Raw genomic sequence first — 72089 nt, 5'->3', positions numbered from 1 at the left:
CAGCAGGGACTGGGGGACTGGTCAGGGATGTAGGAAAGCTGAATGCCACAAAATACACTGTGTGTCCAATTATTAGGCAAATTGTATTCCTCAGGATTAATTTTATTGTTGAACAAACATAATGCTCTCAGTCAATCCAAAATGTAATTGAACCTCATACCTGAAAGTTTAACAAAGAAAAAGTGAGTTTTGTCTTTCTCAGGGTATAAGTGTGCACAATTATTACGCAACTAAATTACAAAAATAATTTCTCCCAAATGGATTGTTTATTGTCAATTTTTAGAGTAGGTGCAACAAATAAGTAACACAAAATGACAATTAAATTACATTTTTGGCCTTTCAAAAATATTCAGTGGCCAATATAGCCACCCTTCTTTTCAATAACTGTCATGAGCCTTCCATCCATGGAGTCTGTCAGTTTCTTGATCTGTTCACAATCAACATAAGCAGCAACCACAGCCTCCCAAATGCTGTTCAAGGAGGTGTATTTTCATCCCTCACTGTAAATCTCACATTTGAGAAGGGCCCACAAGTTCTCAGTAGGATTTAAGTCAGGTGAGGAAGGGGGCTAAGTCATTATTTGAGCATCTTTGAGGCCCTTGCTGGCTAGCCAAGCAGTGGAGTACTTGGATGCATGTGATGGAGCATTGTCCTGCATAAAGATCATAGCCTTCTTGAATGCTTGAAAGTACTTTCCAGAAACTGGCAATAGGTTTGAGAGTTGAGTTTCAGTCCATCTTCATCTCGAAAAGGTCCAACTACCTCATCCTTAATGATAGCTCCCATACCAGTACCCCTCCTCCACCTTGCTGGCACCTGACTCGAAGTGGTGGCCTGTGTCCATTAGTGATCCAGCCACATGCCCATCCATCTGGTCCATCAAGAGTCACTCTCATTTCATCTGTCCACACACAGACACACACCTTCATACATACACACACATACGTAGTGCAAATCTAAAACAAATCCATTATATAAAGTACAAAAATACAGTATGTTATGTACAGTGCAAAAAGTTTTTTTTTCTTTGTATGTAATGGCAGAAGAGGATATGTTAGATAATATAAATAGACTTAAACTGTGTATTGCACATAATTATTGCTCAATGGGGTGGCTTTATCTGTTTATGAGATGGATAGCCTGAGGGAAAAAACTGTTCCTGTGCCTGACGGTTCTGGTGCTCAGAGCTCTGAAGCGTCGGCCAGAAGGCAACAGTTCAAAAAGGTAGTGGGCAGGGTGAGTGGAATCCAAAGAGATTTTTACAGCCTTTTTCCTCACTCTGGAAGTGTATAGTTCTTGGAGGATGGGCAGGGGGCAACCAATAATCCGCTCAGCAGTCCGAACTGTCCTTTGTAGTCTTCTGATGTGTGATTTCATAGCTGCACCAAACCAGACAGTTATTGAAGTGCAGAGGACAGACTAAATGTCTGTCGAGCAGAACTGCATCAGCAGTGCCTGTGGCAGGTTGAACTTCCTCAGCTAGCTAAGGAAGTACAACCTCTGATGGGCCTTTTTCACAATGTAGGTCACAAGAAAATTACCCCAAGCACACAGCCAATACAACTCAAGAGTGGCTTAGGGACAACTCTGTTGATGTCCTTGAGTGGCCCAGCCACAGCCTGGACTTGAACCCAATTGAACATCTCTGGAGAGACCTGAAAATGTCTGTCCACCAATGGTCCCCATCCAACCTGACAGAGCTTGAGAGGATTAGCAGAGAAGAATGGCAGAAAATCCCCAAAACCAGGTGTGTAAAACATCATACCCAAAAAGGCTGTAATCGCTGCCAAAGGTGCTTCATCTAAGGATAGTGCTTCAGTTAAGGGTCTGAAGACTTATGTCAATATGACATTTCCGTTTTTTTCATATTAATACATTTGCAAAGTTATCAAAAATATGTTTTTTGCTTTGTCATTATGGGGTATGGAGTGTAGAATTGTTATTTTTTATTTAAAGCATTTTATCATAAGGCTTCAACATAACAAAATGTGTAAAAACTGAAGGGGTCTGAATATTCTTCAATATTTCTGACAGCACTGTATTTTATGTTGCTCTGAAAATAATTTAATTAAATTGTAACATTAGAAACATATATAATTCTGACCAGTGTTGGGTGTAATCCAATTAAAAAGTAATTATTTCATGTAATCTAATTACTTTTAGTCAAAAAAGTAGTGTAATGCATTACATTTTATATTCTTGTAATCAGATTACACACTTTTATAGACAATTAATTTAATTACTTTTAAGTACATTATAGGGTTATGCTTATTTCCAATATAATATTTATGTGAATACATGAATTATGGCTTCGTAATGAGTCATTCTGTAGGAGAAAAGTGAGGTGCTGAGTGTTTGACTTGTGTGTAACAATGAACAAGAAAGAAATATAGACATTATTTTGAATTTGTTTAAAGTGTTTTAAAGTGTTTAAAGTGTTTTTTATTTAAATCAGAAATAGGCAAATTGTGAGTGAAACACACAGACACAAAATATATTAATTCTCATATTTTGATCCATTATATAAGCTTTCTTTACATTTACATTTAATAATTTAGCAGATGCTTTTTATTCACAGTGACTAACAAAATAAGCAACAAGCAATTTGACATAAACAAACCAACAATATATGCAGTATCACACTGCTAAGTGCAAATCATAAGTAGAGTAGTATTAAGTTAGAGCAGAGAAAGACACAAAAGAAAAAAAACTTTGATTTGCATTCTTGCATTCTATTATGCATTTAAGAAACATGATGTTAAAATGGTACCAGCTTATCCTACACAAATGCATGTGACATAAACAAGAATTAGTTCAGAAGTAACCACAATTTTAGTCATGTAATTTGTTATCAGTACCAAATTACAATTCAGAGGTCAAATATTTTTTTGGCCTATTACTCACACACTGCTATGTAATATTGAAACAGCTTTACTATAACGCATAGTTTGAAAAACAATCCATTTTAACGCTTGTATTACAGACCCACCTGCATTTACAGATTATTCGGGTATGATTAACTTCTGCAGTAGCTCAATTGATAGGATGTTGGACTTTGAACTTGGAAGACCATGGCTCAAGACCAGTCAAGCATGCAAGCTGACATGTGAGACTAAAGTGTCATAGAAGTGACAAGAGATGGTGTGGTTGCTATTTTAGTTTGCAACACTATTGGTTAGGTTTAGGGTAAGGATGTCTGTTTTGTTCACCTCTCTTTTGCTTTTTAAAAACACTGTTGGTTAGGTTTAGGTTAAAGTTTTAGGTTAGGGAGATAAGTAACTCATTAAAACCCAGACTATTGTTCACCTGAAAAACCTTGTCTGATTATGACAACATTTCACTTGCTTTTGGCTCCTCCTGCTGGACATTTCACTAATAAACTGCAGATATACATTTAATGAGTGGATTTTAAATGTAACTTCCAAAAAACAATTTTTATCAGTTTGATGAATCACACTGATCTCGCTGTAAATTTGGCAACAGGAGGTCAAAAATTCTGCTGCTGAAATCATTCTGTGCTTACCAAAATTCAAGCCACTGCCCCCATTGTCTGAAGCTGGAGGTGATGACATTTTTCATCACCATTCAGGCTCAATGTTGTTTTTATGGTTCCTTTTGGTTTACCACCATGGGCCCCCTCTCACCCCAGTCCCTAGGGTGGATGCCCACCCTGCCCACCCTGTAGTTATGCCCCTGCCCAAACCATAAACCTAACTGTCAGTGGAGTATACATTTTATTTTCGAGGGAAAGCACAAGCTCATTATTGTTTAGGTAAAAAATGTTTACTTTTTGTGGTTTTCATAGTGTCTCGAAGGCACTGTTCAATTGCGCCACAGAAAAAGTAATAATTTGTATTGATGCAAAAATGTCTGATGGGAGACGACGCTTGTCAGCAATTTAGTGAATGGGGTCAATTTCATTGTACAGGAACATTTCGTAACAACATGTAGATTTTCTGTGTGATCTCAATGGATAAATCCAGGGATGTCGGAATGAACGTAAACTACATGAAAAAAAATCTGAAAAGACATTGCTATATTTGGTCAGTCCAATCGAGTCACATCTTCATCAGATAATTTGCTTTAAAATACAAGTTCTGCTATCAAGTGAACCAGGCCACTGGTGCCCCTTAAAAAATAAATAAATAGTTACATGATGCCCATGGACATGATGTTCAGGCTTTAAAAGAGATGTTTTCAGTTTCAACCCTCACCAAGGACTCACCAGTATTTTGTAAAAGAAATGAATGCTGAAATCATTTTGGGTTATTAATTGCATTAACAACTCTATAAGGAGTTTGTGTGGATTAGTCAGAGGCCCAGTCTTATGTTTAATCTCAACGGTGACTCAAAAGCCTTGACAGTGAACGGGTATGTTTACAAAGTTTTACTGACTTCTCCCCAGACTAATCTAGAAGTGAGTCATCTGTAATATTCAATATCTGAGAAATCAAGCCAACATTACATATGTATTGTGTGGCTACCTTACAGCAGGGGTTTGTGTGAACCATATAATAACCATGTATTTGTTGGGTGGCTGTTCAGCATTGGTTACATAACAAACTAAATATTGCCATTAGATTGTGATTACAGGAAATCAACGAATGTGTCATACACCTAATTTATTATAGAAATGTATGTCAATTAATTCGTCCAATCTAAAAATAAGATTCTATTGTGCCCTAGTAGAAATAATTGCATTTTTACAGCAGTGAATTCCAGGCTGAATTCTTAAAAGAAATGTTCCAGGTTCAGTTCAAGTTAAAGGAATATTCTGGATTCAATACAAGTTAAGCTCCATCGACAGCAGTTGTGGCATAATTGTTATGATCCCCTGTTGTCTGCCCTGTGTTCTCTGTCTCACTAATGACGTTCCATGTCACGCTCTTGTCGGGTTTCACTCTCGCTGCTCGTGTTCCCTGTCAGTCTGTCCGCTCACTCGTGGTTACCCTGTTCCCTGTCTGTTCCGTCCAAGGTTACCCTGTTGTTCTCCGCCCTCTGTATCCTCCAGCATTTGGTTTGCCTTTTCCCATCGTGGATTTTTGATTTGTTCCCGTGTTTGGTTTCTTTTGTTTTGTGTCAATAAAAGCTGCACTTGGATCCACACCCCGTCTGCCTTCTCCTGTTTACACACATCATAACAATAATATTGATTATATCAAAACATAATTTTGACTTACCCTTAAAAAAGCAAAAACCTGGGTGGCACAGTGAGGCACTGCCATCGTGTACGTTGTGTCACGAGGGAGACCCACTGTCTTTCACTTTGAAAACACCTATGTTAGAAGAATATTTTTTAGAAGAATATCTCAGCTCCACTGAGGAAACAGATCAATATTTAAGTCCTTTTTTACCATAAATTTCCACTTTCACAGTCAATTCAAAATGTGAAAGTATATGAAATGGAAAGTGGAGATTTACAGTAAACATATTGACAGTTTCTCAACCACAGTTATCATATTCTTCTGTAGATATGGATTAAAACACTGGATTCTTATGGATTTATTTTATGTGGCCTTTTTTAAAGCTCCAAAGGTCTGATCACCATTTATTTGCACTATATACCTACAGAGATGAGATGTTCTTCTACAAATCTTAATTTGTGTTCAGTAGAAGAAAGAAAGTCATACACATCTGGGATGGCATGAGGGTGAGTAAATTATGACAGAATTTTCCTTTTTGGATGAACTATCCCTTTAAGATTCAGGGCTTTGACAAAGCTTAACAATTAAATCAAATACTCTCTATTTAATTCCATCATAAGCATGGATCCATGGGCAATGACTAGAATCAGTAAGTTCCAGTCATACACATTTTACTTTAAAAAAGGCTCAATATGAAACTTCATGAATTGATCTTAGAACTGAGAACTTAGAGAGTTTAAACATGGCTTTGCTACCCACCAGCTATTTTCCAGGATATTACTGTATATACAGCCATTAGGTAAGTGTGGACAAACAAATAACATGGATGACATGACATTTTATAGAGAAGAGGTCACTAAGAATAAAACATAATTAAACAGATCTCGCTAACTCTAATTCTCTCCCAGACTCAAAGTACTATTGTTCCTGTCCATATCCATGTAAGCAAACATTATTTAGTGCACATCAAGAAAGACTTGACTGAATGTAATTTTTTTTAAATGAAAGAACTAATATTTAGGTTAAGCATTTCATTTTTCGGCTTAGATGGTGTTTAATTAAAAGGCTCCGGCAAGCTATTAGCTGTACCAACAATTAGCTCTGTGGATTATACTTGTATAGAACTATGTACCTATTAGCATGGTCATTATGGTTGTTCAAAGACCTTTTATTTTACATGATATGTTATTAGCCAACTAAACCTCAAAAGAGTGGAGATGAGGAAATGATTATGATAGTACACTGTAAAATTAATTAATAAAACAACAGCATCCTATGTTTGCCTCTTCTCATGATGAAGCTATTATGAAATGTGAAAATTGATTAATTAAAAGATTTTTGATCAAAGTTTACTTTCCATGGGGATGAACCTCTTTCAGCAAGATAATTCATGGCCGTGCCCTAATATGAGAGGGTTGTGCGGGTTTGTGCAACACTAACAACACATCACATATATTGGGGTCTAATGAGAACAGTGAAGAGAACCGAAAAATTAGATGATGATACAACTACAATTTTGGTGCAATCTCATTCTCTTCACAGGGGTGTCCTTCAGTAGTACAGGGCACAAGTCCCCTATCAAGTAAAAATGTGTTGTGTAGGGGGACCAGGAAATGTTCAACCACAAGATTAGTTTTTTCTCTCAAATACAGCACTAAAGCGTTCGGTTCTGGTGAATTTGGGAGAAGCATTACTCCATTATTGTATAGCATTAATGTAACTAAGGGCTTCAAATAATTTATTTAAGACTCATTCACATATTTCTGCACTAGTTTCAAAATGTTAGCCTTTAAAAAGTGATGGTATCAGATGGTAATACTTTGATGTATCCTCCTGAGACCAGAGCATGACTGCTGTGTGCATTTTCCATTTCCCTTTTTTTATTTTTAACCAGTAGCACCTAATAAGGCAAAAAAATGTTTATATATATATATATATATATATATATATATATATATATATGAGATAATGAAATGCTACGTTATGTGCTTTCATGTACTGTTGGTGTTTAGTTGGAAAATGTTTAAACCTGCAGTAGCATGGGGCGGTCTGGCCATCGGGAGAACTGGAACTTTTCCTGGTGGGCCAGCCACGAAACGGGGCCGAGTGGGCCGCGATAAGCTGAAATGGGCTGCTGCGTTATGCAGATTGGGCCACAAATAGGTGCTGTGATATGCCGAAGGGGGCAGCGATATGCAGAAAATGACAGTATACTTGAAGTTTTTCCACTTTAGCACACAAAAGTACACTAAATACACTTTAAGTTGTGCTTTACTACAATTAAATTACTAGTTTAGTTATATTAACTAAAATATACTTAACAAATAACAAAATAGCAAACTTCAAGTTAACTAATCATTTACACGCTTGAAGTTTACTGATCATTTGTCTTGCTGCAAGTACACTGAAGTATGCCAACATTTAATATACTTAGTATATTTATTTTTCACCAGGGTACAGAGCTTAACAGCTGCACATGCAAGTGTTGAACTTAAGGAAGTTTTCATCACTGCAAACGACAGGTTGCATTTGAAACTTTTGTTTCATTTCATGATTGTAAGTAAATATCTACTTCATCTGGCACTCTTTTTGTTCACCATGTTCTAAAGTATCCCGTTGTTTTACTAATCCTTAACCAATTAATGGAAATGATCCAACTCAAAATAGTGATTCGTTCATGAATCAGGCATCGTTCTAATTCTATTGTTGAAAATATTTCTCAAGTCTGTACGTATATGGCAATAACATTATTATTAATAATAACATTTTCTTAATTAAAAATTAATTATGTAATTGTAGCGTGCATCGACTTAATTTAGTTCTTTAATTTTGTAGTTGATCATTTATTTTATTCTGTTTATATACAATAGATGTATACAGTATAAAGAGATAATTATTTCTTATACTCATAGGCCTAAATGTTCATAACATATATTTTTTTTTATTTGTCCTGATTTTTTTGTCATTGTCATTTGGTCACCCAAATGTCAGATACAAAAACAATGTGTACTGTTGTGTCAAATATTTATCAAATATAGTTAAAAATCTATTCACTTCCATTAATAGATGATTTTAGAAAACTGGATGGTTTCAAACTCATTTTCAGCTCCATCTATTGCATTGTCACCATCAGACAGAAATTCAGACTGGACTGGAGAGTGAATGAAAATTACATTATTTTGAGTAAATAAAGATCAAATCAAACGAAATTGCACTTTCGGCAACTGATGGCAGGTAAAGTTGTGGGACACGTTTTGTCCCATGTCTCAAGAATCAGTGACATAATAGTAAATATTGTATCCAATGCTAAAAATGTAGATATAAATACTATAGTGGATATAAATAGCATAGATAAATTAAGATAAATAAGGGTTATACAATAAAAAAAACTCAATATACAGCAACTTTTGTGGGTAGAAAAAAAATACTCTCCATTGTGGACATGAGTCTGTTTCATTGTTCTATTTAAGTAAACCATAGTTGTAAAAGAAGAAAAAGTACAGTACACAATTTGTGCTGAATTGTTATTTTCAGAATGTTTTTGCTGGTGTCCAGTTCACCACCAGAGGCCATAAAACACCTAAAAGAGCAATAAATCTATCTGGGTGACATGCAGAGACAAATCATGGGAGCTTGCATAAGCTCTTTGTCATACATAAAAATGGAAACCTTTAATATTTACAGGCCTCTTTTTTAATCCAATTATAAGACACATTTTCACACTAATATCTGTAGCTCTCAAAATGATTCTCTACAGACAAATGGCTTCCAGTAACCAAAACTGCCCTTATCAGCATTTTTCAGTCTGATCAAAACCATTAATGTAAGTGTTTTGCATGCTATTGACTTCACCAGTCGGACTGTCACTTTATTAGGTTACAGTAGGTGAAATATAAAATGCTGAGCAGCTGTTTTTCTTCTTTCAAGAGAGGCATTAAATAGATTATCAATATATACTGAATCGTCATGACATCAATTTGTGGCCATTTATGTGAGGAGATGTTCATGGAAGATGGTAGCTGTTGAGATATGCGTCAGTATCCAAAGTGGATGCTCTTTTAAACAATGATGAAATAAAGATATGATAATAATGCTTTTAAAAAATATAATTCCTGATGCATCAGATATGTTTGTGTCATACACACCTCCCACATCTTACTTTAGTGGATCATTTGCATTTGAGAGTTAGACAATTGAACAAGCAAGCAAGCTTAACAATTCACTAGTTTATTGACAAAGCCAGTGATTGACAAATGAACAGTGCAAGTTTCCTTAAATAAATGTAGCACAATCCGACTCAGAATGATTGCCGGTAGATCGTTGAGCAACCTTTAACTTTACAATATGAGACATCTTGTCAGGCAGAAAATAGCTTTCAGGATGTGCTTTCTCACTAAATGAGGTAATAACATAGGTAGCACATCTTGACAGCAGGAAATACCCATAACCCATCTCTAAAATGACATGCTTGTGGTATTGACATTGTAAAAAATGTAATACCAGCAGTGAGAACCAAATTTTAGTCCAATAACCATGCAACCAATAATCATATTTTATTTTCAGCAAAATTGTTGTACAAACGTTAACTTAACAAGGTGGTTCAACTTTATGTCTTCAGAGATATTGTTCAAGGTAGATGAAAACAGGTCATTATCAAAATATGGTGACACAAATGCAGGGGCGCCGCTGGCCAAATTGATACCCTATGTAGAGTTTGCGTGATATGAGCATGAAGCGATCATCTGTGTTCCGCAACTGCTTTCGGGTCCTTGAATAACGTATAACGTGTGAGTAAGGGCAGCCAATGGACATTCTGGTGCCCTCCTAGGGTAAGATGGTGCACCCCTAGGGAGTTAGTGCCCTACGCAGACTGCGTAGTCTGATTATAGGGAGTGGCGGTACTGCAGACATGTCCCTTTACTTTTCAGTAATGAAAAATAGTCAAATAGTCAAGAAACACCATTTGAAAGGCATCATACTATAACCTAAGCTTTCTTTGAATAATTTGTAATTGTTTGACTCTATCTTGTTTTTGTCACGGATGCACTAGGCTCTTCCTCTCCCTCACTGCCAGCACTGCACTCACTCTTCCCTGAGTTTTAATTACCCGCACCTGCACGTCATCAGAACGCCAACCATGGACTGCATTTAAACCCTGCTCACACTCTCATTCACTGTCTGTTCTCGTCAATGTTCCCACAAAGACAGCGGACTACCCCACCTTTTGGTACCTGTTGATATACTTACATTGTCATATGTGTTCCTGTTCCCGTGATTGATGTTTCATCCTCTGTTTAGTCCTCCAGCAACGTCTTCTGTTCCTCTTTGTTGCAACTTATCCTACAAAGACCAAAAGACTGTTGTGAGTGTTCTTATCATCATTGTCACTATAACCTGTTTGAATTTTACTCACATGCTGTTCATGCCATACCAGGGTTTGGGTAACCTCACCTGCTTGTTTCATCTCACACCCATTCCTGTCATCAATAAAACCCACGATTGAGTCCAACCCACTGCCTCTGAGTTTTCTCACTGTGACAGTTTTACACAATTTTAAGAAAATATATTTGAATTTGTCAACTGCCTGAAAAACCCTTCTCCCATTCATCTGGTACACAACTTCTATAACATTCCCATTTATCTGTTTATTCTTTTATTCATTTTGTTTTCTCAGGTCAAGCATTAGTGCAAGGCCTAACAACTGTGCAAAAAGCAAAACAACATAAGTAATTAATCATTTAAATAATAAAAAATTATGTTTTTACCTTGATTTCATTTCATTGGTGTTATCAATTTTCAAAAGTTGTATTAAATAATAAAAAATAATGTTTTTCCCTTGATTTCATTTCATTGGTGTTATACATTTTCAAAAATTGCATTTAAAAAAAAAAAAAAGAAAAAAATAAGTTGTGGTAAATACCTTTCAAGGTCAAAGTTCAGAATAAGAAGTAGCAGCTCAAATGTGCATATAGGGATTTTCCACAAAATGTTGAAAAAGTTGTTTACATTTTAAGCTGTCAATCGATTACAAATTTTAATCAAATGAATTACACAGTGTGCCAATCAATTCATCTCATATATACATTTTTGCTGAGCAAGCTGCTCAAATAACAATAATTTAATATATAATGATTAAATTATTATAAATAGCTATATTTAAATAATAACAAATAATATATGCTGTACAGTATATATATATATATATATATATATATATATATATATATATATATATATATATATGTGTGTGTGTGTGTGTGTGTGTGTGTGTGTGTGTGTGTGTGTGGCAGAGGAGTTAATCATTGATAAGACAATACAAAAAGTGGCTTTAGAATCCAATATATTGTTTATTTGCAGATTACTGAACATAAGACGGATGCTTTTGGAGAATCTCACTATAGTTGTGTCTCATCAAAAACATTTTTAAGTCACTGTGTCAAGTTAAATGTAGTTTAATACTAAAAAACATGTCTGAATTTCTGATTTGCATTCCATCAAGCTGTGTTTTGAATGCAAGAATGCGTCCTTATGGATCTTCCTTATTATGTTCCGAGGACGTGATTAATTGCATTATTTTTAACTCTCTAAATTAGTTAAATTGACAGCCCTACTTTTAACTTTTTTTTTCACATGGTTCATTTAAATATAATTTGTGTTACACTGTTTAATGTTCATGTGAAAGATTTTTATGGAAAAAAGTTGATGGAATGGTATGATTTATTGATTTTAGTCTGATCAGTAGAATGGGGCACAAACTAACATGGCTAGTTGTAACACACATGGTTTCACACACATTGAAAAGTTGAAACTAAATTTGTTGATGTGTTGCCATGTCAACACCATGTAGAGAAAATATTACAGCAAAATTAAAAAAAACTTGGAATATATCACCAAACGTTAAAGGAATAGTTCACCCCAAAATTTAAATTCTCTCATTATTTAATTATGCTGATGCCATCCCAGATGTGTATGGCTGTCTTTCTTCAGCAGAAGACAAATTAAGATTTTTAGAAGAAGATAAAGCTCTGTCAGGTCTTTATAATGGAAATACACTGGTGCTAGCACTTTCACGGTCCAAAAGTCACATTTAGACAGCATAAAAGTAATCCATGCGACTCCAATCGATCAATGAATGTCTTCTGAAGCAAATCGATAGGTTTATGTAAGAAACAAGTCGATAATTAATTTTTTTTTAATAGTGCAGTCGGAAAACATTAATTGCATGCGATTAATGAAACAAGTTTAACGCGTTATTTTGTATTACTCCTGTTAACGCGTTTACCGTTAATACAGCATAAACCAGGATAAACACTTGTTGGGGGGGAAGAACCTATGTAATGTGTCCACCCAGAGTCATTGCACTGATGGACGCACCACAACAGCGCTTCCCTGTCAGTAGCCTAGTTTCCATCCACTTTTCGCACTATTCATGGCTGCCATATCACCCTGCAGCTATTGCCTGGTTGCCCACTATAGCTAAGCAGGGTTGAGCCTGGCCAGTACCTGGATGGGAGACCCCCTGGGGAAAACCAAGGTTGCTCCTGGAAGTGGTATTAGGGAGGCCAGCAGGGGGTGCTCACCCTATAGTCTGTGTGGGTCCTAATGCCCCAGTATAGAGATGGGGACACTATACTGTAAAAAAAAAAAAAAAGCACTGTCTTTTGGATGGGATGTTAAACTGAGGTCTTGACTCTCTGTGGTCATTAAAAATCCCTAGGGCACTTTCTCGTAAAGAGTAGGGGTTTAACCAGAGGCGGTGGCAGCTGATTTTGCCGGGGCTTCAGCCCCGAATGTTTTGAGTGTAGCCCCGAATGAATTTTGAAAAGTTGACTGACAAATATGAAACTGGACAATAGCCTATGTAAACCCCCGAAATCACAAGTTGCCTTATTTCATTGTGCTTTGGCTTTGAACATACTGCATACAGCCTGTAAAAATAGACATAGGCATAATCTAGCCTATAGAATAAGTTGCTTTGCTGTCGGTAGCCTATGGGCGACTCCGTTTCTTCCTCCCTGTTGAATATGCAGCAGGTAGGGGAGGAGCTGACATCAACTTACGTTACTTAGTGGCGAGTTAACAGCAGTTAGCAGGAAAGACAGCAAAAATGAAGCAAATGAGGCTTCTAAAATTTCCGAAAGAAGTCAGTGGGTAAGAATTCACATTTGTTTTTGTGGTTAACGCATCCGTCTCTCACGCTGGAGACCGCGGTTCGAGTCCCGTTCGGAGCATAATTTTCTTGTTTATCAGGTGTTGTTTTCTCTAAGGATAACCAATAAGCATTAGCATAAAATGTATGTGTGACTTGTTTTGTGATATTACTTTGTAGTAAATATACACTTTGAGGGTAGCAAAGATGTGCCAGAATCAGGCATGGAAACAATTAATCAGTCACTTTACTTTAGAGAAAGTTAAAAGTGAAACATTGTTTATCCCAATGATCCTAATGAAAGGATTTTGACAGATGAACATGGAGAATTATATACAGTTCGATGCCATGGTGTGTCAATGAACTTAGACTAAAGTCATTCATGTATTGCTTTAACTTAGGATCTTATACATCATTTTGACTATTTATGTCAAAAAATATAAATTATTTATATAAAAAAAATTTTTTTACTTCACTTTACTCACTATAATATAACTCTTTTGTGATGACTTTATGTTAATGTACATGACAATTCAAGAATCATGATAGATCTAAGGGCAATCCCACTGATGCTCTTCCCAATACATTTTCTTCAATGGTATTGGTCTACAATTTGACATATGTAGCACTTGATGAATTAGTTGTTTGAAGCTGATTTGCAATAAGTTATGTGCTGTATCTGTTCTTTTGCATCACAGATGATTCAGGGAGGAGAGAGGATGTTGAGGATAGTACTAGAGTGGAAGATTTAGGAACTGTAGAAACAGGCCCAGCAAGAGCAAAACTCAAAGAATACCCTCTCACCAGCTTTGGACTACAGAGAAGTGGTTGCTAGTGTGAAAATAAAATGGTCTGGGCTAAGCCCCGGATGTCCTTCAATGCTGGAAACACCTCTGGGTTTAACCCCGGTGTCCTAGCCAAATTCCCCCATTGGCCCCTATCTATCATGGCCTCCTAATAATCTCCATCCCTGAATTGGCTACATCACTCTACCATCTCCTCTCCACCAATAGCTGGTGTGTGTGTGTGTGTGTGTGGTGTGTGTGTGTGTGGTGTGTGTGGTGTGTGTGTGTGGTGTGTGTGTGTGTGTGTGTGTGTGGTGTGTATGTGTGGTGTGTGTGTGTGTGTGTGGTGTGTGTGTGTGTGGTGTGTGGGTGTTCTGGCGCACTATGGCTGCTGTCACATCATTCAGGTGGATGCTGCACACTGGTGGTGGTTGAGGAGATTCCCCCTATACTATGTAAAGTGCTTTGAGTTTGAGAAAAGCGCTATATAAATGTAAGTTGTTGTTGTTGTTGTTGTTATTTTATAGACAAAGTGATAATGCGTAAAAAATAAGTTTGTCAAGTTTGCCATCTTCTGCCTGTTTCCATTCAAATGGCCTTTTATCAATAAAAATAGTGTGCATGATGACGCCATGCCTAAGAAAAAACACTTTGTCGCATAAGTTTTGGTTTATCACAAAAGAACTCTGCCCTTAAGCCATTTCCATATAGAAATGTGCTTTTATCGCTAATTGAGCACCTTTCGCCTCCCAAATGTCCCTATATTTTTGTCCTCCAACGTTTTGGTAAAATGGGGAGAGTATTGAGACATTTCATTGAAATTAGACAGCTTACTGTCATTTTAATTTCACAAATAAAAGCAATCAGAAGACGGAATTGCAATCAAAAGAGAACTGATACCCTTCTGATAGGACTGTAACGTTGGTCCTGATGTTGCACCTATCGTATGTTGCCCCCGGTTCCAATCCAAAAGCGAATTGTCATGGCATGTTCAAGCTGGCAACCTGCACCAAGTAGTGGGGGATCTTTCGGTCTTAGTATAAGGACCATCCATCAATGTGTATATGCTGTGTTTATTGGACTATACTTTAGTGTTCCAAAAAAAAGCACACTGATACTTTTCTCCTAGTATTGCGTATTTCTTTTGATCTTAAAACATCTTTGTGCACAGAAATGATGTGTTTTTTTTTTTTGTAGTTTGGGCTAATTCCATGACTGCCATGTGCCATTTATGAGAGACATTAATTTATTCTCCATGTACTTGTTGATGTGCATGGTATGAGATATTTGTGTTGGCACTCTTGGAAGAGTCTTGTTTGCAGCATCGTATCTGTGCTATGCCGTTAAGGTCAATCCATAATCACTACAATAAATTAGCTTTTAAGGATGTTTACCTTGTCATCATGATTAATACAGGCATTATGTCATGTGACACAAAATTTTTGCATTAATGCCAATTTTCTTGATAAAAGGTGTTTCCAAACCAGTTTTTCACAACATTTGAAGTATCGGCATAGAGTTTATGCTCTAGAGTTAAACTGAAAAATATTATGCCGACACAGCGAAAATGTTTGCTTCCATCAGCTTTATTTTGATGCGCTAAAACTTTTTTCACAAAAAATCCTCAGATGGAAATGTAGTTAGTGATATAATGATGGAGGAAGGACCTCTTATTACTTTTTTGAAGCCTACAAAATTAGCCCAGATGGAACTTGTGATAAAAATCAAGTATTTTCAGCTTGTGTAAGGCGCATTTGAATTACCACAGAAGCATGTCTTAACTATCAATCTGTTTTTCCCATGGAGTTCAAAGCGGCACTTGGCGCTCTAACGTGAATGATGAACGCAGCTTCACGATTACTGTAACAGTGGATAGCCCTAGTATACTGGAACATTAATATTGTCGAGGATGTGAGAAGAGATTTAATGCCCATTGCAATTAATTCTAAACCAATGGGGACTAAAGCCATCTCAGGTGGCAATTTGATGTATTTCCATTGAGCAGGAATAAATGCATTTACACAGCAGTTGCAAATACATAAATAATGTTATGAGATTAATATTTTAAATATAAAATTATGAGATAAATAGAGGATATAGAAATATGAAATAAATGAAAATCTGTATAAATTCTCAACCTATGGGGGAAATATCTTTCAGTAATTCAACCTCCCAATTAGACTTTGGGAAAATTTAATTTAGATGAATTGGTGCTATTTTAGTGCATTCCTGTCTTTATACTCTGGAAGGCTTTGTTTGGAAAATATGAATAAAGCATTATATTGTTACATATTGTGGGGGCAGCTGTGGCTCGGCTGTGGCTCAGGCCCAATGGTGTGGCAGCAGTGCAATGCATAAAATCATGCATATACGGGTTAGGAGCTTCAGTTAATGAACAAATCAACCATCAGAACAGGGAAAAGATGTGATCTCTGTGATTTTGACTGTGTCATGATTGTTGGTGCCAGACGGGCTGGTTTGAGTATTTCTGTAACTGCTGATCTCCTGGGATTTTCATGCACAACAGTCTCTAGATTACTCAGAATGGTGCCAAACACAAAAAATATTCAGTGAGCGGCAGTTCTGCGGACAGAAACACCTTGTTGATGAGAGGTCAACAGAGAATGACCTGGTTCAAGATGACAGAAAGGCTAAAGTAGCTCAGATAACCACCATTGTAGGTAACAGAATAGCATCTCAGAATGTACATGTCAGCAAGGATGAGACAAAAGAGCCAAGTGCGGAGAACTAGCCAGTGTGGGTTTGCCCACAGAAAGCCCACATAGGGCCCCCAGAGGGCAAAACTGCTGATCGGTTAACTAGCTGATTGAACTTTGTTATGCACTAGTATTAAACATACACTATGATTGAGTGCTTTCACTCAAAAGTATGCCAACATCTGTAGTTAAATGAGTTAGAATGGCTGAAAACGAGATTTAAGTCATTTGTAATCAAAATATGGACACTGATCCCCACTTCGTTACTTTAGCTTGCAATACCATTCATAAAATGTTTCATTCATCTGGATTCATAGCAATACAATACTTTCTTTTATAACAAAAACATTTTCAGCAGAGTATAAATCAACAATGTCACTCACTGTAAAGTTATCTTGATAATCTCAAATGAAGTCCCAAAATGTATGATAATCAGAAAAATATTTATCTTTTTATTTACTATAGATGAGGAAATAAATGTATACGGTGGCAATGTGATATAATGTGGGGGGCCTATAGTCACCCTTTGCAAATACTTTGATATACTATTCCAATATAGTAGTATTTAAGTACATATTTATTCAAATTAACCACTTCAGCAAATTGTGTAACATTTTCTATTTATTTCAATTGCAAATTAATTTCCATTATGATTTTTTCACACTCAAATTTTAAAGCTCACCATTCACACATACTGTGGCCTAATTGCAAAAAATAGGTCTAATTTTTCAGAGAACCACCTAAATATTAAAAATAATAAAATTATTCATAAATAATTTTGGATATGTTTATATTCTTATGATAAACAGCTCTTTTTTGTTGTTGTTGTTGTTGTTGTCCTAACTATGTAAACATGTAATTCTGGTTATAAAAGTCAGTACAGTAAGTCCAGAAGCTAAAACATTTTTTTTTCTCTGTCACATTCCATCACAATATACAGGTCTGAAACGCATTTTGGCCCTCACAGATGTGCTCGTCCATAGACATTCAGTAAACATTTTCAGTTCAAGCACCACCCTTGTTGTTTCATTGAATATCTTAGCCTATGAGTGGACTAGATTTGATTTACAACATTCGATCAAATTGTTGAAAACATATTTTCTGATGATTTGTTTTCATGCTTGTCCTTCTGGATGGCATATTTTGTTCTGAACATCTAAGATATAATATTGGATTATTCAACCAAGCAAAGTAAAGCAAGTAAAAAAATTTAAATGTCTTAGAAAACTCCCTAAGGTAAAAGCAGATATAATATTTTTGGTTACTTGGGGCTTACAGCAGCAGTTATCGGAGCACAAAATATATTAGAACAACACAATTGTAGAATCCCATTCCTGAGAGTGAGAGCTTTCATGTGATATACGGACTTGTCTATTTAGGTGCTATGTGAAGGTCTTTTATTTTCATATAAATATTTCTAACCCATTTCCTCTAGAGGGCACTCATTTTCAATGTGAATGATTTGAGGCCTTATTTTGTTATTTTATGTAACATAAATGCAGTAGTGATGGTTATCTCTGAAATGTTGAGATTCTAAGCTTTCAAATGATACCTCATATGCCTGACTTATGTATACGGAGACTTTAGAAATGTAAACTTTTCTAACGATATAGTGAACCTCCTGGTCAAGAACTGGAGATGTTTCTTCTGCATTAGACACTTGAATGACAAATGCTATTTCAAAAAGTGGTGGGTAAAAAATTGGTAAAGGCAAAAAGTGGTAAAGACATGTCCCTCCCCTGTTTTTGGAGAACATAAAATCAAAAGAGAGGCCCGGGGGGACCTTTAGCCTGGTTGCACCAATTTATAACCAATTAAAGGTGTTTAGTATATAAAAGCCATGAAACAAAATAATCCTTTGATTGACGGAATCTGAGAAATTTAATAATGCAGAATTTGATCTGACACATAGCCTACTGGATAATTGGCAAAATGTGAGGAATGCCAGTCTAGTGATCCCAAAAGACAATCTGCCTGCAAGAGGATATAACTATATTATGCATCTGTCTGCAGTATTCTGATCTAGTGAATACAATTAAAGCACTTGACCCCAGGATATTTTATAATATCTATTATGCTTTCAGACATGAATGTGCTTGTTATGGGTTGTTTCTCCCTTTAATTATTTAACATGCTACCCATTTACAATGCAAAAGTAGATTTACAATCACAGTGCTTGACAGAGAGCTTCATCAAGGACTGTTAACATAATTATCAATAATGAGCAAGACACTTTAAGTAGTGCTTAAATGTAGCTCTCTGGAAAGCTTCATCGAATTTTTCAACTTCAGAACCTGACATTCAACATCTGAATATGGGCTTTTTTTAGTAATAAATAAATATTTTTTATTTTATTATAATATGTTATTATGTTTATATTTGTTAATAAATATAAAACAATATCAGGCCTTTTCTTATTTGGATGAGCCATGTACAAAAAGTCAGGAACTAAAATTAACCAAAATGTGTATATTTACATTTCTGTTCAAATGCTCTGTAAAACAGAGCACCTACTTTAATAATTTTTTGTCATGCATACTAATTCCCTTCAACCTACAAGACCAAGTGTTTCCAGGCAGTTTGATTGTGCAGCAGCTAAGAGAGCAACACAGTAATAATTCAAATCTACAGCAATCTATTGATCTGCAAATGCCACTTAATCGATACAACCATTCAGAAAAGGCACACAAAATTAGACCACAAAAGAAAATGGACAGTTTAAAAGGCAGCAAGAAGTGCAATCAGTGATTATGTGCACATGGTTTTAACACCTTGTGTCACCCATATCATAGGACAGATCCAATTTTGTGATCTCTTTCATGTGAGAGTAGATTTCTCGAGGACTTGGACAATGCTTAGGTAGAAGATAATATTGGTGAGTGAACACTCAAGCATCTGGGCAGATATTGGTACCATAGCAGATTTTTAAGATTAAACATTAGAAATGAGAATAAAAGTATAAAAAGGGCAATCTTTGTAAACTTTAAATTAACCTGTGAATTTGCTTTGCCTCTGACCCTATGACTAAAGAGTAAGGTCAACAGTGGCATGTTATAGTTTTTGGTAATCACACCTTCGAATAGGCTGCACACTGTTCAATTTAGTTGTCAGGTATTGCTGTTACACCATTACAACAAATATTTTCCCACAACTGCAAATGTTAGAAACCTTGTGTGCTTTGATGTCTAATGGTCCATACAAAGTAATATCATCCTGTCCAGCTAAATACATTAACATTTGAAAAAGCATATAGGGGTTTAAACAGAAAGGCCAATTGCTTTTATTAATCTGCATGGACTGCCAAATTATGGATTGTATTATACCTTTGTTAATGGCACAGTCATTTGAGGTAATGTAATTTTTTTCGAAACTGTCTGAGGCGAGAAGATCTGCTGTTTTGTGAAGAATCTCTCTCTCTCTCTCTCTCTCTCTCTCTCTCTCTCTCTCTCTCTCTCTCTGTTATTTAGCCTAATTTCTAATGGGAATGGGTGTACATCTTTACAAGGCTACTTATTTGCAATGTCTGTGGGTGTGATGGGAGCTCAGAAAGTCAGTTTAAAGATACTGAAAACTTAACTTAAAACAAATGAGGAGTCAGTGTGTATATATTTGCATTTTCAGGAAATGTTGGCTTGGTATTAATCGAAGGATTTACTCTGAGCATGAGCAAGAGATAGTACATTTCAAATTGTATGTGAGAATTAGTGCCAATGAAAGTCCTAAATACTGGTCCTTATTAACAATTATTAATTATTCACACTGCTTAAAAAATAAATAACTAAAATAAAATAAAATGGTTCATCATGTTAAATGTAAAGATTAAAATACGGTAGCATTTTTAGTTAAGAATTTGTTTGAACTAAACCTTAAAAATTAGTTTTGTTGGTGTAACCTAATGTAGTCAAGTTGATTCAGTCATGATAAATTATATTTTTTGCTTGAATCAAACCAGTTAAATTAGAAGTTACGACATAAAGCACATTTTTTTAGGTTAATATTTTTAAGAATTGTGTATACATTTGATGTAGGGTACAACAGGGCTAATGGCACACCTTAAGGAAAATTTCTGTGACAAATTCTGGTCAAATCTGTGTATCAGAATCTTTAGAAATACATTTCTTTATTGATAGAGCAACATAATTTGTGTGAAAATGCATAATAACGGATGGTTGTTTATATTAAAATCCTTTAAAAAAAAAAAAAAGAAGAAGAAGATTGTTAGGGAGCCTTTTACACCACACTTGAGGTATTGTCACGATTCCCTGGTTGTCTGCCCCGTGTTTTCCATGTCACCGTCACCATGGTTCCCGGTCCTCAACACTATGTCATTGTTCGCACCTGTTTGTTATTTGTGATCATCCTGTGTGTGTATTTAAACCCTGTTTGTTTTCCATTCCCTTGTCGATCGTTGAATGTTGATGAAGGCTTATGTTTCTACTGTTTCGATGTGTCTGGATGTTGTTGTTTTGCCTACCAGCCGTGTGTTCCCAGTTCCGTGTTCCTCCAGTGTTTTTGTGTTCTAGTTTCGTTTTACCCATCGTGGTTATTTCCTTTGCTCCTGTCTGTTTATTTTCACTTTTGTTCAATAAAACCGCACGTAGATCCCACCCCCTCGTCTGCCTCTGTCTTCGTCCACACTCATAACAGGTATAAGGCCCCCAGGGGGTTTATATTGATATCATGTAAATATAGGGACAATAGTTGTAGGGGAACATTTATAAACTTATGCAAATACTTTTGAGACAGCAAGATGACTTTTTTGAGGTACAAATGAAGATAGCTACTTCAGAAAAGTGTGCATACCTGTAGGTCCATACAACGCAATTGAATGGTGGAGAGAGCTGTGAAGGATCAAAATGCATATAAAGGCAGAATAAAAGTAATCCATACAACTCCGGTGGTTAAATCCATATCTTCAGAAATTATATAATAGGTGTGGGTGAGAAACATATCAATATCTTACTATAAACAGAGATCTTCTATCTACTAGTGTCTACTATCAAGAGTGCCTTTTACCCCAGGGGGCTTTAGTCCCGTTGTACCCTACAGTCTTTTTCTGTGGAAGGATGGAACCTTTGAATAATGTATTTTGTGTTGCACTACATTGTTTTTGGATGTTATGTTAAAGCTGAAGTATGTATTTTTTTTCTGTATTAAAATACTTTATGCTATCCCAGTGACTGAGTAGATTTTAAATTTGACAACACTTTCTCAAAATAGCTTTAACCATTAGCACATTACCCTGGGTTGTCTTGTAAGAAACTTGAGAGGAAGGGCATAAAGTCTTATGTGGTTGGCAGGATGGCAAATCTGGAATACTTAATGGGTCCAAATAAACAGGATGGATGCTAAGGAGACAGCTTGTAAATATACAGACAAAAAAAAAATATCTCAAAAGCTATTGTAAAATATTTAAAAGTTCTCAGCTCGCCTTATCAGGGACTTCTTCAAACATTCCTAATCCTTCCATTTCCCCATAGGGATTTCAGTTCAATTTCAGTCTTCCCATTCTTCGGATCTGTACCAGGTCAGGGAAGGGCTCACTCCCTCGGTCTCCCATAGCTCTGTCCAATAGGTGTAATTATGATAGATGGGACAATTTGTAGAAGCTCCTTTTTTTGCCAAGGGGGTCATACCCATCTTGCTTTCTCACAAATGTAATGACTTTTCGAAAGAGCGCACTCACAAAAGTGCATCAACAGCACGGTGTTTGAGAGATGACCTCAGGCCAGGGATGGAAAAGTGACAAATCAAAGGCTATAACTGGTAATAGCACCTAATGACACCTTTTTCCCTTGCACTCAAGGAAGCAATATTCAAAGACACATTTATGTTTTGTTTTTCAATAAAATATTTTTCTTGTAAAATTTTCCTTGAAGGTGCTATGACTCAGATCTTACATCACAGAAATGTCAAGCCATCCTCTTATTAGATTATTTTAATTTGATGACTTCTTTACGAGATATGTCAAAGTTGTGCCAAGTAAATCACACCATCCATCAAAGTGCAAATTTGTTCTAGACTTTAGTTCTAAACATTAAAGTAATAAATAAATGACTTGCAATATACTTACTAGACCCAAAATTTGAGCTGGGATGGAAAGAACCCTTACTTAATAATGTAATTTATTTATTAGATCAATAAAGAAAACACAATTGATTCAATATTAATATTCTTGAGATGTCTGGAAATGTGATAAAGAATATTGAGATGTATTCTTTTTTGTGCCATACTCCTTCATGTAAGAAATAATATCACAACAAGGTTCAAAGGCCACAAAGCAGATTGTAAAACAGAAAGTCATGTGAGCCTGTTGTAGACAGTATTGAACCAGAGTAAACAAGGTTGGTCATTACTAGGTGATATTAGTACATGTGTGATTTGTCCTTCAAGGTGTAGGTGGGTTAATCTAACTAAAGTCACAGGTCCAAAAAATATTCTTTGTGTTTAGATTTAAAGGGGTCATGTCATGAGGATAACATTTTCCTTGATATTTTGGATTATAAGAGGTCATTCTATTATAAAACCATACTGTACATTTCAGAACTCAAAACTTAATCCCCAATGCAATAAAAGCATTTATTGAAACCAAGCTGCAAAAACGCCTCGTTCTCTACTTCCGGAACTTCCCTATGTGACTAGGGGGCCAATGAATTCATGACCACCTCTACAGCGAAAAAACATCACTGCCTACTTTACATCATTGCACACTTGGCCCCACCCACTGGTGCTTAATTTAAACTCATAAATGAGAGGAGGACAGACAGGCCTGGTGTAGCCTACTAACTACTCCTGAACACCAAAGGGAACCCATCTGAACTATACTTAATTATTTTTGTATATAAACATGCACTGCACAGACACATTTGACCATTGTCATGTATCTTGTGCCACTTTAAAAAGACATAATATTACATTACAAATCTGAATAGGAGAAGGCATCCTTGACGTGTTCTCACATCCATCTGTGTTATTTTTAAGCGTTGGTGTATGTAAGCATGCACTAGATGAAAGTCTTTGACTTTGTTTTGATGTGTTTCTGGCAATGTGCATTTCTGTGCAGGATGATACTGAAACTGGATGTGTGTGCATCTAGTTCACAGTGCTTTGGACTATGTATGCTTCGTGGATATGTCTTCATCGTATTTCAGTGTGGATTTAAATGTTTTTTTGTTTGTTTTGGCTCATATCAGCATGAATTGCTTGTGAACCTGTCATAAAATGATTCAAGCTTTGCAAAGGAACTGTTATTGAAGAATGGGGCAGTTCAAAACACTATTGGACCTGATTGCAAAACTCTTAAGTAAACAGTTTCATTCAAGAATATTTCAAATGTCATGACTCTTTGATAGTTTATGTTGTTGTTGTGCTTACAGTAGGTGAACAGTTGAATATATCAACTGTTGATACAGTGTTGTACAGTATGTTGGATGTGTGTTATGTGTAAACCCTGAAATTTTGATTTATAATGTTGTGGAGCTTGTTCATTCACTTCCGACTGAGTTTCAAATATGGCTGTATTTGAGGGGCTGCATGATCCCCAATGGTTAGCCAATCATAACTGTTGGTATTTACTTTGAAGTATGCTGAGGCCAGAACCGAGCGTTTTGACAGAGGGCCAGAGACGGAGTGGAAAATTATCATATATTACTAAATTATAACTGATACTAACATTATCAGTGTACCTCAGGGAAGGTAATAAAATTATAAAAAGTGTATTTCATGACCCTTAAGGACTACAATATTCAAATATATTCTAAAATACTAACAAATACTACCATTATGTATACAGTACATACTTTGCAGTATTATACTTTTAGTTTTGCATTATGTAATGAGAATCTGGGGGACAATCCTAATCCTGTCCTAAAACAAAGGCTTTATTTTCTAGTAGTGGTTATGTTGCACAAAATTAACTGAGCATGTCAGTATAACAAAACTAAAATCTAATTCAGATACACCCCAAGTTGGATAAAATGCATCTTACAAGTACTACATGCAATGTTTTGTTTGTTTTAGATCAATAAACCATGTACAGCATATCAGATTTTCACTCCACCATGCAGTATAACAAAAAGAAAGTTTCATTTGAACTGAGGAAACATATACAGGCAGGTTTGTGGATCTAAGCAGCTGTTGAATGAGACCACTGCGGCCTTTAAATAAACATAATAAAAGGCTATTTGCTGAATACCAACAGACTCCAAAAGACTTTGCATCTTAAATTCCACATTAGAAATGGTAGATTGATTATTATTTTAAGGGTGGTTATTTAATTTAATTTGAAATGGGACTTGGGTCTGATCTGCAAACAGAGAGGAGGAAAGGTGCTTTCAGAAGCTCTGTGGAAATATCAATTCTAACATTGTCAAGGAGTGTTTAATCCTCTCAGACATTACAAAACAGAGTGCTGGAGATCTGATAGAAGAGAGTGGACAAAAGATGCTGATTAGCTAATTGTAGTACAGCCCTTCAATAACCTCATCTAATCTCATAGAGCTGAGCTCAGCACTTGTGGTCTTTAAAGGGAGGAAAGGTTCATACTTACACTTACACTCGAATGCTTTTTGGGCTCCATTTAGATGTCTCTAAAGACCTCTAAGACCCTGTTTTAACCTGCAATTATGTATTAAGCTGTTGAGGTATAGTGTGTTTATGAGCTAATTGTGGCCGATTTAATTTGAAATGGGATTTGAGTCTAAATGTCTCTACAGCAAACATGCATAATGTTTTCTTTTTTTTTTTTTTGTCACTGTTATTAGCTTTAGCAGTAGTGTCTTGTGTATACTTAAAGGGATAGTTCACCCAGAAATTAAACATACTGCATCATTTACTCATGCCATCCCAGATGTGCAAAATGTTCTTTATACTGCAGAACACAAATGAAGAGTTCTACAAGAATATTTCAGATATGTAGGTCCATACAATGCGAATGCAAAGTGAATGGTGACTTTTGAAGCTCCAAAACTCCCATAAAGTAATCCATATTACTTCAGTGGTTAAATCAAAGTATTCAGTAGTGATTTGATTGGTGTGGGTGAGAAACAGATACATTAAGTCCTTCTTTATTAAAAATCACCACTTTCACATCCTAAAAGTGAAGGTTTAACCACCTTTATCCTGACTTCTCCATGGGTGGTGCCATTATGGCGAGAAACTTCCTCTGGGATGCTCCACACTTCGGCTTAGTTGTTTTTATCAGCTAGCGTTACTGGTGATTGTGAGCAGCTAAGGCTCTGAATGAATATGTGGTTTTATAGGGAGTTATAACAGCTACAGGTGGCTTAAAAACTACTGTAAAATAAATGTTACAACAATAAGCCCATACAAAAGCTGCCAATGCTGAAACATTCTGAGTCAAACCAGATGTAATACGCAGTAGTTGCATTAAACTAATTCTCTGTCACTTAATTCCAAATGATGCATTTTAGATGGTAACAAAGATGAAAAACATTTAAACCAAGCTCCATGTTTTTTTTTATTATTATTAATCATCTTTATGAGGTTCATATCTCATGTCACGCTGTGAGTGTATGTGAATGAGGGAGAGACAGAGTTGTTGTTGGCAGAGTGCGTGAGAAGGCAGCACTTGTTCAAGCAGAAATAATGCCATAAATCTGAAGATTTTAAAATGAAACCTATGATGACCATACACCCTCTTTTCAGACTTGTCCTCTTTTTTTGAACCTTAATAAAGCATTCGGTCAGATTTCTAGATTCCCTAAATGTCCAGGATTTGGCTGTTTTCATATTGAAATGCACAACAAGAAATGCAATGAAATCTAGTGCATCATATTCATGGATTTTCTTTTTCTCTCTCTCTGCGTGCCATATGTATGTGACTCTCTCTCTCTTTCACACACACACACACACACATACAGGGTGAGTGCTATAGAGGCCAGTAACTTTACCATGCAAATGTGTGATTGTGTTCTCATCTATGGATTGCCATCGAAACCTGATGTCCATACGCAAACATTAGTGAAAAAGTGATTTATGTTAAATAAACAAAGACCGTTCTTTCATTTTGTACTACTGTTAGTGATATTATAGTGCTTGGTAATGGGAATAAGCAGTGAAGTGGAAGTCTGTTGCATCCGCATTGGAAGCATAATGGATAATTTCGTTGCCTGTGGAAAAAGATGGATGGTAAAAATGGATTGAAATATTGATCGGTTTCTCACCCAAAGGGACTACTTTGCTTCAGAAGACGTATATTACACCTCTGGAGTTGTATGGATTACTTTTATGCTGGTCTGGTCACCATTCACTTGCATTATATGGACCTACATATCTGAAATATTCTTCTAAAAATCATTGTGTTCTGCAGAGGAAAGTAAATCACACACATCTGGGATGGCATGAGGGTGATTAAATTATGAGAGAATTTTCATTTTTAGGTGAACTATCCCTTTAAGTGCAGAGATCACTACATGTATACATGAAGAAATAAGAATGGTATGCCACTATCTGATATGAATTAAAAGTGGACTTTAGATATGGCTGATGTGTACAAAGAAAAACTGTTGTTTCAAAAATTGTAGAAGTGGGAAAATCTCATAGTCTTAATTCATCCCTATATATTGTATATTACTGTAAATTGTCATTAACAAAATAATGAAAACCATCCTGTTTGGAGACCATTCGTTTTTTATTATTATTTTTAATCAGCATAAATAAAATGTAGTGTTTCCAGTACCATTATTTATACTTACACTTGTACTTTTTTGCTTAAGACTTAACGGTCCTAACAATTTCTTTTTTTTTTTTGAGTCACATATCACTCATAAAAATAATTAGTTTTTTCACTCACTGTTTCATAACTTTACAAAAAACTGGCCTGTTCCCTTCTCAAGAACACACATTTGCACAAAACAAGTCATCAGTTTTATAACTGTAGAGCCCACAGCTGCACAATTTATGAGGACTTTTAAGTTTTACCAGTTAAGTAATTTCTCCACCAAATCCCAAAACACTGACTGAAATGACTGTCTACAGCCAAATTTTCAAGACCTACATAATCAAGAGCCCTAAATAATTCATAGTATTACTAATCCCCATTTCCACAAGCACAGCATAAAAGTCAATGACCTGAGAAAGACATAAAAGGCAAGAGAACCCTAAGTAAAAAGCATTTAAATAGGAAAAGACAGAAATATGCTGTCCAAAAGCATCAGGATAGTTTTGTGTTTTTCTTCTAAAAGGTGGGGAGGGGAATCCCCACTGGATGATCTATCCTCCATTCTTTGTCTAACTACTGCCCTCAAGTGGAAATATTTTAAAAAGGTTGTTGGCTAGAAATTTTTTAAGTGCTTCGTTGGCCTGTTGGCTGTGGCTCAGATGGTAGAGCGGGTCGGCAACCAATCGCAGGGTTGGTGGTTCACACTGCTCCTCCACGGCTCCGTGTGGGACGGCTCCTCATGCCAAAGTGTCCTTACGGCAAGACACTGAACCCCAAGTTGCTCCCAATGGCAGGCTAGCGCCTTGGTGTGTGAATGTGAGTGTGGATGGGTGATTGGGACACAGTGTAAAGCGCTTTGGTAAACTCTAAGGTTAATAAAAAAGCGCTATATAAGTGCAGACCATTTACCATGTTTTAATGTTAGGACAGTGGAGATAAAAAATAAAGAGGAAAATAGAAAAAAATATGCAGGGTAAAACAAATAATATAATTTTCATCCTGCCCAAAATATTTCATCCTAACCAATACATGAAAAGATGAGATCACTCAAAGTGAACAACTGGACCCTTTTTAATTTTGCACACACTTGCTGAGAAAGCAGTTTCTATTCATAGTGATGGCAAGATCAATAAACTCAAATCATACCATCCACAGACATAAATACACAAAGACAGTGACTGACAACAAATTGTCTGGGCTAAAAATTATCAAATCAGTATTGATACTGTATAATGTGGGTGACAATTGGAGCAACACAAATTTTGTTTGTTGTAATTCTCTGATAAGTTCTAGTGTCCAACATCTTGGAATCCATGTCCTAAATAACATACACTCACAGACCATTCCCATCATATTTTCCATCATGTCCATTTCTTCAAATATTACAGACCCATTATGAAGCGGTTGACTTGTTTCAGGTACTCTGGCTTCAGGAAGTCCTGGAGTTCATCTTTTTTCACCCAGGCAAATGAATTTTTCTCAAGGGGTAAGTGCTTATGGCTGGACAGCACAGCTTTGAAGAAAAACACTTTGGCTCCAACATTGCCCTTCTTCTGAATGTCTTTCGGGTATTTGTATTTGTAAAATCCACAGGGTGCATTGCCAAGGACAGTAGCCTTCAGATCTGCACCTACAGTCAGGGGACAAAGAAAGGTCAAAATAAACATGAAGTTAAAGGGATAGTTCACACAAAAATTTAAATTCTCATAATTCCTTTCTTATGCCGAATACAAATTAAGATTTTTAAAAGAATATCTCAGCTCTACGTCAGTATACAAGTGAATGGTGAGCAAAGCACCAAAAAAGACAAAGGTAAAACGTAAGACTATAAATCTATATCTTCTGAAGCTATCCAGAGACCAATATTTTTCACTATAAATCTTGACAGTTGTCTCCTTGGTGATCATGATTTCAAGCTTGATTACACTTCCTAGCGCCATCTAGCACTCCACACATACGTCAAGCTCTAGGAAGTGTAATTGAGCTTGAATCCCGTGCCTAGACACTGGCAAGTTGTACATTATGTCTGTTCTCACCCAAAAATTTTTGGATCACTTCAGAGGATATAGTTAACAACTGGAGAGTTATAGATTACTTTATTGCTGCCTTTATATGCTTTGAGCTTAAAAATTTGTCACCATTCACTTGCATTGTATGGACATACAGAGCTCAGATATTCTTCTAAAACATCTTTGTTTGGGTTCTGCAGAAGTCATTCACATCTGGGATAAGGGGGAAATGATGAGAGAATGTTTCTTTTTGGTTGAACTAATCCTTGAAATAATAGCACCTTCCATTTGTTCTTGTGGTCAACGGTAACATAATGATGGAAGATTTAGGTGGCCAAAACAACAATTTTGCCTGTAAACAAGACACAAGAATGAATTTCCATAATAACTTATACTGAGTATTTGGGAACACGCAAAAATGTACTTTCATATGTAAAAGTACATTAAGAGTTGTTTTTGGGGGGTTTCTTGATCCATTTTTCTTTTTATATAATTTGTAAGGGAGAGTGGGGTAATATGTGACAGTGGGTTGCCGCAGACCCCTTAATCTAACAAATGGTGTCCATTTATATAGAACAGGTTTAATGAAAATGCAGTTGTGTGAGTCCTAAAAATGAACAGGAGTCAGTTTGGTTACAGAATGCAGTCTCGTTCAGCGTTTCCCCTATATGCATTTTACAGTGGCGCTGCATCACTGCTGAATATACCTTTTTCACAGATTGCGATGACGAGTTTCTGCGTATAATAAAAAATTTTTAGATTACATTTTTTTAAATATTGAGTGTAAATTTATACCATTATGCTTTGTGTTATATTACCCTGGAATTGGTTTTAAAAAGTTAATTACCACAGCTGCGAGTGGGTTTCTATTACAGCTGCTGAGAGAGTGAGTACATTTGGCATCTTCTCCCATTTTACTCTCTTAATTCACCACTCTCTATTTTTTTCCCTCTTCTGGAAAGTCCTGCAAACGTAATAGTGGATTTTTTATTTTGGTCTTAGAGCAAATGGGTAAGAGAAAATAATATTTGCTGTGATCTCCCTTTCAATGCTGTCAAAGTTTGCCCAGCAAATATCAAGGTAAATCGGTAGCAAAACTCGTGAGCTTGCATATTTGTATTTGAGAACTTGTAAAATAAATAACTGTTTTTGTAAGTTGAAGTTTACACACAGTGTGAAAATTAAAAATAAAGAAATAAATATATATTGAAGCGAAATGTTGCAATCTGCACTCACAGGCAATAACTCAAAGCTTGTGTTTTCAATTCACAACTGCAGATTAGTCACATATGTGTTAAATAAAATTCACTTAAATACAACTACAGACACAAACATTAACTTTCCGTACTTTAATTCATTTTCGAAGTACAACCACAAATCGGTACTTACAAACTCTCTTGCAACTTTAAATCTTCACACCTTGACTTGTGCAAATAAATACCTGTAGCAAAACTCATGTTCACTTGTGCACTTGTAAAATCCTGATGAGAGAGAGCGAGACCAGTGTTTGGCGGTGAAGGGGGCAATGAAGTTGTTTTATTGGATGATCCCTAACCAATGAATGCCACTGATATGGATCGTGTTAACTGGGAATGTGCACGTGCATGAGAATAATTTTATATGCCTTTTCAGCAGATTTCTTCAATGTGAATGGCCAAGGAGTAAAGAAAAGACATTTTAGCACAATATAAAAAAGAAATGTGGTAACATTATAAAAACTCTTTGTTTCATTGATGTCCTCCTAAGCAAAGGAATCTGTAAAGAAGACCCAACTTAGTCACACAGTCAGAATATTTCAATTTAGCCATTTAAAAATTAGGTGTTTATTTTTTCCACAGATGTTACTGATGTTAATATCATCATTTTTATCTGCATCCCAACCTCAAAATCAATGCTGTACTGTCAAATGTGCTTCGAACATGTAATATTATTTGCATTGGTGCTACCAAAGCAGCATTTTCAACCGGTCCTTTGAGGGCACAAATATGTGGCCCAGGCTGAAATTGTGTTTGACACCCCGTTTGAATCTATTCTTCGACCAACACACGTTAATGCGGGTATGGCGTGGCAGGCTTGTGGACGCACACACAACAGCACCGCTGTTGAAACAAATCCTATGGGAAACACTGTTGTTAATAACCAAATGATTGGTGAACTGTATTTAGCACCTTTAATCAGGACGGACAACTGCACCCTGCTACTGTGTTAAGCCTAAATGGAAAGTGCATTTATAATGTATTACCTGGTAGACTTGCAAGGGCACGATCGGCTGTCTGTCGAAGCGTCTCACCAGTCTGCCACTGTATCTGAGGCAAGAGCCAGAGCTTTTGACTGCCAATATCCTTTTTCACCAGCAAGATCAGGCTGTCTGCTAAACAACGCTCTGAAGAACTCACATCTGTCTTGTCAACAACTGTAGAGTGATTTATGGAGAGATGGGTTGTCAATTGAGCAGGTTTCTCAAAAACAGATAAAGAATTAAACTAAACTACTCCTCTTAAAAAATGTATTATTTCAAACCAATTATTTAACCTGATTATGTGAAATAGCTTCTACGGGGTGAAGTGATTTTTAAAGACTGCTCACCATTGGACCTCAGAGCAGGTTGAAACTGCTTCAGTTGCTGTTCCCATGTATCCTCCAGATCTTGTGCTGTAACAATTTCTTTGCCTCCATAATCCTCCTCCTCATCTGAATCATAGTCATCTTCCTGTTTCCGACTCATACGTGCTGCATCCTCCATGAGTCTCAACTCATGGTCTGAAAGCAGACTTCTCTCTAACTCCATCTGTATAACAATAACCACTCCTATGAGATGTACTTGACAGGTGGCTTGTGTGAAGCAGTTTAAAGAATAGGCAGTATTGTAAAGGCATGCTTTCAAGGCAGAGTCAAATGCACAACCTCAAGAATAATGCTAGACATAATATTCCAATTATATATGTGTATCAATTATTTACATTTATTTTCTAAAATGAGAATGAAGGGTGTTAGTAGCGATGCCAACAAATTATGAAACAAGATTTTCTCCAAGGTGGTGGATAGTAATGATGTGGCTCATAAATTAAGGAATAAAGTTATTATATCTAAATAAATTATTTATTGATTACTTGATTGTTTGGTGATGTCTGCCTACTTTCTGTTTGTATACAGTTAACACTTAAATGCATGGGAACTTCACCAAACTTCTCTTAAATATTTAGGTCTTTAAAGACCCAGCAGGTATATCTATAACAAATGGATCTACAGGGGGCCTGGGTAGCTCAGCGAGTATTGACACTGACTACCACCCCTGCAGTTGTGAGTTTGAATCCAGGGCATGCTGAGTGAATCCAGCTAGGTCTCTTAAGCAACCAAATGGGCCCGGTTGTTAGGGAAGGTAGAGTTACATGGGGTAACCTCCTTGTGGCCTCAATTAGGGGTTCTCGCTCTCAATAGGGCACTTGGTAAATTGTGCGTGGATCGCGGAGTATAGCATGAGCCTCCCGTGCTGCGAGCCTCTACGATGTCATGCACAATGAGCCACGTGATAAGATGCATGGATTGACTGTCTCAGAAGTGGCGGCAACTGAGACTTGTCCTCTGCCACCTGGATTGAAGTGAGTAACTGCGCCACCACGAGGACTTACTAAGTAGTGCGAATTTGGCATTCTAAATCGGGAGAAACATTTTTATAAAATAAATAAATAAATGGATCTACACAATGCACAGGTAGAGTAAAATTTTCTAAATATTTTCAAGCAAATTTACAAATATAAAATCAAATAGATTTTTCATATATTAATGACATAATGCAACAAATCAGAACAGAATTCATTACTTATACACTGAAATTTCACAAGACGCAACTGGCTGTCAAACACATTTTGAGCTACGCATAACACATAAGATTCACTTAAGTATTTTCTCAGGCATTATTGAGTTTAAATAGATGCAGAACTTACATAATTTCAGTGGTACATTCAAATGACAAAAGTCATACTGTTTCATACTGTTCGTGTGTTGTACTTGCTATGGTTTACTTCCATCTTGTTTCTTCATAAAATAGCAATGTCAAATGTAAATCAAGTCAATCACTAAAACAACAACAGCACCACATTAACAAATTGCATGTATAATATGTATGTGTACATACATATGGGATACTGATAATTCACCATTGTTTACCATTTAATGTTGCATAGAAAATCAATGTAATATAGCCAAATGTGTATTTGTATGAATATAGTACTCATTTAACTTGTAATAAACAAATAAATAGATATCCTGTGATAGTAAACTAATATAGATATAAAATAATCATACAAATATAATTTTTGGAAGTACAATAAAAAAATAAAAACACTATTACATACCAGGGGTTTCTAATGACCCTATATACTTTTGCTACTTTAGACATTATAAAACTTGTATTTATTTATTTTTGCAATTTTGCAAAAGAATGTGTGTTGCAGTATATGCCATTTTTTTGTGTTGCACTAGTAAATAAATTTAAATAATTAAGGTGGAAGTAATAAAAAAATTGGTCAAAAAATAATAATCATCTGAGAAACATGGTACTTCTACAGGCTAAGAATTTTTACATGTTTAACATTTGCCTTCGATGTCCTATTAAAATCTTCTGTAATTTATTATATGAATACGTGAATTACTGGTAGGACACTCTTTACAATATATGAAAATATCAATTAAGTATATTAAGAAATGATATCTTCATTTATATTATCATATAAATCATCTATGTTTATATTTAAAATATAACAAATCATACTATATCATATAAATTATTTCATATGAATTGATTACATAAGACTGGGTCACTCTTACCTGATGCATTAATTCCATGAACTTCTCCTCTAGTGGGTTCCTGTCTTGAGAGATCACTGGCAGCCTCTGCAGACATACAGCTCCATGCAGTTCCCAGGGAGATGCAGTTCTGAGACTTTGCGCACAACATTGATTCTTAGAAGAAGACAAATGTCGTACCCCTAAGTTTAATGTCCCTGATCCATTTATTATTCTCAATAATGGCCGACAGACTCTCCATAAGGGCGCCGCCATGTTCACCACACGTGTTCCCACAGTGCAGCGCAGTGCAGAATATGCGATTTGGACGCAACTATTTTGAAGACGGGGGGTTTGGAAAGCAAATGTTTGGCTATATATTAAGAGAACATTCATCAAATGATATAGATAAGGCCATTTTAAAAGCAAAATGCACAATATGTTACTCGCCGTGAAATCACACATGATTTGTTGACGTCTAAAAATGTCGTATACATATAATTCACCCCTCTAAAAAAACATGTTTATTAAACATTCCCAATACATATGACCCTCAATGTCCGCAAAGCAACCTTAATAAAGTAATGTGTGTTTTTACGCGGATAAACTGTATGGAATAAACAAACACCTCACTATGTATCGAAGGTTTTACAGCCTTTTAAGAGGTTCGTGTCAGCAGCTTTTGGAGCCCTTGAATTCATCGGAAAGATTGATGTAAGTGACAGATATCGTTGAAAGAGAAGCTATAGTGAGCACATGGACTGATAAAAACTTACATTTGTGTAATAGTCACTACTATAGTGCAGTATTGGTGTCTTCCCATACTCAAGGATTTGAGTTTGGTGTTAACGCTATATTTAAGTACCATAAAATGCCCAATATAACTACTAGGCTTTTTGTTCCATGGTAGTACCATGGTATATTCTTTGAAGTACATTGGAGTACTGTGTAAATACTATCGATGATATTTTAATATGCTAATCATTCAGCATCATGTTACAAAGCATCATGGATCAAAGTGCCATGGCATCACCATCTGACAACATCACTGTACCATGGAAGCGCATTGTATTTTTTATAAGGGGTGTAATTTGTTGTTGTCTCCTGCAGTGGAGGAAATGTAGGGTTTCAGCGTCCACTGTCATGCAGTGTCATCCGATTACAAGAGGCTGATGCCAAGCCAGTGGAAACCAAGAGTCCATCTGCCCCCATCAAAAGATTGAAAGAGTATGGCTTAGACATAAACATTAAACACTGACTGTGATGTCAGCACATATACTTACTTTCTTACACAAAGTTAACATAGCTTCATAAGCTTTCTTTTAGCAAAACACATGATCAAAATTATTTACTTGAAATACCAAACTTTTCAAGTAGTGTTCTTCTAACTAGTAGTTGGCCGATATGTGTTTTTCAATGCCAAAGCCAATATTGATGATATCTAGAGAGCAGAGTGGTTAAGGTGCAAATTATATGTATTTTTAAAGTGTTTATCACAAATTTTCAGTTGTTTGTTTTCTCTTCCACATTTAGTCACTTCCCTCCATTTCCTGGTCTGGAGAGCTCCTTGACGTGGGACAGCAAAAAGTTTGAAGAGTTGCCGATTGCACACATAAAAGCCACATACAACAAGTAAGCAGCTTGACAGAAATTAAATAGTTGAGATCGATTTTGGAATTGGTCCAGATATTTGGTCACTCTAGGATGTTACAGGACATATTCACTAATCTGAATATATCATTTCAGAATAAACAGATTTATCATCTGTTGTGGTACCTTGACAATCTTACAGTTCAAACACAATCGATGTTTAATCACTGACCCTTAACACTTACTTAGTTTAATAATTTTAAACCATGATTTTAACTAAACATAAGTAATATTTACATTATATTCATGATGTTAGCCAGAGCGGAACTGGCCCCCACAGTGAGTCTGGTTTCTCCCAAGGTTATTTTTCTCCATTAATCTACATCTTATGGTGTTTTGTGTTCCTTGCCACAGTCGCCTTCAGCTTGCTCACTGGGGTTATTAATACAATTATTATTTAATTATTTTTAAACATGATTAAGAATCGTATTTTATCTAATTACACAATGATGATTCATCGACTTTATAGACATTACAGTTTTATTGTCTGTTAATGCTGATCTTCTGTAAAGCTGCTTTGAAACGATGTGTGTTGTGAAAGGCGCTATACAAATAAAATTGACTTGACTTGACAAAGTTGTGTTTTCAGGGTTCTATGAAAACTGAGTGACAGACTGGCACCACATAGTTCACTATCTTTTGTCTTTAATTCCTTGCTTTAGCACACATATTCAGGTCACAGATAGTGTGGGCCAGTACATGGTGAGAACCTCATGTGGATCAGAGGGCTTCAAGAATGTGAAGAAATCCACTCCTGTTGCAGCACAGACCGCTGGGATTTCAGCCGCTGCGGTAAGATGGCAAAAGATTTATCAAGTTGGTTTTGATTGAGTTTGCTACCAGGATGAACAGATAAAATATGCTAAAATAAAAAATATCAAAGATTATTGACCACGTTCTCTTATACTTATTAAAATTAAATGAATGCATAATAGAATTATCTGTAGGAGTCTATCAATACTAGGGTTGACAAGGGGTGCACAACCAAATTAAGCCACAACATGACAGAATTAATAAGTTACAACAAAATGATCAGAAAAGAAATAGTGTCGCTGTACTTATTTGTCCTTAAGTGCTCTGGCCAATACCTGGTTGGGTTTCTACCAGAATACAGTAACTTCATCAACATTTGCATGAATCCTTTCCATGCAATAACGTCACAGTACCTCTGCTGTTCTTGCTTACCGGCAGCTCTTATAAGGTGTCCTGCTCCCGTGAAAATGGGCTGTATGATTGCAGTGGGACGAGCAGCTCCCTGCATCTTCTGAGCAGCCTCATGATCTCTCATGCATTGTGACAAACTGCCACATGATTTAAAAATATTTATTCTCTGTTCATTTCATTGTGTCTTAATTTAGTTGTGTTTTGGCTTATTCCATTGTGTTGGTTTTATTTCGTTGTGATGTGGGTAAATTTTTTTGTGTTTTCAGCTTTTATTTGTTTTGCAAATTTGTTTGTGTTGTGCACTTCTCAGCCACCGTACAGTACACTTCAAGTACACAAGTATAAAAGGAATTTTGTCAAAGCATAAATATTGTATAATTTAGTTTTAAACTGTCTTGTAGACATGCATAATAGACACATCCAGCAAAATTGTTGCCATCCACTGGATGGCAGCACATTTCTTTCTAGTAATTTACCACAAACCACTAAATGAACCATTTTCATATACCCATGACACATTTCCATCTTAATTTTGCAGGGTAAATGTAGCAAACGTTTTCTCTTTTTCTTTCATTTTATAATAATTGAATGTAAATTTATATCACAGTATACTTTTTACAGTTTTTTTGTTTTAGTCTTTTGACAAAAATGTTCTTTAACATTAGTCAATATTTTGTTGTCATATTCATTAATTTTAGTCCGTTTTAAAACTGTAACGGACCAAACTGTAGTCAAATATTCATTAGAAAAAAAGTGTATAATTATATATTTTTTTTATTGTTTAAACAGGTTTCAAACAAAGAAAATATAAACTGCATACAAAATACTGTACAACTGTCTTTGTGGAAACCTGAGCTCCTGAAATAATAGCACTAAGTGTAGCAATTTTATAAATGGCAATAAAAAAAATCTTTGCTCTAAGTGCAAATTGTGTTAGATGCTATTTGTACCCTGGTTAAAATAGTATTAGCTACTATTTACACTCCTAAGCAAATACTAACATACAGTATAGTTTCATCATTGCAGTGTGTTAACTGTGTTTTCCCATAGACACCCTTCACCTTCCCCTAAACCTAACCTTCCCATACAAAACATAAACCATGGTTACTGTGTGTATTTTGTGATAAAATCATAGTAACCACTTGGGTTGTCATAATACAATAATCATATTTTACAATACTATACAAGCTAAAGTATCACGATACCACATATTAGTGTGTTAATTCTTAACACAGTTTGTCATAGCAAAGGTGGTTCTTAGAAACTAGCCATTCAACTTGTTGTTCTGAAGTGGTGAATATAACTGATGGATGATTTGGGAGAAGGGGTCAATTGGATTAACTTGTCACCTAATACATTCTTAGTTTACTAATTCCTAATACAGCCAGTTAAAACGGCAATGACTTTGAACTTTTATTCCATTATTTCTGTGATTATTATTATTTGAAAGTATCGCGAGTACAGATTACACACACACACTGGATTGATCTCATGGCTCAGGGACATGATCTAATCACAAGTGCGAACTTCACGAAGATACCGCCCCAATGCATTGGTACAACCCCAATTCCAAAAAAGTTGGGACAGTATGAAAAATGCTAATAAAAACTAAATGTGTGATTTGTAAAATTATATTCACCCTTTGCTATATTGAAAGTTATACAACTAAACATTACATGATGTTTTACTTTGTGAATTTCATTATTTTAAAAAAATGTACAGTAATTTCAAATCAGATGATTGCAACACACTCCAAAAATGTTGGGACAGTCAAGGGTTTACCACTGTGAAACATCAACAATTTTTATAATAATACTTATTAAGCATTTGGGCACTGAAAACCCAAGTTTGCTAATTTTAGAAAGTGGAATTTTCTCCCATTCATCCATTATTCATGTCTTTAACTGCACAATTGTATGGGGTCTTCATTGGCATCTAATGCGCTTCATAATGCACCACACATTCTCAATTGGAGACAGGTCAGGACTGCGGGCAGGCCAATCTAGCACCTACACTCTCTGCTTACACAGTCATGCCCTTAAAACCAGGCAGTATGTGGTTTGAAGTTGTCCTGCTGGAAAATGCAGGGATGTCCCTGGAAAAGACGGTGCTGGATTGCAGTATATGATGCTCCAAAATTTGTACATATCTGTTTGCATTCATGGTGTTCTCACAGATTTGCGAGTTACCCATGCCATGGGCACTAACACCCCTGGCCCATACAAACTCTGGCTTTTGGACCTGACACTAATAACAGCTTGGATGGTCCTTTTCCTTTTTGGCCCGGAGAACACAATGGCTGTGTTTTTCAAACTCTTCACACCAAAAAACACAGTTCCACTGTTCTATTTTCCATTTAAGATGTGACTGAGCCCAGAGAAGTCGGCAGCGCGTCTGGACAGTGTTGATGTAGGGCTTCTGCTTTGCATAGTAAAGTCTTAACTTGCATCTGTGGATGCAGTGGCAAGTGGTGTTGTCTTACAAAGGTTTATCAAAGTAATCCCAATCCCATGTTCATGATATCCATTACAGATTAATTATCTTTAAGACAGTGACGTCTGAGGGATCAGAGATCATGCACATTAAGAAGTGGTTTTCGTCTTGCCCTTTACGCACCAAAATTTTACCAGATTCATTGAATCTTTTAAATATATTGTGCACTGTAGAGGGTGAAATGCTCAAAATACTTCCAATTAATCTTTGGAGAACATTGTTCTCAAAGTTCTGGTTTATTTGCTGAAGTATTTGTTGGCAAATTGACAAGTCTTGAACAATCCATACTCTTGATGGACTAGGCTGTTTTTGGAGGCTCCTTATACAGTATACAGTACTATGACACAATTGCCTCACCTGTTTAACATCTCCTGTTTCACATTGCTTTGTTATTTCAACTCGTCAAATTGTTATTATTAATCTTAATTTGCCCATGTCTCAATTTTTTTGGAGCATATTGCAATCATCAGATTTAAACTTGCTGTACATTTTCAAAAAAACAATAACATTTACAAGGTAAAACATCATATTATTTGTAGTTGTGGTGCTTTCAATATAGCAAAGGGTGAATATAATTTACAAATTAATCCTTTGTGTTTTTATTAGCATTTTTCATACTGTCCCAACTTCTTCGGAATTGGGGTTGTACTTGGAAAAAAAAGTTAAATGAGTGCAACATTCGATTTTTCAGGGAAGCTATAAATCTGTAAATTTTAATATAAAGCATTTACGGTAGGTTAAATTAAGTGGCACTAAGCTGTGTGTATTCTGCAGAGGCAGTGGGATGTGTCCAAAGGTGTTTACTAAGGTTGCTGGTATTTCCCCCTTTGGCTTGAAATCTGTGTCGACATTCACGGCAGATGGGTTTTCCCGGTCTCATCAGGCAAAACCCAGAATAATTCCAAATATTGCTACGTGAATTGTGTTGTTTAAAAAGCATCTCACTCTCCAAAGTTTTACTTAAATTCATAATATCCAATAGGAGACACGACCGCCAAATTTACATGCTGGGATTCAGAGATGTGTGTTTGAAGCATGGGAATACCACTCACTGAAAAATAAACAATACCATATAAGTGGCAAATTCTAAACAGCATTTTGCGCTCTTAAAGGGCAATGCGTGAAGGGGACGTCACTCAGAATATATTTTTTATGTTATTGCAGACATAGGTCTGATTCAGATGAAGTGTTAAGTGAAAATTATATTTACTATCACACATACAACATAACTTACAGTACTACTGCATTACTGTGTCTCGTTTGGAAGGCTGCGTCCTCCAGAGGTCTCATTTGTCAGCCTAATACTTCATCGAGGCTGTCTCATTTCATAAAATCGAGTAGGATACTTTGAATGCAGCCTTCAAATTTGACCTTCTTTCACGGGAATTCGGAGGATGCATGAGGTGTCTCCTTGGGCACTCACAATTCTTTGCTTCAACGGAAATGAAAAGAATGCCAATTTGCCCATAAATATGATGTTCAAACGCAAGTAATGTTAATTCCCATGTTAAAGAACTTCAGTAGATGGGTGCAGAGTATATAATATGTATAAGTATATTAATATATAATTTAAAAAAGTGTTAGATGAAAAGTACACCTGTAAAATCTATTTTCTTTTCTCTTTACATCATTATAACGCTGCTAAAATTTACCTCATACATTCCCTTCCAGAGGGTCTTTGTTCCCTTCTCACTCAAAGCACTACCGCTTGTTAAAGAGTGGCGTGCTGTCGTTGCAACGATGTTATGTTCCATATCCGTTTGTCCTATGAAGGCCGTCTCATTTCAACGAGACTTGTTTAAAGGAGGACGCTCGGTATACTGCATTCAAAGGACTCATTCAAAGGACCCATCTTACTTGGCACGCAGCCTTCGAAACGAGACACAGCTTTTGGCACCGCCAGTATTTTCAAACTTTATTATCATGATACTATCGTAGCACCGGTCTACCGTGCAACCCTAATAACCACAAAATTAAACATGTTTATATATTAACACCATATACTGTAGTAGCACCATGATTAATTGCATTAAAACAATGGTAATTAAAAAACATTGTTACTAAAATATTACTATAGTATAAATGTGGATCAAATTTATCCAGATCATACCTTTCTCTCAACTCCCCAACATTCATAATGACCAAATCACTGCAAGGAAATCAGTCTTCATATAAATTGTATTTTACTATTATAAGAAGTATTGAAAGAAATATTAAGAGTGGAGATGGGAAACAAAATGAGAAAAAGTGGGATAAAATGTGGAACTGAACCTGGGTCGTCCACACGGAAAGAAGCACAACTTACACCACTGTAGTGACTCTAGTGGCCGCAGTTTATCATCTATTTCTGTGTTTTCACCAGAGTATTGGGGTGCGTGTCCAATCAGTTCCCTAGTTCAGTAGTCAGGGTACTGATCAGGGAGTCGGCCATTTTAAGGGCTGTCTCAATCGCAAAATCATTCCAGTACACTGAAACATTTTCTCCCTAAAATAAAATTCTGCAATGCATCGTAAAACCAGAGACCATCATTGCTCACTATGTTTCCTTACCAGAAATGTCATCATGCAGTCTTCTGAAGTCTCAAAAGTCATTAGAAGACAAGCACAGTGTAAATATATGAAATTAAATCCTTATTTTCTCTTTAAAAGAGATGTTTGTAATGTCTTTCATCCATAATTACAATGAAAGGGAAGCAATCTTTTAAATATTACAGTTGTTTATAATAGATTTAAAATACACACCTTTTATATTTTTATTTCTTTAATGTAATTTATCTGTCATAATAACACAGTATGTCTGAATATCTGAAACAAAAATTCAAAATTCAAAATTCTCAATGTTTAGTGGATGAATACCCTTGCCAGTGCCCGAATTCAGTTTTACGATATACTTATTCACCGCATGGGGAGCTAGGGAGCTGATTGACTTTAGTGCAAATAGCGGCACTGTGTGGCAGGTGCTATTTACACATAGTGCAAATAGTCACTCCGTATAATGAATATACTGAAGTATTAGATACTTTTTAGTTTACCTAATGTATTCTGAATTCTTCATGCTTTAGAGACTTTTTATGGAAACAGAATATTCATAACCCAAGTTATGCATATTAAGCTCATCATTTAGTTTGAGTTCACCTGTACATTCGCTTTGTCTGTCCAAATGGAAGTTGTAATACGATGTTGTGGATATAGTGATTAATCTCATGTATAAATAGGATGCATTTGAGTGAGGTAATTAACCCGTTTTAAAGCGGTTCATTATGCCGGTGTTCAGGGCATTCAACTCTTGCAGCTCAAGTGTGGAAATCCTCAACATACTGAATTATTGGATAATTAGACAAATCCATATCTAATATCTTCTATTAGCAAATGTTTCTCAAGTTGTTTCTTCTTCTGTTTATATCTTTCACTGTTAATATCTTTTTGTATTATGTTTTTTTTTCATCATACTTTCATCAACAACATTGTTATTACTTTACCTTCATTAAAAAATAGTTTACACTGCTACACTGGAGTTTCAAATACAGCTGCTGAGGGAGTGACAGTAAATTTGGCATCTTTCTCTCTTCTTATAGCCATAATCCAGAAATTCAAGGACATGTACAGTAATTTTATTTTGCTGTTGAAATGAGAATGCACATATAATATTTGTTGTGTTCTCCTATTAACTTCTATAAACGTTAACCCTGCTATAGTTTACTTGTGGCATTTTAAAGAATACAGCACCAACAAACTTTTAAAGCAAAACACAATACATTTGTTAGTTTTCTGATTATGAAACAATTGAAATATTGTTCACAATTAAGAAAAATGTATTTGGACACTTCTTTGACACTTTTCTTTTGTCAATCTTGTGGAACATGAGCATAGTTAATGTGATGAACTACACCTGTGGTAACTGGTTAAACACCACAACTTGAATGGAAATTGACTTCATTAAAAAACTGATAAGACCGTTGATGAAAATGGTTAAGAAAACTGAAGTTTATTATTTTGTATCTAATGCAATGATATTCAGACATTTTTAAGTGTGACTTAAGACTTAGTGTCCAAATACTTTACGGGCCACAGATGTTGCGTTATCTGAATATGTTCCGTCATTTACCTAATTTATAAAAAAAATCCTTTATTTTGACAGATTAAAAAGAAAACCGGTTAAAATCCAGTGCACCAGTTTTAATCATGTTTAAATTGTGTATACAGTGGTGGTCAAAAATATTGGCACCCTTGGTAAATATATCCTTCTTGTTTATCCTTTTGGTCTTTCATTCAAAATATTCCTCAAATAGATATCAAACAATTCCAAACAACACAATTTTTATGAAAAAACTAATATTTTTCTCAAATATATGTGTGGCACAATTATTGGCACTCTTTTATTCAATACTTGTGCAACCTCCCTTTGCAAGATAACAGCTCTGAGTCTTCTCATATAATGCCTAATGAGGTTGGAGAACACATGGCAAGTGATCTGAGACCATTCCTCCATAGAAAATCTCTCCAGATCCTATAAATTCTGAGGCCCACACTGGTGGACTCTCCTTTTCTGTTCACCACACAGGTTTTCTATGGGGTTTAGGTCGGGGGACTGGGATTTGCCATGGCAGAACCTTGATTTTGTGGTCAGTGAAAACATTTTGTGTTGATTTTGATGTGTGTTTTCGATCATTATGATCATTGTCTTGCTGGAATATCCAACCACAGCCCATTTTAAGCTTTGTGGGAGAGGCAATCAGGTTTTGATTTTTACCTGTTGGTATTTGAGTCCATGATGCCATGTATCCAAACAAGATGTACAGGACCTCTGGCATAAAAAATGCCCCACAACATTAAAGATCCACCACCATATTTAACTGTGGTCATGATGTACTTTTTCCATATGGCTACCTCTCTGTGTGCGCCAAACACATCTCTAGTGTTTACTGCCAAAGAGCTCTATTTTTGTTTCATCTGATCATAGCGACCAGTCTCATTTGAAGTTCCAGTAGTGTCTGGCAAACTGAAGATGCTTGAGTTTGTTGTTGGATGACAGCAGAGGCTTCTTTCTTGAAACCCTCCCAAACAACTTGTTGTGAAGTAGGTGATGTCTGGTTATAATTCTGGAGATTTTCTGACCCCAAGACCCAACTAATTCCAGTACTTCTCCAGCTGTGATTTGAACATCCTCCTCACCGTGTGTGGAGACAGTATAGACACATCTCTTCTTTCAGGCCGATTCGTAACATCTCTAGTTGATTGGCACTTCTTAATTGTTGCCATGATGGTGAAAATGGGTATTTTCAGTGCTTTATCTTTTTTCTTATAGCCACTTCCCATTTTGTGAAGTTCAACAACCGTTTGCTGCACATCATAACTTTATCCTTTGGTCTTACCCATTGTGATGAATGAATAAGAGAATTTGGCGTGTGTGTTACCTCATATTTATACACATGTGAAACAGGAAGTCAGGTCTACTAAGATATGTAAAATATGAATGGAAATATACTTCAGATATATTTTACTCATGTGAATTTCTAGGGATGCCAATAATTGTGGCAAACATGTTTTAGAGAAAAATATTTATTTAATGTATGAGGTTTACTTCAATTAAAAGGTTCGATTTTTGTGAATATTTTGAATGAAAGATCAAAAGGATAAACAATAAAGACCTATTTTTCACAGACTTCTTTGCTCATATTTACCAAGGGTGCCAATATCTTTGGCGACATTTGTATGTGGCTTAAGTATATTTCTCTGTGCATTCACTTGTGAGACAGAGCAATGTTTTGTCAAGTCCATGGTGTTGTAGTCCTTAACATAGACTACGAATCAAAAATGTTCTAGGTCTAAATTAACATTGTTACAGCATGAGTAACATAACATGTTTAGCTGGGTTCATTCATAAGGTAAGCTACCCCCAAGATTGACTATCAGTTACTATATTTTTAAAATGTAAATATTGTCTATATAAAAATAGACTATGACATAAATTGTCAGTCAGAGTGACGATATTTGTACCGCAAACGCCAATACCTCTATCTATATATGTATATACACACCGATCAGCCACAACATTAAAACCACCTGCCTAATATTGTGTAGGTCCCCCTCGTGCCTCCAAAACAGCGCCAACTTGCATCTCAGAATAGCATTCTGAGATGAAATTCTTCTCACCACAATTGTAGAGAGTGGTTATCTGAGTTACCGTAGAGAGTGGTTATCAGTCTGGCCATTCTCTGTTGACCTTTCTCATCAACAAGGCGTTTCCATCCGCAGAACTGCCTCTTACTGAATGTTTTTTTTATTTTTGGAACCATTCTGAGTAAATCTAGAGACTGTTGTGTGTGAAAATCCCAGGAGATCAGCAGTTACAGAAATACTCAAACCAGCCCGACTTGCACCAACAATGTTGGTGCAAGTCGACCTTGCAGTGCATAAAATCGTGCAAGGCAAAAAATCAAGCAGATACGGGTCAGGAGCTTCAGTTGTATTCACATCTACCATCAGAATGGGGGAAAAATGTGAACACAGTGATTTGAGCTGTGGCATTGTTGGTGCCAGATAGGCTGGTTTGAGTATTTTTGTAACCGCTGATCTGCAGGGATTTTCACGCACAACGGTCTCTAGAATTAACTCTGAATGGTGCCATAAACAAAAAACTTCCAGTAAGTGGCAGTTCTGTGGATGGAAATGCCTTGCTGATGAGAGAGGTCAACAGAATGGTCAGACTGGTTCGAACTGACAAAGTCTATGGTAACTCAGATATCAGCTATGTATAATTGTGGTGAGAAGAATAGCATCTCAGAATTAGGGCTGCAACTAGCGATTATTTGATAATCAATTAATCTAACTATTATTAGAACAATTATTAGACTATTCTGCAATTATTGCAACAATTAATCATTAGCTCTAAACCAATTGTTCAGCTTGTGCCCATATTTAAAAGGTTGTATTAAACATGCTTACTAACAATAAAGTGGACAAAATCATCTTTTAAAAATGCCTCTAAATGACATTCACTGAATTATAGGGGAAAATTTATTTATTTAATTTTTTTTATTTATTTATTTTTTTAAGTTAAGAAATTCACTGCAAAAATGGCCATTGTTATCAATTGTTTTTTTTTGTTGATTTCCATTTAAAATTGTCTAAAAATCCTTAAAAGCAGTAAAGACTAAATATACTTGTATTCAATATCTATTCTCTAAAGCACACAACACCACGTTAAATGAGATCGGACGACTATTCGACAATGAAAATTTTTGTCAACAATTTTTTATTGTCGACTTTGTGGATAACGTCACCTAATCCTTTCAGCCCTACTCTGAATGTTATTCTGAGATGCGGGTTGGAGCTGTTTTGGGAGCACAAGGGGGACCTACACAATATTAGGCTGGTGGTTTTAATGTTGTGGCTGATCGGTGTATACGCACTTACCTTTTACTAAGGTTGTTTATATATGAAGGTTCTTTCTGTCCATGTTGGAGATATTTTAATCAGCAGTATTTGCTTGGCCGTTTCAGTGTCGCTTATACTGATCATTAGACTGGCCAATGTTTGAAATAACATTCAGATCCTCAGTTTCATGTTTATACATCTCCTCGGCTACTTCCAAGCAATTTTTTTTATAATTTCATCAGCGTTTACCATAAAGAGTCTAATGAGAACTATGAGTCACAGCAGTCTGCATAATCAGTATATGACTGCTCAATGATAACCATTAATTTCCTGCATGGACACAAGTTATGATCTAAATTAGTGGTTTCAGGCAGACCTCAAATTCTAAGCCCCTTCAATTTTGTTTTTCCTTTGTGATTTATTAGTTTGTTATTATGCTAACTGTTGTGAATTTATGCATGTTTGTCTTGAGCAGAAGGCGAGGGCAAAAGGGGTCACCTATGTTCGTGTGCTGGTGAAAGGACTCGGTCCAGGACGCTTGGTGAGTAGCTAAAGGCCTTAATCAACACCTGTATAGAGTTACAACTGAAAACTCTCCTAAGCAGGGGGTGGTATCAGTTTCTTGTAGTTTACGCTACATATAAGGAGAACATGGATTAGTGAAGACTGGGACTAGTTGTCACACGTTTTACTGTGGTAAATATTTCTCTGAATGTTTTCTTTAAGTCCATTTCTGCATAGCCACAAACCTTGAGGTCTTGGCTACAAAAAAGCTCTGAACATTTTCACAGATATTCCCAGAGCAGAAAAAAAAATACTGAACACACGTTTGCCATTTGTAAGTCGTCACAGTGTAACTTGCCATCAAACTAGTACACATAAAGACATCATAAAATGAATGCATAAAACTAGTGGTGTCCCAATCTAGGGACAATCTTTTTTGCAGCATGCAGGGAATCACACATACACTGCTACTCTAAAGAATGACCGCTTGCTCAGCCCTTGATGCATGACAGAGTGGCCTTTGGAGGGTGAATTGTTGGCAATTCTAGCCAATTTCAGACATGCTGCAACTCACATGAATATGCCGGTTTGGGTTTAAAAATATGAAAGAATTACACGTGTATGAATATTAAGCTGCCCATTTTCTAGAGTCGCTATGGTAGTTATTCTGACTCGCTGCTCAGTGAGCAGGAAGAGGATTAAGAGGTTGCTAACGGGTATAAAAACTAATTTAACAACAAATAAACATGCAAATACATGACGTGAGTCGTGACAATCAGAAATTGTGTTGAGCTGTAGAGACTGTTTGAGCGATCATGTTCGCTTTTAGCCTATCTCCCTTCAACATTAGCGCTTTGTGTCAATCAAACATGTGTGCTCTCAATATCTCATCAGTCACTCATCCCAGTGCTAATTTAAATCAGATTAATATTAGTCACAATACCACTAATCACAGATGCAACTGTTTAACCATCAATAACATAGTAACGACAGTAAACAAATCATAGATATTAATGATTTCTCACTGGAGCACTTTTAAAGCTTGTAATGGATCTATTTTTCTTATTTTTGAATGCATCTCTGCTGTGTGTGATGCTCTCATGGTTTTCACTGGTTGCTAGTATGTCACATTGACATTTTGATATTGACAACATGACTATTCATAAATGTTTTCAATACAATAACTGTTTGCAATTCACAATTAATGTAATTTTAATGTAATTTTGTTAACTTTATAAAAAGGTTCAATTCGTTAACATTAGTTAAACGCATTAGGGATCATGATATATTATTTTTACAGCATTTATTAATCAATGTTAGTTAATAAAAATACAATTGTTCATTGTTAGTTCATAGTTCATTCATTTTAACTAATACAACATTTGATTTTAAAAATGTAATAGTATTTGTTGTAACTAACATTAAGTTAATTAGTTCATGTTAACTACAGTAATGTTGTTAAATAATATTAACAAATTAAACCTTTTTGTAAAATGTTACTGTAATTTTACCATGTGAGGCATAAACATAACTGCAGCATATAACTTGCAAAAGTGTGGAAAAAGGCACTTTAAAAAAAAAATAGTGTTAAAAAAAATAGGACATCGTATCAGCCTCAAATTTCCTGATCGGTGCACCATTAGTGCTTAATATGCAGCTGTGTCCTCTAATTTCACATAGCTACATATATTTTAAGGCCAGTTTGGCCTGTAAAAGAGCAAATAAACATGTTTTTGATGAAGTCTTTCATTCTTTCTTTTCTGTTGCTTAAACCGAGAAAAAAATCGGCAATCGGAATCAGACCATTTGCTTGTAAAAAATCGGCAATCAGAATCGGCCATGAAAAATCATGATCGGTGCATCTCTACATAAGACTACAGTGGTTTAATCTATATCTTTAGAAGTGATATAAGTGTGGGTAAGAAGCAGATCAATAAGTCATGTTTGCGCTGTAGGTGGCTATATGTACAAAAAATGTGAATTGCCAAAAACAGTGAATGTGGAGGTTTATAGTAAAAAAGGACTTTAGGATTGATCTGTTTTTCTCACCCACGCCTATCATATCGCTTCTAAAGCTATTGATTTAACCATGGAGTCGTATAGATTACTTTTATGCTGCATTCAGGGGCGAAAATTTCATCAATATGTTGGGGGGGACAATAAACATAACAATTCTCAAGAGCAATTTTTGAAGGGGACATTGGGTTTTTTTTTTGTTGCCCCGTTTGCATTTGTATTATTTTATTTCTTAAACAATTATTTTAAAAATATATCATTATATTATTTACATTCACATATTTTAATGATATTTTAGGGGGGGGACAACCCTCAGATAGCGGCCCTCAAAATTCAGCCATACAAATTATAAAATGCTCAAGTAATGCTGAACAATAAATCTAAATAAAATTTAAATAGTGATTATGCAAGTGCTGTGATTTTAATATTTTGATGCGCCGCGTGTTCCATAGTGAAGAGTTCCAGAATTGTTCAGGCACGTGATCTGTGCTCACACACGCAGTGTTTTTCCATCTCAGAGCGGCTCATTTCACTGCTGCGCCACACAAACTCATTTGGTGTGAGTTTGTGCCACTTATAACGTGCACTTGACCACAAGATGCGTAAACATTTCCCCTGATTTGTAATGAGAATCGTTTATAAATCAGCGCTTATGAAAATTTACCATGGTTTTACCATGTACTGTACAGTAAGTGTTGTTGTTTTTGTTTTTTTTTGGCAGAATTAAGAAATTTAAGACAGACATACAGTAAATATGAGTATTGTCTTAGTTTTGGTTAGATTATGACCAGTGTTTACTCTAAAATACTGCCTTAACAGGAATAGCACAAATGTGTGTTTGACTGAGTGCAGAACTCTTAACCTTTGGAAAATATTTATCATTAATAACGTTTTACTAACGCTACGTAATTTGCAAGCTTGCTTGTTCACCTGGGGCCGGTATCTGGAGGATTATTTCATGCTTCTCTCTCTTTCACTCGCGGTGCACACAGAACAATGTCCTGATGAGCAAAACATGGTATGTTATCAAACCCTGTGCCCCGTCACACTGATGGTACTCAATGGTACTATTACTTTCAGGGTAGAATTTACAAACATTATTCTCATTTAAGAGGGTTTTGGACTAAGTGTTTAAAACCAAAATACAAAGCCACTGCTAGAGAAAACAGATTTATATATATATATATAAATGGCATTGCATCAGTATATTGATTCAGTATTGTGGTTATGTCCATATGGGAGGTCTACTTTTATGAGTGCTGAATGTTGAATCTATAATAAAACTGACCAATGAGTTTTCTGAGCTCATCGGCGGTTTCCATGGTCTTACTCTGAGCCAAGAGAGGACATTAAGGTGGGGTGCAAATCTAATGAGTCTCTCTAGAGCCGCAGCCTACAGGGAGCTTTTAAGACTTGCATGAATTCTTGACCTGCCCCTGGTTTATTCATTGTCAAGTTAGATACATTTAAGCAGATGGCAGTTTTGGCATCAATGCAAAGCCACCAACTGCAGTGCTTACTTATTTGAATGAAATAACAAAATATGCATAAAAAATATATGTGCAGTACTTTGCAGATTTCCAAGCAAAAAGAGATCTGGATTTTTGGGTCAAATGCATAGACTAAAGAATAAATGATTACTTATATATTTTAATGCATATTATAAATTGGATTGATCCGGTTTTGGATGTTAATTGGTCAATGCAGCGTTCAAGCTGTGCTAAAATATGCAGTAGTAACAGCTATGAAACTATAACCTGGTCACCTTTAGCTACTGTTTATTCTGTATAACTGTGTGGCACCGTAGAGTTAACTATTAAGTTTACATGTCAGGGACTATATCTTCTAGCAGAAGGATGATTTTTTAATTTTATTAAAACATTTTATTAAGCAAACTGTTGTGTCCTTGGTATTTTATAGTCCATGGTATAACATTTATATAGTCCATGAAAGTAAATGGTTAATATTAGGGCTGTCAATCAATTACCATTTTAAATAAAATAATGATACACTCATTGAGCACTTTATTAGGAACACTATGGTCCTAATAAAGTGCCCGAAGTGGTTTTCTGCTGTTGTAGCCCATCCATAGGCGGAAATCATCTGAGGGTTGTCCCCCCCCCCCCTAAAATATCATTAAAATATGTGTATTGTAAATAATATAATGATATATCCTTAAAATAATTGTTTAAGAAATAAAATAATACAAATGCAAACGGGGCAACATCAAAAAAAACCTTGGTGTCCCCTTCAAAAATTGCTCTTGAGAATTGTTATGTTTATTGTCCCCCCCAACATTTTGATGAAATTTTCGCCCCTGAGCCATCCAACCTCAAGGTTTGACATGTTGTGCATTCTGAGATGCTATTCTGCTCACTACAGTTGTACAGAGTGTTTATCTAAAATACTGTAGCCTTTCTGTCAGCTCCAACCAGTCTGGCCATTCTCCATTGACCACTCTCATCAACAAGGCGTTTCCGTTATAATATCGCAGGAGATCAGCAGTTACAGAAATACTCAAACCAGCCCATCTAGCATCAGCATGGTCAAAATAAAACAATTCTCCATTCTGATGGTTGATGTGAACATTATCTGAATCTCCTGACCTGTAATTGCCTGATTTGATGCATTGCACTGCTGCCACACAATTAGCTGATAAGATAATTGCATGAATAAGTAGGTGTACATGTGCTCCTAATAAAGTGCTTGGTGAGTTATATTTAAACTAGAAAAGTAAAGTTTGTAGAAACAAACTTTGAGTTTGGCTTGAAAAAGCCTAGTCTGAAAGTGAGTGTTGGATGATAGATTGATAGATATAATGTTGCTAGCATATTTTAGCACTTAGCTAGGCACTGCTAACATGTTTTAGTGTGTTGCTAGCATGTTTTAGCTTGTTGATAGGCATTTCTAGCATGTTTTAGCTTGCTGCTAGCATGTTGCTTTACAGCATAAATCAGAACAGCCTGAAGGAGTGTGATGAACTTGTTAGATGTAGCTTAAAACCTCTAGAGGAGTTATTACAGGAAAACATTTTCACACTTGAATGGGTGTCAATGGGAATTTGGGCCTGTCCAGAAGCCTGCTATGGGAATTCTATAATTCCAATCAGTTAGAAAAGATATAGCGCACTATTCCAGATCAGTTTTAAGGTCTATGCAAAGTTTGGTGCATATTGCTTAAAAGCTCTAGGATGAATTCGAGTTACAAATTTAGTCTCAGAAGAAGTTTAAATAGTTGATCAGTAAGTAGGCTTTCTCAAGCCAACATAATTCTTTTAAATATATTGCATTTCAGATAATCAAAATACATTACAAAACTTGAATACTTGGGAATTAAATAAATAAAATTACAGTCACCAAAAAGTTGAATGTAGACTTTACTTGAAAATTAAGTCTGTTATATTTACTAGCAATTTCACCATGGACTTTTTTTCCTATGTTTTTTTAAGTAAACCCCACTCCAAATATTTTCCAGATTAGGCCAGTGATATGTTTATGATCAGTATATTGATTTCTAAAGGCATTTTCTATGTTTATGTATATTCAATGATTTACTCATCTGCCACAATAATGTCTTTGAAATATATTAGGTAATTTAGGGGCTTTATTTAGCAAATCACCAATTATTAGTACACCAATTATGCTTAAAATAAGCCGACAACATGTGAGGTCATGTAAACGTCTTAAACTGTTTTCCACAGGGTTAGCTCATCAATGGTTTAAGCATCAACCATACATGCATTTATATTTTTGCATTGCATGTAAACACCTTTAGCTTTTTTGCCATCTTATGTAACCCTTTTTCTTGGGTTGTCAGATTTTTGGTAGTAATATTGGTGTGCATGTAAGCACACTCATGGATGCCATAATTTGATTAATTATTTGGCACATCATGTAATTAAATTAGATAATACATTTTAATCAATTGACTACTCTTATAAAAGGTTAATTAATATTTTGTCCCACTGGTTTTCTTATTTAGAGGTATGTTTCTTAAACACACACTACACTTAGAGTTTATTGCTCTGAACCCGCAGCTGACTTAGCCTACATTGATTTTTCTCCCCTGTGTGTAGTCTGCCATTAAAGGGTTAACCATGGGAGGGCTGGAGGTTGTTTCCATCACCGACAACACCCCAGTGCCACACAATGGCTGTCGCCCTCGTAAAGCACGAAGGATGTAAGGAGGAAGAAACCTTTTGAACCCTGATGTCTTGTCAGTCTGTCTCTCTGTATTATCATCGATCATCCAGTCTGAATAAAGAGGTTAAATGCTCAACTGTGCAGGTCAACACACTTTAGGGTATAATGCTTTTTTGAAAGTTGTTTATTGCAGCTACAATAAGATCTCAAATGTAATGTATTTGTTATTTACCTTTTTGATGATTAATAAAGTGTGAAAATTTCACTCGCAGTGTCCGTTTAGTTTCTTATTGGTGCTTGCATTGCTTTTGGCTTTCATGATTACATACATTCAAATACTTACTGATAAATTTAAGTGTTGAAAACATAGTGACTGATTGTTTCAGAAAATTGCACAAATTATTTTACCATGTGTGCTTTCAAAGGTAGGTTTTTAAACATTACTCCTCAACATCCTAGCACTTAATCTGAGTCTGTTTCCTAGTTGACAGGCACAGGGTGGAATAGCTCCCTTTAAATAAATGGACCCTTGTAAGATTATTGCCCTTTCCTAGCATTACATCAGGTGCTTCGTTGCTATGGCAACGGCAATTAGCAGGAACTCAGGCAGGCGCTTGAATATAAGTCTGTCCCTAGTACCCATAGCAACCAAGGTCAGGCCTGCAACGCACATCTGCCTTTATACTAGCCCAGGCTTTATTGCACTCTATGGCTTGACAAAAAAAATATTTTAGACAAGGAAATTATTACCAGACATGTTGGCAAGGGTAAGCTTGGTGGATCTCTGTATTGTTTAGCTAGATTTGAATGATTCAGTTAGATTTCAATAATAAAATTAAAGGAAAACATCTTTCATGCTTCATGCTTTAAGCAGTAACTGTTCTTCTGCAGCTACAGCAACAGCTGTCCTTTCACACCAGCTGTCAGCTGTCTCCTTTCACACTAAGCATCAGAGCCACCACAAAACACGTTTCATCAGCGACAAAGTGTGACTCCTACCAATGTTTAACCCAGATGGCCGAGCATCTCCGATGTCCTCAGATAGCCCATGCATCCGGTGGAAGCTCTAACATGTAACCTGAGAATCCCTGCTGGACAGTGATTTGAAACTGAAACCAACAAGGTTGATTGAAAATGGAGTTAAATGGTTTGCTCAGTATATGGGTGGTTCTATATTAAAAAAAAGATGTTCTTGGCATAAGCATTATGGGACATCTTTGTATTGTTTGTACTTTTACATTTTTTGTCTTCTTTATTATTACATGAGTGGTGCTTGCCCATGCCTATTGTGGAGGGGTTGCCAGGGTGCTGCTGTTTGGTTGCCAAAGTGCTCTTGAGTGTTTTTTAGTGCATTGCTGGGCTCTTCTGAGTGGTTGCTTGCTGGCCTAGAAGAGACCACCCTTAAGACTCTATTGATATTCTGGTCCCATATGGCTCCTTCAATATAAATTTATAGGACTTTATACCCATTTTACCATCCAACAGACAACATTTTTATTTTTGTATGCAGAAAAAATTGTGCATTAGCAGCATGTGGAGTTTAATACATAAAGGCATAGTTCACCCCAAAATTATTATTCTGTCATCATTTACTCACCCTCATGCTGTTTCAAACTTGAATTCATTTCTTCAGCAGAACACAAATAAAGATATTTTGAAGGATGTATGATGGGTCCAAAACGTTCAAGTTCAAAAAGGACATAAAGGCAGCACAAAAGTGATCCATATTTGACTTGAGTGGTTTAAACCATGTATTCTGAACAGATACAATTACACTGGGTGAGAAACATGCCGCTGTGCATGCGTCAAGCATGTGGAAGTGTGAACAAGCTTCTCTTATGAAGGAAACTGCAGATGTCAATATTTATTGTGAATAAGGACTTTCTGTTTTTCACCCAAAGCAATAGTATCACTTCAGAAGACATGGATTATGTCCTTTTTGGAGTTTGAAAGTTTGGACCCCATTTACCTACACTGAATGGACAAAAACACATACATTCTTCAATATATCTTTGTGTTCCACAGAAGATAGTAAGTCCAATGAGTTTGAGATGGCATGAGGGTAAGTAAATTATAAAAGAATGATCATTTTTGGGTGAACTATCGTCAGGCTAGTGGTTTGTATTAGCAATAGGGATCCTTACATTAGCCAAAACTTCTAACAAATACATTTTACATTTTTATTGCTGAAATGTGAACAAAGCAGATAATTGATTTTCAATAAATGTAAATATGACCATTTTGCATTTTGCTTAATACATATTTATTTTGAACTATGGGTCGCATTTTAAACCACATATTTAGCAAATCAACACATGCACTTGGAAGTAGCTAAGAAGTTAAAAGTTTTAATGGGTAATTATGTAATTACTTTAAGATACAATTTGCTCCTAATTAAGGTACCATTCAAGCATCACCTATTGTGACAAAAAGCTGAAATGATTGCACTAATTACAATTTCCACTTGGGATTTTGTTTCATTTTGATGGTTTTGGTACTTGATAGAGAAGAAACACATGAAGGAAGGCTTACTCAAACCAACAAATTTGATCATACAACTAAATAAAACAATCTTTCACTACCAGCTTAACCAAGGTTTCTAGAGAATTGTTCATGAGAGTGTTACAAAAGGACATTATATTTAAATAGATCCAAGATAGCCGGTTTTGTCTTCACCTACAACCCCAGTTCCGAAAAAGTTGGGACATTATGAAAAATGCTAATGAAAACAAAAAGGAGTGATTTGTAAATTATATTCACCCTTTGCTACAATTAAACATTATATGATGTTTTATCTTGTAATACTTTTTTTTTTTAATGTATGTACAGTAATTTCAAATCAGATGATTGGAACACAATCCAAAAAGTTTGGACAGGGGTAATTTAAGACTAATAACAATTTGACAAGTTAAAAGAACAAGGCGATGTGAAACAGGAGATGTTAAACAGGTGAGGCAGTCGTGTCACAGTGGAGGAGCTAGTGGACCCCATTGGCCACCCCACTCACAATTGCTATTTTTTGGCACAATTTAGTTCTTTAAATGTGAAATCATCTCTGTACAAACTTAACATGTATGCACACCAAGGTTGCCAAACCTCTCCGTCCCGGGTGTCATTGTATCCACTCTGTTCCCCAAAGACAGATTGGAATGATTTGGGGTATTTCACCCTCTAGAGTGCACAATATAGATTCCAGGAATATGATAAAATCTCGGTGCGGAAAGGGCAAGACGAAAACCACTTCTGAATGCGTGTGATCTTTGATCCCTCAGACGTCACTGTCTTTAAAAACATAATTAATCTGTAATGGATATCATGAACATGGGTTTGGGATTACTTTAGTAAACCTTTGTTAGTCAACACCATTTGCCACTGCATCCACAGATGCAGAAGCCCTACATCAACACTGTCAAGAAGTGCTGCCGAATTCTCTGGGCTCGGTCTCATCTTAGATGGACAGCAGAACAGTGGAATTGTGTTGTTTTGTTTCTATTTTTTATGGGTAACTCGCACATCTGTGAGGGCACCATTAATGCAGACAGATGTACAAATGTTGGATTAATGCACACTGATGTACAAATATACTGCCACCCAGCAGCGTCTTTTCCAGGAACGTCTCAGCATTTTCAGCAGGACAACTTCAATCCACATAGGCCTACTGGCTGAATAAGCAGAGATTGTGGATGCTAGATTGGCCTGCCTGCAGTGCTGACCACCTCCAGTTGAGAATGTATGGTGCATTATGAAGCACGCAATATGGCAACGAAGACCTCATACAATTGTACCGCTAAAACCTGCATAATGGATGAATGGGGGAAATTCCACTTCTAAACTTAACAAACTTGTCAGTGCCCAAATGCTTAATAAGTGTTATTAGAAGAAATGGTGATGTTTTACAGTTGTAAACACTCGACTATCTCAGCTTTTTTGGAGTGTGTTGCAATCATCTTATTTGAAATTACTGTACAAAAAAAAAAAAAAAAAAAATGAAATTCAGAAGGTAAAACATCACATAATGTTTAGTTGTAGTGCTTTCAATATAGCAAAGGGTGACTATAATATACAAATCACTCCTTTTGGTTTTTATTGGCATTTTTCATCCTGTCCCAACTTTTTCAGATTTGAGGTTGTAAATGTCTTTAAATATTACTGATGGATTTGGAGACATTCATGACCTAGACCCAAGTAACCCTGGGAACCATATCATGAGAGCTACTTGGGCATCAATTTGCACATATTAGTAGCACACACTTTTATACACTGCAGGATATCTGCATAGAATTTGCAATCAAAATATGCATTCTCCATTTAATTGCACACTTATAGGATATATAGAGGAGGTACAGTAATCATATGAAAGCCACATACATATTTTACCTGGAACAGTTTGTCCAAATCCTTTGAATAATTACACATTTTGTAACACTGTTGTGAACACCGTCTCTTATTTAACAGCCAGACTTCCCGCAAGCTGTCAGACTACTTAACATTTCCATGTGACAAAAAATAAAAAGATAAAATAAAATGAAATCTGTTATTTGGACCTTGAAGATTTTTTGCATTCTCATTAACATAATTCAATAAAATCACACTTTCATTATTGTAATGGGGAAAAAAATATTTTAAATTGTAATGTACAGTGCAATTTAAACTTAAAGGGATAGTTCACCTAAAAATTAAAAGTCTCTCATCATTTATTCACCTTCATGCCATCCTAGATGTGTATTACTTTCTTTCTTCTGCTGATACACAAACAAAGATTTTTAGAAGAATACCTCATCTCTTCATACAATGCAAGTGAATGGTGACCAGAACTTTGAAGGTCCATAAAGCTTATAAAGGTAGCCTAAAAAGACTCCATAAGACTCCAGACAGATAACAGATAAACGTTTAAGTCCTTTTTTACTATAAATTCACCTCCCTGCCCAGTAGGTGGTGATATGCACAAAGAATTTGAATCAATATAATCAAAAGAAGAATGTGAATGTAGAGATTTAAAACATCTAACCACATATGTCATGTATATAATGTTACAATGCAAAAAAGGTCATTAAAAAGACTTAATTTCTTTTATGCAAAATATTATTTCTTTTGATTTTGGGGTGAAATGTGGCCTGGTGTGTTTTTGTGAGATTCACCCACATATATATTAAAACCAGAGGAATGACTTGACTTGAATTGACTGTTTTCTGATTTTTTTGCTTAATAAGAGCGAAAATCAGACTAATGCAACAAGTTCCACAAAAAACACTAATTGAAACAGCATCTTACAGCAGTCATTTTTCTTCAAAAATTTCTCCTTCAAAAATTCAAGTAGGAAAATATAAGAGTATTAAAAGCAGGAAACACAGCTCCATGTATGGCTTGAGTGCTTGACAAAGGGCTTCCATCCAGTTATCCGCTTCGAATGAATGTAGACATAATAATTGTAATTTTCTATAATGACAGGCTGTGGGCATGGGGGGAAAAAAGGAAATAAAAAAGAAGAAGACAACGTTGGAAGATCTGTGATATGTTCATTGCTGAATATTTTTCAGATTTTGTGGCTTTTTTTTTTTTTTTTTTGGATCACAGGACTTTAGAAACTGTTGAAGTGTAATATGCCCTACCAGCATCTTGAAGACGAACTCTTTCCCTTTTTGTTTTCATCCAAAAAATGTCCTGTAACACCCCTCCCTCTCCTCGCTCAGGCTTTTAGCAGCTGATGGCGAAGGTACATTATCAAAATGTAATAGGAGGCAGAGAATGGAAGATTAGAATGCTCATTGGATATTTAGTCAAGAAGCCTATAGTGCCCACTTGAGCTCCATTTGGATGCTCTTACCTGTGCTGCTGCATTGAATAGCACCTTTGTTCTAAAGACGAAGAGCAGGAGAAGATTGTAAAGCTGCTGAGTTTACCGTAGTGAACGTAAACAGCAGCATAAAGCATAATGAGACACAACCGTATGTAAGGTATTTTTTAGATGATATGATGAATAATATAAAAGCCAGGGGCAGGCAATAATTTTTCAAACATTATATTAATGAGTACTTTTTGTACTTGCTGAACTCATGCCCTTAAGAGAAAAACATATTTTGTAGCCTCCTCAGGGGCACATATCAATATTGGCTGTTCAATGACAGATTCATACAATTTTACATTCTGAAAGTGGGCCCTGTCTCTGAATATTAAGATATTCAGAATGATCCACAAATAATTGTTTGATTCACTAAATGTTTATTTAATTAGTAAAATAATTACATTATTAAATTATTAAAACAATAATATAATTTAATATGTATACTCATTTAATGATTATTTGATAAATCTTAACAATAAGGTTTCATTGTTAACATTAGTTAACAACATTAGTTAATATGAACTAACAATGAACAATACTTATACATAATTTATAAGTCTTGGTTAATGTAATTTCACCATATACAGTTCGTAGTAATACATTTTTAAAATCAAAAGTTGTAAATGTTAACATTAGTTAATGCACTATGAACTAACATGAACTAACAGTGAACAACTGTATTTGATTAAAGCTGAAGTATTTAACATTTTTGGTGTTAAAATACTTTCTACAATCCCATCTTAATACCATGCGCCCCACTGTAATAATCATGATTATTATCATGATATTATTAATGTACAGAGACATCTATTAGTAAGCTATTCATAGGTTAATTTTCACAAAAACATTTCTGTTGCGCCCCACTTAGACTTGCCCCAATAACGTTACTCAACAAGTGGACAATCTCTATGTTTGACCAACGGTAGATGGAAGGCATATTCAGAAAGCAGTTTTAAAAACAATTTTTATTTTTGCAATTCTGTTTGGAATTATGCAAAAAAATTATGCAGATACATATTTCAGCTTCAACTAGCATTAGCAAAATGTAATAAATGATGTTAATAATAATAATAATAATAATAATGATAATAACTATATATATATATATATATATATATATATATATATATATATATATATATATATATATATATATATATATATACATACATTAACTGGTGGCCAAATGTTTGGAATATATTTGGAATAATTTACAGATTTTGCTGTTTCGTAAGTTAATTGGTACTTTAATTCACCAAAGTGGCATTTAACTGATCACAAAGTATAGTCAGGACATTACTGATGTAAAAAACATCATCACTATTTGAAAAAAGTCATTTTTTATCAAATATAGACAGGCCCCATTTCCAGCAGCCAAGAGGAAACTGCTAATTTGGTCCTAGAAAATAACTTCTCATTATATCAAACACAGCTGAAATAGACTGGCATGTCTTAAAGTCTATTAGGCCAAAAATGGCAAAAAGAGAAACAGCTTTCTCTAGAAACCCATTAGTAAATCATTGTTTTGAGGCATGAAGGCTATACAATGCTTGAAATTGCCCAAAAGAAATGAAGATTTCATACAAAGGTGTACACTACAGTCTTCAAAGACAAAGGACAACTGGCTCTAACAAGGACAGAAATAGAGGTGGAAAGCCCAGATACAACTAAACAAGAGGATATGTACAACAGAGTCTCTAGTTTGGGAAATAGACACCTCATGTGTCCTCAGCTGACAGCTTCAGGGGTGTAGACCTTATGTGAGGAATTGCAAAGAAAAAGCCATTTTTAACCAGAAAAGTTTAGAGTGGGCAAAGAAACAGATATTGGACAACAGATAATTGGACAAGAGTGTTATCGATCTTAACTCCATTGAGCATTTGTGGGATCATCTAGACTGTAAGGTGTGTGAGAAGTGCCCGACAAGACAGCCACATCTATAGCAAGTGCTACAGGAAGTGTGGGGTGAAATGTCACCTGAATATCTGGACAAACTTACAGCTAGAATGCCAAGGATCTGCAAAGCTCATTACTGCACGTGGTTGAATTTTTTGATGATAATTATTTGAAGTAATTTAAGAAGTTCTGAATTTTTTTTCAAATTGTATAGTATTAATGTCCCGACTATTGTGATCAGTTGAATGACACTTTGGTGAATAAAAGTACCAATTTCTTTCCATAAGAGCAAAATCTGTACATTATTCCAAACTTTTGGCCACCAGTATATATATATATATATATATATATATATATATATATATATATATATATATATATATATATATATATATATAGAAACACGTCCAACAAATGGGACAGGATGCTCGACTAGTCATCCAACAACAAAATAGTAAGTTTAATATTTTATTTGTGATTAAATAAAGATTCCACTTTTTATATTGTTTAAACGTGCTGAAAGCATTTACATTTGTGTGTTACTATCAGCGTGTAAACTTGAAACGTTGCGACTGAAATTGTTATCATTATTTAAAGCATTGCTTCTGTACAAATTCACTGCATTCAACAATAAATGTGAATTTTAGTCATGATCGGACTTTAAATTGCCTGCTGCTGTAAGCAATGTTCCTGTTATTATTCATAGTCCAAATGTTTATTTGTAAGGTGGACAGAGTCTGTTTGCCGACTCCTTATGTTGGGGTGTCTGACAGACAATGGGTTGCTTTAATAAACTGATGCAGAAGAAAAAAAAAATGTAATGCCATGAACTACATGTTGCGCACCCACAATAATCTTACATGTACACTTTTGAAGCACTCTGTTTACACTTAAGCACATCACTGAGCTCGGGATGCGCATAAGCGGTGTTGTGCCCTAGATTGGAGCGTCTCTTATTACCTCCTTTGTGTGTGTGTGTGTGTGTGTGTGTGTGTGTGTGTGTGTGTGTGTGTGTGTGTGTGTGTGTGTGTGTGTGTGTGTGTGTGTGTGTGCTTATCAGTTTTCTTGTTATAGGGCTTCCCTTGGTGTCCACATATCCCCCAGAAATACGTCCAATTAGACGTTTATACAATTGTTATATGATATGCATTTTTTACATCAGTGCTGTTGCATAATAAAAAAAAGGCAAATAATCGTAAAACCTGTTAACCACAATTTTTTTCTCAGTAGTCTTATCCAAACATAATCTAACCATCAAAAACTCACACCGTGGCATCCCCACATTGAATATACTTTTTTATTTACCTGTGCATTCATTTGAACTGCCATTACGACCCCCTTCCCAAAGATTGGGCTGCAGGGTCTTGATCCTGTGGTCATCCATCCAGACCTTGATTGACCTGGCTGTGTGGCATGGAGCATTGTCCTATTGGATAAATCAGTACTCAGAGTTAGTGAACATTGTCAGAGCAGATGGAATCAAGTTTTCTTCCAGGATAACCTTGTAGCCTAAGCTACGTGGCTTGATTCATGCGTCCTTCACAAAGACGAATATGTCTGACTGCAGCCTTGCTGAAGCACCCCCAGATCATCACCGATCCTCCACCAAATTTCACAGTGGGTGTGAGACACTGTGGCTTGAAGGCCTCTGCTGGTCTCCGTTTAAACATTAGACGACCAGGTGGAAGATCAGTGATGATCTGGGGGTGTAGAGATAAAGACTCCTGTGATATCAGTTACTTTTCATGGAATAGGGCTGCGTCACAATGTTGAAATCACATGACCAGCTGAATACTACATTTCCCCCTAATATTGTACACTTTTGCTCAGAGTAAATTAATCATGGCTGACTGCAGTGTATTTTTTAATGGCACCAATAACAAAAAACTATTGCTTTTACATGATGCAGCATCAACACTGCAAGGTGTCAGTATAGTTCCAAAACAACTGGAAATCACTACATAAAAAAAATATTACTGAGTGCACTTTTCAAGCACTGTTTTTTGCAATGTTTACCAAAGCATGTTTTTCACAGTCCTGCAAAAGTGTCAAGTGTCAAGTCACTGTACCCAAGCAGAGTATTATTGTGACCGAGTGACAAAAAAAACATCTTAGGAAAATCCTGCACACATCAGTTCAATAAATTGTCAGCAAAACAAACTCTCCAAATGCAGCATTTGGTTTGTCTAAAAGGTCCAATGAGGGATTGCTTGGATGATTAGCCATCAAAATGAAAGATTTCTGTTGCTAAGGAACATGACTAGACTACAAAAATTGTTGCATTGCTTGATCTACTCGAAGCAGACACTGACACTGACAGCACTCGTATTTCCCACATCAAATGTGTATGTTTACATACAGTTATTGCACACAATCTTTTGCTGTCCCTATTTGTTATACACTGTCATGCAAGCACAGACTGCAGAGGGCTCTAGCACCATATTATGTGACAATTGTTAATGTAATTGTTTGTTTTGTTTGTTTTCATTTATTTTCCACAAGGATGCCATAAGACACATCCATGTTTAGATAGACTGACAGTCACTTGCAAACATGTCTTACATTACTGGTTGCTTTATGATGCTGGTTGTCATGGTTACCTCTGGGCACCAAACAAAAGGGAAGGGGAGGGGAACTTCAATGCATGCTGCTGACTGCCCTTGCTTTCTGAGTTTCATTTTGTAACAGGACTATATATGTGTGGATAAGAGGTTATCTGTGTAGGACATGAGTTAATGTAAACCTCTTGTTCTGTTTTTTTTCTGTTTAAACTTTTTCATTGTTATGCAAGTCTGACATCCAACTATGACCATTTCAAAGTTACCATCCCATTTTCTCAAAACACTTTTTAGCATGTTTACTGGGACCCAGGTTCTTGGTTCAACTACACTAACCCCAACCAGTGCCGCTCTTACCCCGGGAGTTTTGGTAGATGACCAGCTTAACTTCACTGCCCACATCTCCTGGTCTTGCAGGTTCACATTTTACAACATCAGGAAAATCAGACCTTTCCTGAGTGAATATGCAGCACAGCTCCTGGTCCAAGCTCTGGTCATCTCAAGACTGGACTACTGCAATGCCCTCTTGGCTGGCTTACCAGCTGACACGATTAAGCCACTGCAGATGATCCAGAACGCACAGCGCATCTCGTCTTCAGTCAGCCAAAGAGGGCTCCCCAGTCTTGATTTCACTCCACTGGTTACCTGAAGCTGCCCGTATCAAATTCATGGCTTTGACTTTGGCGTTTAGAACAGCATGTAGAAAAGCACTCTCTTACTTCAAATAACTCTTCATGATCTATGTCCCAACTCGCTCTCTGCAGTCAATGAACGAGCGGTGCCTGGTGGTGCAGTTGCATAGGGGCACAAAAACTATTTCACAATCATTCAATTCCTCTGTTCCTCTGTGGTGGAATGAGATTCAACCCTCCACAAAATCTTGCTCTTCCATGCACTTATTTAATGTTTAACAATATTTAAAATAATAATAAGAATCTTCTATAATACTCCATCCACATTGAGAACTTGGCAGTGCGATACTGTAGATATTGTTGACTTTTTTTATGACAAATTGCTTGATATGCACCTCATTTGTAATTCGCTTTCAATAAAGCATCTGCTAAATTACAAAATGTAAATGACCTGCATGTCAGTGTTGCATTCACTTAGGGTGGATAGAGCTCTCGGCCACCACAGCAGACTTCAGGGTTGGCCATGAAGTCATTCTACTTCAGTGGCTTGTTGTAAATTATTCTATAAGATTTTCTTATATGCCAATAAAAGTGTGTTTTTTACAAACACTGCGTCGATGCATTTATATGTAGATATAAATATACTTTTCCTTTATTTTTTTACAACAAGGGGAGAAAAACGTCTCCATAATCTGATGAAATTAATGAGAGTGAAAAACTCTTTGGGGGCATAAAGGTAATTAGTGGATTATAGTGGTAGATTAAAGTGTGCCTGTTTAATACTTGAGCGCAATCCTCTTGAAATCTTACCCAGTATTAATAGTATTATAATAATCAAGAAATAAAAACAAACCACTACTGATTGCTCAATTAGTAATTAGTGAAATAATTTGTTGGTAACAGCTGGAGGGTGGTAAATGCCCAATTTTGGGACCACAAAAAACATGTTATTCACAAATAACTAACAATGTATGTAATGTTCATTTCAGACAAGGGCCTTGATAGTGAACTTATATATTGTTTGATTGTAGCCTTTATGATACATCATAAAACCATTTGGATCAGTTATAGATACTGTGTGGACAACTTTGAAGTAATTTAGATGATTAATTATATCATGCCTTTAATTCTGATTTTCTAACAATATTATTATTATAATATATAAAATAATAGGATAAATAATATAAAACACTTTATGTTATTTATATTATATTGTATTATTCATTTTGTAATGCCTTTTTAATATACATGCATTATAATATAGCATGAATTATATTTAATTTTATATATATATATATATATATATATATATATATATATATATATATTTTTTTTTTTTTCCATTATCCTAATCGACGTTTTTTTCCCCGCATCCCAATCGCGGTGACGTCACTGACGTTCATGAATTTGAAGGGCCACCTGTCGGTGGAACCGACCTCGCCTTTAAGAAGCTCTTACAGGATGAAAACTAGAGCTGTTCACAGCACATGGTGCTGAACGAAGCCGAAACACGCTGAGACATTATGCAGAGATAAGATAACACTAAAAAAGCACTGTTGTGCTGGAGATGAAAAGATACTGCTGAGAAGAGGAACCGATGGAGCAAGACATCGTTTTCACAGTGTGTAGCTTTCACATTTTCTCTGTTTGTAACCATGTTGATAAAATGTCATCTGTGTGTGTTAGCGTGGGAGTGAGTGCCGAAGACATGACTGGACGAAGCAACAGGTAGTTTTCATCATTTATTACATTAATCGTGTTTTTTCATTCTTTAGTTTCTGTTCTTTGTTGTTAAGAAAATCTGTGAAATATTTCATGGCTGGAGACTAAATCAAGGGCTATAATTCAGTGATATTATTTTTCGTCCTCTTGTTCTTTCTCTGTTCGAAACTTTTCAGTGTGTTACAGATGTTGAGTTGCAAATAGGCTACGTGTTTAAGATTTCAATATCCATCGTCCTCTTTGTCTATCCCATTGCAAAGATTGTGAGTTTGGTGTATTTGGTCAATTTAAACCTCTGTTATTTTAATTTGCATGTGTTAATTATTTTTATATTTTTGGTCACTTTGCAATGATAGCCTATGCATAGGTTTTATTTTTTAGATATAATTCTTCCTCTTTATGGTAGTGTTGAACAGTTTTTGTTTTGCAGTTTGTGTCTGTGATCACATTGTTAATGTCTTCAAACAGAATATTGCTTCATTTCTTACTAGGTTTATAAAAAGCATACTGCCTTTCACACAGTGACAGTTCATCTTTTGAAGGCCTTTTCATTATATAATATTTCAGAGAGGTCCTGTACACATTCAAGAACAAGTTTGTTTAATTGTCTTGTGTTTTATCTCCATAGTTCAATAATAGATCAAACTAATTACACTGTAAAAATATGCATTTGCAAAAAACAAAAAAAAACAAAAAACACATTATAATAAAATAAAATACAAAAATAATAATTCTGAATTATTAGGTGCTATGACACATTTTTTAAATGTTCAGTTACGTTAGATTTCTGCTTCTCTTTTAGGCTCTGGCCATAGCTGGCAAATTTGAACAAGTCTTAATCTTGTTACATTTATTTAATAAATATGCATAGTAACCATCATTGGCTACTTTTTAGTTTATTAAATCTGTCTGTATCTATGCAAACAGCCATAAGATAGATAGCCAGATAGCCATAATTGCCTTACAGCAATGTTTTCAGTTTGCTCTCATGCATTTATTTTCCCTGGCATTCAGCCAACATGACAGCAACAGACAGACAAGTGATTAGAAAATAGGTGGCTTCACATATGGCATTGCCATGAATGTACACACAACTTTGAAGGGACCTTCTTTTGAAGGAGCAGGCCTTTTGATGCCCCACACGGCCTTAGAAAAAAGGAGATCAAAACTTGATAGAATGTGCACAAAGAGGACCCATTCAGGGACACATTTGATGTGCCATTATAATCAGGTCTGGATGAGTCCCCAAGCTTGCCCTATGGTCCCTACGGGCATCAACGTGCAAGGACACTATTTGATCTATCTTTTCATGGACCCAGGTGCTCCTGAAAGGATTCAATAGATGGCTGCAGAAATGACCTCTTCTCATATGGAATGTCATGTGTACAAGGGGGCGTAATGAAGGCTTGGTGGCTTGCGATAGTATCTGTTATTGCATTTACATTGGAACATTTTTGCTACTAGTTGCATGCTAAGAACATTAAACAACCTTGGATGAAAGGACATGTTATAAATCTTTATCTGTGACTTCAAACCGTCCATAAAAACAATCAATTTAGCCTAGATTTGTGCAATATTTTTAATTTAATGACAATAATTAGCCGTCAATTTACTATCATTTCCATATTTCTGCATTTCATCTCTTGAGTTGAAGGCAGTATGAAAACTATCCAATAGATAAACAGAGTTAGAACAACAAATAAGGTTAACTCACAAAATTGTCTTATAATATGATCACACCAGTGTCACAGGGTTTAATTCAGGGTCATATGTGGTGTGTTACCCAGCAAGAGGCCTTAATGATGAGACCTGTTATTGGAGAACTCACTGATGCTACACTTGGAGTCTTGCAGCAAAGGTGACACCCAAATGAGAAGAGCCGTTCTCACCTCTCCTCGTTCAGATGAAGGTATACAAAATTACTCTTGCAATATGTCCAGACTTTTGTAACATTAGTAAGAAAAATATAGTAAGTCACTAGCTTACAGACCGAAACTGTTATATTGCTGCCATGTAATTCAATCCAGTTATTTAAGCTTCAAGAACACTGTAGTCCATGTTACCCAAAAAAAGGGTGTATTTTGATACATTATTGAGCCATTCTGATTCCTCCATGTCTATTGAAAGCAATACTACATTTCAGAGGTTTTTGGGTAGGTATAATATGTAAAACTAATCACTGCAAGACAGCACTGATAATACTAATATTGAAGATTACAAAAGTGGAAAATATATTTCTATGGCAATTACGATTTGTTTGTGCATAACCATGAACATAAAAGTTTGAAATCATTCTTCTGTTAAAAAGCAATTATTTACCTGCTGTTCTAGTAAGTACCAAAGGAACACCTTAACATATGATTTTTAAAATCATTCTACTGTTGTAAAGTCATAATTTTCAGGGTTGCTGTTTACATCAACCTTAGGTGGTTTGACCTGCATATTAACATTTATTATGTAATTACTGGCATTATGACATACAATATGAAATAGCATGATAAATGCTTCCCTTTAATTGAATTGTGTTGTTTGCATCCAAAACAATAAAAACAATATAGGAGGGTCAGCATTTGGATTAGTAAACTTGTTCATGATCTGGCAACATTATGCTCTTTATAGTTAACAAGGGGATAGATGTTTGTTTTTATTATGCATCCACACTAATTGACTATATGAGATTTTGATTGCATGATAAACCTCTGAATCGTTTCGCCTTGAGCTTCAATAGCCTCCAATAAAACAACTAACTATAACTAAAAAAAAATTTGAATTATACAAGCAGTACAGCCGCATTATCTGTGTATATGTGAGTGTGATATTTTATGTTTCTCTGTAAGTGAGTGAACCGTTCAGGAGAAAAAAAGAGACTAAAAATGTCTTATTTTTGCCATGCATTTCAGTTCAGTGCTCAGGGAGGTAGAAATTGATAAAATAAATATGAATAAAGCAACACTCACACTCTGTGGGTAACATGCTTGCTTGATGAGGCATCATAATCAAATTACAGTAGACGAGAGAACACTGCCCCACCTTACAGGCATGATTTTTAAGTAAATGCTATTACAATAAATGCACCCCCAACTGAATGTTAATTTTGTTTTCTGTTTTCCCCAGAGTTGTTGGTGATGATTATTGGAGCTGTATATGTAATTTCATTCATTTCTTTTTCAATTCAAGTTTTATTCATGGTTTCAGAGCTTAGATAAACATAATAAAAATAAACAATATTCAGTTGGTGAAACCTAGTGTGGATGTATAAAGAGGATACATTTCTACTGTAAGCAAAGACAAATAACTGAAGGAGAGAAAGTGATTCATTTGGCAAAATAATGCCTATTCGTTTAGCAAATGCTGCATTACAAAAATGTGTCATACAATAATTAATCAAATGGTGACCATCAAATAAGGAATTAACTTCACACCTTGTAGAGCATTGATAATTCCCTGAAAATATGATCTGTGAATTTTCTCCCGATTCTTACATCTGCCACTTACTAAAGCATAACTGGCTATAGAGAGTCTATTTATTCTCCCCACAAAACAGAGTAATTAAGTTATTCTACTGAAAAAGGTAGTCCCATTTTTATTTTAACAGTGGAACAATTTTTCCAAACAATATTTCTGTTGTTTATATTGTCTTCCTCCTCATTTCCGAGTGGTTGTGAAAATGGTTCATGAGTGGCAAGTCAACCAAGTGCTTATTATGACCGTTTATGTCCATTCAAACCACACAAGGACAAGACTATCCACTACATCTGCTTTTACCCACACTGATTCAGTGGAAACTGTGCAAAATGTAAAACATTCTTTGCAAATAGAGGACATGATTTCTTTAGATTTTAATTTGAATTATGCATTACTATTCAATTCTTATATCTCCCAAGAGGCTGATTGTATAGCCTGCAGTAAATGGGAACGTTTTATGAGACGAGACCTTTAGTAAACATCTGAATGGATGGATGGATGGATGGATGGATGGATGGATGGATGGATGGATGGATGGATGGATGGATGGATGGATTACATCAAACAGTTACAACTGGATGGTGTTTTTATAGGTGCAATCAGATATGACAACTGATCTCCACTGGTCAAATAAAAAATGTTTGACCTCCAGGCAAGTGTTAATGTTATGCAGCACAACTGTTTTCAGATAGCAGGTAAATCTTTTATTAGGGCAGCGCCACTGCAACCACATTTAACAAACTGGTTGCCAAAACTGAAATGTAATAAAGGTTCAGTCTAAGAGGCTTGAGTAACAAGGAGCCATTGGATAACCTGTGGATATAAAGATGGATATGGACAGCAGAGACTTTGTCTGGAAAGGGCATGGGGAGTCAATGGCTTGACATTATAAACTAGACATTTTTTTAAATCCATGTGACTGATGATCAACTACTCCTATTTTATTTATTATGTTACACTGTAAAACATGTTTTGTCAGGTAACCTAAAATGTTTTTGAAATTAAATATACACTGACTAAGCACTTTATTAGGAACACCTGTATGCTATCAACCAATCGTGTGGCAGCAGTGCAATGCATGAAATCACGCAGATACAGGTCAGGAGCTTCAGTAAATTTTCACACCAACCATCAGAATGGGGAAAATATGTGATCTCAGTGATTTCGACCACGGCATGATTGTTGGTGCCAGATGGGCTGGTTTGAGTATTTCTGTAACTGCTGATCACCTTGGATTTTCATGCACAACAGTCTCTAGAGTTTACTAAGAATGGTGCCAAAAACAAAAAACATCTACTGAGCAGCAGTTCTGCAGACAGAAATGCCTTGATGATAAGAGAGGTCAACGGAGAATGGCTTGAGCTGACAGAAAGGCTATGGTAACTTAACTATACACTTGTAGCTGAATAGCATCTCAGAATGTACAACACATTGAACCTTGAAGCGGATGGGCTACAGCTGCAGAAGACCATGTCGGGCACTTTATTAGGACCATAGTGTTCCTAATAAAGTGCTCAGTGAGTTTAGTTACTGTGTATTTGTAGTATTCATAATCACAAATGACTTCTGTTGTTACTGTTTCAGCTGTGCTTCACACTGGAGATTCTGCTATTTTTGGGCACCATGGAAGACTAGTGATTTTGTTGTTGTAAAGTTACCAGCACTGACAACAAATCACAGTCTGCCTCTGTGACCAGGATCCATTCAACATGAACTTCATTGGCCTTTGATTGACAGCTCAACCAGAGCATTCCAGCTTCTGATATGACATTGATCTGTGATGCTGATGTTAATTAGTAAAAGAACCAGTGAAGAAGGCAGAGGATGAAAATGTAAATTATTTATGATTGTAGGGAAAAAATGGGTTAAAAGGCACATTTGATGTTATTTTCTCCCATAACACTAGTAGCAACAAAGACTACCATACTTTCCTAAACACCTGTCATTAAGCACTGCAAATATTCCTGATTTTTTTATATTCGCATGTGAAGTCTAAAGTTTGGTTTTGAGGCAATTTCATCTAATATTTAATCATTTTTTAAATGTTGCAAATTGATTTAGTTAATGAGAATACCGGGGAATCAACACTTTTATTTTGAGACAAAATACCTTTTTTTTTTTTTTTATGTTTTCAGATTTGATCAAGGTCATTCAATCAATCAACTGTCTTATAAGTGAAAGGATAGCATTTGGGGTAAAAAGGCCCCCTGTTACAGGGGCTAAATGCCCCCATAAAACACATTGTTTTTGGGGTAAATAGATTTGCTTTGAAAAATGTTCGAAGTGGGCTGACATTGACTGATGCAATCACAATTGATTTAGATTGTTTAAAGAATATTTAGATGTTATAAAATGCCA

At 35.8% G+C, this 72089-nt stretch overlaps 2 protein-coding genes across 2 annotated transcripts; one reads left to right on the top strand and one right to left on the bottom strand.

The window, feature by feature from the left end:
• Window positions 1-27599: 27599 nt before the first annotated feature.
• mrpl46 (mitochondrial ribosomal protein L46) lies at window positions 27600-34559 on the bottom strand. The gene is made up of 4 exons (XM_052152449.1): window positions 34313-34559; window positions 32072-32273; window positions 31728-31898; window positions 27600-29106 (listed from the first exon to the last, which is right to left on the bottom strand). Exons 1-4 carry the CDS (start codon window positions 34544-34546, stop codon window positions 28859-28861), a joined length of 855 nt encoding a protein of 284 aa, XP_052008409.1. The 5' UTR covers window positions 34547-34559; the 3' UTR covers window positions 27600-28858.
• Window positions 34560-34817: 258 nt separating this feature from the next.
• Window positions 34818-53875, top strand: mrps11 (mitochondrial ribosomal protein S11). The gene is made up of 6 exons (XM_052152081.1): window positions 34818-34984; window positions 35381-35497; window positions 35804-35902; window positions 36583-36712; window positions 47430-47495; window positions 53550-53875. Exons 1-6 carry the CDS (start codon window positions 34905-34907, stop codon window positions 53655-53657), a joined length of 600 nt encoding a protein of 199 aa, XP_052008041.1. The 5' UTR covers window positions 34818-34904; the 3' UTR covers window positions 53658-53875.
• Window positions 53876-72089: the final 18214 nt, after the last annotated feature.

The sequence above is a fragment of the Xyrauchen texanus genome, chromosome 2 (assembly GCF_025860055.1).
Source record: "Xyrauchen texanus isolate HMW12.3.18 chromosome 2, RBS_HiC_50CHRs, whole genome shotgun sequence".
NCBI classification, from domain to species: Eukaryota; Metazoa; Chordata; class Actinopteri; order Cypriniformes; family Catostomidae; genus Xyrauchen; species Xyrauchen texanus.
This window is presented reverse-complemented; position numbering and strand designations above follow the sequence as displayed.

Bases quoted from the DNA above. Each gene is read 5' to 3' on its own strand.
- mrpl46 (XM_052152449.1), bottom strand. From the start codon at position 34,546: ATGGCGGCGCCCTTATGGAGAGTCTGTCGGCCATTATTGAGAATAATA. The intron at 31,899-32,071 runs GTGAGCAGTCTT...ATCACTCTACAG, and splicing joins ACCTGCTCTGAGGTCCAATG to TTGTTGACAAGACAGATGTG. The intron at 29,107-31,727 runs GTAATACATTAT...CCCTGACTGTAG, and splicing joins TGCCCTTGCAAGTCTACCAG to GTGCAGATCTGAAGGCTACT.
- mrps11 (XM_052152081.1), top strand. From the start codon at position 34,905: ATGTATCGAAGGTTTTACAGCCTTTTAAGAGGTTCGTGTCAGCAGCTT. The intron at 34,985-35,380 runs GTAAGTGACAGA...TGTCTCCTGCAG, and splicing joins AATTCATCGGAAAGATTGAT to TGGAGGAAATGTAGGGTTTC. The intron at 35,498-35,803 runs GTATGGCTTAGA...TTCCACATTTAG, and splicing joins CCCATCAAAAGATTGAAAGA to TCACTTCCCTCCATTTCCTG.